General features: G+C 43.7%; 1 protein-coding gene across 1 annotated transcript; it reads left to right on the forward strand.

Annotated features, from left to right (window-relative positions):
- The first annotated feature begins 29,833 nt into the window (after positions 1 to 29,833).
- Positions 29,834 to 33,226, forward strand: LOC121005484 (homeobox protein zampogna-like). Its single transcript, XM_040438253.1, has 2 exons — positions 29,834 to 30,122; positions 32,799 to 33,226. Exons 1-2 carry the CDS (start codon positions 29,834 to 29,836, stop codon positions 33,224 to 33,226), a joined length of 717 nt encoding a protein of 238 aa, XP_040294187.1.
- Positions 33,227 to 72,089: the final 38,863 nt, after the last annotated feature.

Here is a 72,089-nt window from a genome sequence, read left to right on the forward strand (position 1 = left end):
AAATGTTTTTAATTCCAAAATTACCGGTAGTAAAATGCAATCATAAAAAATTGCCCTGAAGGCGTCCATAGCCTTTAAAGGGGTAGTCCTACAATCACAATGTCAGCCATCCACAGCATAGGTGATAAATATCTGATGGTTGGGGATCTTAGCTGATGAGAGTGGAGGTCCTCGAGTTCCCCGAGTAGATGGAGTGACCGCACGCTGCTGCTCCATTCATCTCTACCGCACTGTATTCGGCTTTTCTGCAAAACTCTCAGATGGATGGAGAAGCATGGGTGACTGTTGCTCCATTTACTCGGGGGATCCCCAATCTTGGACGGGTGCGACCCCCATGATCAGATACTTACCATCTATCCTGTGCATAGGTGACAAGTTACTATGGTGGGACAACCTCTTCAAAGGGGTATTCCAGCTGTTACTATTTCTCATGGCTCCATGATGTAGGTAAATGTGAGACCAGGGGGGGTCTGACATCTGGTATGCCCACCAGTCGCTAGACCAGTGACCGCTACCAGTCACCTCTCTCTACCTACCAGTCCCGCAGAGCTATGGTGTGCACGCTCAGTCTGTGCTTTATACAACTCACTATGGTTATCCTGGTGGGGAAGGACAAGATTCAGGTGACCCCCTTAGTAGTGATCAGTGGGGACGTCAGTGGTTGGACCCACACACTGATCCAGTATATATCACCTTTAGGTGATGAATGTTGATTGGTGGAGTACCCCTTTAAAGGAAGCCATATTGCTATTCACATTAAAGGGGTTTCCCAGGGAGCAATTTTTACAAATTGCCCCTGATGTCTGAGGGGGGCGGTAGGTGCCTAGGGAGGACTAGTGGCATCAAGTGAAATACACGGATGGGCACCATGAAATCCCTGTATCATGTAGCCCTGATGTGTGTAAACCAAGAGAACAACCCTCAACATCCACAATAAGATTGTACACTTTCCACATCCATCTTGAGGCTGAGGGGCCACCTACACCACAGCCCCCACATGGAGCCTATGTTCATTAGACTCCCATGCCCCCCTTCTAGTGCATGCTCAGTTCTCCATTTCCACACTCGTTCCCCTTCCTCTGTTTATTCCTAAAAGTGTCATTTTTTTGGTGCGATTTGACTGAAGACAAAGTACGACCCCCATTGTTCAACATCCTGTCATTTCTCACTGGTAACTTCATTGTCCCTCAAAGCTGAGGCTGTCAGATCCTGACGTAAATCATATATAGCGGTATACAGGGATGGAGGTGACATAGGGGGTAGCGCCAGAAATATTTATTGCTCAGAAATCTGGGTAAGGCTCTGTTCACACAATGTTAGAGCCTTTGAGCATATCCTTTGGATTAACAGAGTCCAAAAGAGAGTCCTGGGCCAGTATATGGCGGTATAATTATTATTTTATTTTTTTTATGTATAGAAAAGCTTAATCAGCTACATGTTCTATGCAATTAACCCCATACTGCCTGGTACACCTTTTAGCGTGTTAGTTTATGGGTGATGATTGTCTCTGCATGCCCATACAGTGGCATACGAAAAGCACTTTTCCCAATGTATATACAGTACAGACCAAAAGTTTGGACACACCTTCTCATTCAAAGAGTTTTCTTTATTTTCATGACTATGAAAATTGTAGATTCACACTGAAGGCATCAAAACTATGAATTAACACATGTGGAATTATATACATAACAAACAAGTGTGAAACAACTGAAAATATGTCATATTCTAGGTTCTTCAAAGTAGCCACCTTTTGCTTTGATTACTGCTTTGCACACTCTTGGCATTCTCTTGATGAGCTTCAAGAGGTAGTCCCCTGAAATGGTTTTCACTTCACAGGTGTGCCCTGTCAGGTTTAATAAGTGGGATTTCTTGCCTTATAAATGGGGTTGGGACCATCAGTTGCGTTGAGGAGAAGTCAGGTGGATACACAGCTGATAGTCCTACTGAATAGACTGTTAGAATTTGTATCATGGCAAGAAAAAAGCAGCTAAGTAAAGAAAAACGAGTGGCCATCATTACTTTAAGAAATTAAGGTCAGTCAGTCAGCCGAAAAATTGGGAAAACTTTGAAAGTAAGGGCTATTTGACCATGAAGGAGAGTGATGGGGTGCTGCGCCAGATGACCTGGCCTCCACAGTCACCGGACCTGAACCCAATCGAGATGGTTTGGGGTGAGCTGGACCGCAGAGTGAAGGCAAAAGGGCCAACAAGTGCTAAGCATCTCTGGGAACTCCTTCAAGACTGTTGGAAGACCATTTCAGGGGACTACCTCTTGAAGCTCATCAAGAGAATGCCAAGAGTGTGCAAAGCAGTAATCAAAGCAAAAGGTGGCTACTTTGAAGAACCTAGAATATGACATATTTTCAGTTGTTTCACACTTGTTTGTTATGTATATAATTCCAGATCTATACACAAGGTATAGGAAGTCATTTGGGCATATTTATTGAAGGGAATTTGCTACCAAGCCAGACCCCTTAACTTAGAGCAGGGAGGCTCAACCTGCGCGCCCTCCAGCTGTTGCAAAACTATAACTCCCAGCATGTCTAATAGCTGTAGGCTGTGCAGCATGCAGGGAATTGTAGTTTGCAACAGCTGGAGGGCCGCAGGTTGGGCAATCCCTGACTTGAAGTATTGTTTGGGCCCCCCAGGTATTTGCATCCATTGTATCCCACAGCTGTACCCTGTATAATAAAGTTAAGAGCTTTGCACTTTGTTTGTTATGTATATAATTCCACATGTGTTAATTCATAGTTTTGATGCCTTTATAGGTCATGAAAATAAAGAAAACTCTTTGAATGAGAAGGTGTGTCCAAACTTTTGGTCTGTACTGTATGTCAATGAAAGGTTCTAATGTGATGTGAACAGGGTCTAAGTTAAAGTATACCCCCTGTGAGATATGCCTATAACAGAGGCAGGACACTAGGGGGCACATGGTAAGAGAGGACCCTGCATAAAAACGTCAAGCGCCTTTTCTTCTTACAGCCACCACTAGGGGGAGCTCATTGGATACAGATCTATACACAAGGTATAGGAAGTCATTTGGGCATATTTATTGAAGGAATTTGCTTACAAGCCAGACCCCTTAACTTAGAGCAGGGATGTTCAACTGCGGCCTCCAGCTGTTGCAAAACTATAACTCCCAGCATGTCCTAATAGCTGTAGGCTGTGCAGGCATGCTGGGAATTGTAGTTTTGCAACAGCTGGAGGGCCGCAGGTTGGGCATCCCTGACTTGAAGTATTGTTTTGGGCCCCCAGGTATTTGCATCCATTGTATCCCACAGCTGTACCCTGTAAATAAAGTTAGAGCTTTGCACATAAGGACACATGGTTTAGGGCATTAGTAAATGTCTATCACTTTCTCCAGATGTCTGACATTCACCGTCTCAGAAGGTATCAGACAGTTATGTGTACATTCTCAAGACTCTTGTTAAGGGCCACGCAAATTAATCTTTAAGAAATTCACAGTAAGATTAACACTTATTCATAGGCCTTGTACTGCTCTATGCAGGGCAGACACCAGCTGGGCTCATATTGCTGGCCTAGGAAGGACAAGGCTATGGCGCCACCTGGCTGTCAGATGTTGTCACAGCAGCCTAAAAATGAATGCTTGATAAAGAATTACATAATTCATACTCATATCCATATGTTCAGGTGCTTTAAAGTACAGGTTCATCTTTAATGAGCTTACCATGTATATTAGGGGACTGCATTAGGTCACTTCATGTATATCCACTTTATAAAAATTGTAATAGTAATTTAGAACACATAGGATAGATAAGTAATAATCATATCACAAAGGATTCATTGTCTGATGAAGGACCGCTATTTTCTAAGGTCTGAAACGCGTAGACAAAGTTTTTGTATATGATGTCTGGATATTTTTATACAAGGAAATAAATCTTTTTCTTTTATGGGAAGCTTGATTCTAGCTTTTTCTTTTTGAACACAAAGGATTCAGATAACTATAAAAATGAGAGCACAAATCAGCATCATCCAGGTTGTCATATTATACTGTAATATACTGTAGGAAGACAATTCACATCATATAGTATATCCTAGCTACAAGTACAAATACATTTGGGGTCATTTACTAACAGTCCTTACGCCTATTTCAGGCATAAAAAGCTATAAAAGTTTGCAAGACCCCATCTTGTGACTTGTTAATGCCCATTTTTTTTTTTTTGCACGCAACGTTTTCATACCCCAACCTTGACACTGTGGAGGGGCGAAGGAGCCAGCAAATTCACAAACATTTATGCCAGGATGTGATGTGAATGACTCTTGAAATCTAGGGGCTGGAGTAGATTTTGCTCCAGGTACACGGACAAGGCGGAGGAGGGCGCCTAATTCATGACAAGGCCTGCAACCTCGTTATAAATTCTGTGCATCCTTTGGCAGTACGGGGGATATCAAAGACTGGCGTAAAATACCAATCTTTGATAATGACCCCCACTGGCCCTGATTCATCAAGACTGGTGGCTGCTGCTCCGGTCTTGATGGGGCGTCTTCTGCCAGAGGAGTCATGTCATTTATGAAGAGGTCTGAGAAGTAAATCTATGGCAGCTTGAAGCTTCTGTAGATTTCACTTATTATTTACGCCAGTTTCTGCCCTTCTTGTAAAATTGGCAAGGGCCCGCATAAATACTAATTGTGACTAGAAAAGAAGGCAATTGCATTGAAAAGTCTCAATCCGGTGGATTTCAGATTTTTTTTTATGTCAAAAAACAGGCATAGAGAAATAATGAATATCCCCCATTATTTGTATTTTATAACTACAGGAACTCATATGTAGCCAATAATTCTGAAATATATGTACAAATATGATAGAAGTAGATAAATTATCAATCGATAGATATGAAATAGATGATATATAGATAGATATGAGATAGTATAGATAGATATGATTATATAGATGATAGATAGAAAGGAAGATAGATTGAGATAGATAGATATAATTTAAGATAGATAAATAGATAGATTGATTGATAGATATGAGAATAGATAGATAGATAGATAGATAATAAATCCAAAGAACGAGGCAGCACTCCAACTTCAAGTGAAAAGGTGATGACCCAATTTATTTCCCAGCCGGGAATAATTGGGTCATCACCTTTTCACTTGAAGTTGGAGTGCTGCCTCGTTCTTTGGATTTATTATACAGTGGAAGAGACGCCTGAGGATTTGCACCCTGTTCACACCATCAAACTGTGCAGCTGTTTCATCTGTGTTTGTAGATAGATAGATATATATATAGATAGAAATAACATAAATTGAGATAGATAGATAGATAGATAGATAGATAGATAGATAGATAGATATGAAATAGAGATAGATGATAGATAGATAGATAGATAATAGATAGATATGGGATAGATAGATAGATAGATAGATATATTGATTGAAATGTCAGTGTATATATCTGTTTGTGACAAATTATTAATTATAAAGGGGTCATCAGATATAAGAAATGACCATCCATAGATATTCATCTACAGTCCTTCCAGCACAGAACACAAACACATGGGGGGGCGGTGGAGCTTGTCTTCCCTTCACCAGTCCCCTGCCCTCACCCTCTATATATAATCACCCTGGCACCCACCCCATAGATATGACATAGATATAATATACTTGCTGCCTGCTCTTATTTCTACAGTCCCCTTATGGGGGCCACACAGGTTGGATTTTATCTAATTGATTTGCCTCTCTCCATCCCTGCTCTGTAGAATGAAGATACATTCAGCCAGATGGGCATAGTAACAGCCTAAATATTGCCCAACAACAACCCTTCAGCCCACAATTCATACATATCTAAAGCCTCCTGGAGTCAACATGCAGAAGATGTGACATTGACTGCAGCTTATAAAGCATTATAAACCTCTGCATCCCGAACAACACACAAGAAAACAGAAGAGGAAAGTACTACCACCCCCAGCCGTGGTGCCCGCTCCTTCCTCCTTGGTGCAGTGCCCAGTCCTCCTCCCTGATCTGCAGCCGGAGCCTCCACCGTCCATTCATGTATCTCCACTGACTGCCCTCATTCCTGAGCACCCAGAGAGATCCCTATGGAACTGCCCGGCGCTGTGATGTCAGTAGAGGGCGCTATGACACAGGTCATGTTTACAAATAACCACCACATATTTGTAATCAATCCTGGCCTCTATTATACAGACTTACATTCCGGGAGACAATTTACTTCCACTTATTGCATTTCCTCTATCCACCAAGCAGCTCTGATCCTCCTTGTGAATATCCAGCTTGTGTAGGGAGTCTTAAAGGGATTATCCAAACTATAAACCAGCTTCCCCCTCTCCTACTGGTTACTTATCCCATACCATGTAGATTGTAAGCCCTCCCGGGCAGGATCCTCTGTCCTCCTGTACCAGTCTGTAACTAGTCTTATTCATGCTTAGTGCAATTGTCTGTATTATGTATGTGCACCCCTTATCATATGTACAGCGCTATGGAATGAATGGCACTTTAATAATAAATAATAATAAAACATGTCCCCCAATGCCTGGGCCCCACATATTGATTATACTTACCCCGCTCCCCAGCATCCCCATCGCTCTTGATCCCCGCACGGCCGCCGCTGCATCTCCCCGTCGCTCGGATCAAAACATTCAGCGTCTGCATGGGGGGGGGGGGGACCAGCCTATAGCAGGCCGCGACAGGAAGGAGCCTCCCTAGCATCACCTGAGCGGGGTAAGTATAATCTATATGAGGGGCTCGGGCAGTGGGGGGCATATTTTATAGTTTGGATAACCTCTTTAAGGACAATTCTTCCCGTATGTGCACACGACAGTATGTGTTTTGCGGTCCGCAAATTGCGGATCCGCAAAGAAAAATGGATGACGTCCGTATGCCATCCATTTTTTTTTGCGGATCCATTGTAACAATGCCTAAAACAGACAAGAATAGGACATGTTATATATTTTTTGTGTGGCTATGGAACGGACATAAGGAGGCATATAGCACACGTTGAAATGAATGGGTCCGCATCCTATCCGCAAAAAAAACGGAGCGGACACAGAAACTAAATACGTTTGTGTGCATGAGGCCAAATAGATCATTTTCAGAAGGATAAACTGTCTCTCTCATGCCACCTACAGGGACATTTCCCTTAAAGGGGTTGTCCATTAAATGTTTTGGTAAATGCCAGTGTAAAGGCATTTGATAGAGAAGCCAACCCCTTTAATGGATAGACCACTGATATGTGATTGGCGAGGGTCCGACACCCCGCACCCCTAGCCGATCAGCTCTTTCAGAGTAGCTCAGGTGCGGAGACTACACAGCTCCGTCGTGGATAGAGCTGGTTTACTGCGGTATTCACTTCAGTGGGAGCAGTGCTGCAAAATCTGGCACCATCCACTACACAATGGAGGGAGCGGTGGAGTTCTGGCGGCGCCAGTTTCCACCTCCGGAACTTCCCTTAAATAGCTGATTGGCAGGGGTGCGGGGTGTTGGACATATTGTTGGTCTATCTTGAGGATAGGCAAAAACTAGAAATGCCAGCATGCCTCACTTGGAAGTGATGTAATGGCGACACAGCGACACATTTTCTACTGTGCATGGGCTAGACCGGGGATTTAGGACATGCTCAGTAGAAATCAAGGGACGGGAGCACAATGTACTGACACAGTCTGTAGTGGGCATGCAGCACACATGGATTCAGGGCGCATGTATTTAGTAAGTTTTACAACATTAGATCATATGATTGATTTGATATACAAGCCAGGTCCATAAATATTGGGACATGGACACAATTCTAACATGTTTGGCTCTATACACCACCACAATGGATTTGAAATGAAGCAAACAAGATGTGCTTTACCTGCAGACTGTCAGCTTTAATTTGAGGGTATTTACATCCAAATCAGGTGAACGGTGCAGGAATTACAACAGTTTGCATATGTGCCTCCCACTTGTTAAGGAACCAAAAGTAATGGGACAGAATAATAATCATAAATCAAACTTTCATTTTTTAATACTTGGTTGCAAATCCTTTGCAGTCAATTACAGCCTGAAGTCTGGAACGCATAGACATCACCAGACGCTGGGTTTCATCCCTGGTGATGCTCTGCCAGGCCTCTACTGCAACTGTCTTCAGTTCCTGCTTGTTCTTGGGGCATTTTCCCTTCAGTTTTGTCTTCAGCAGGTGAAATGCATGCTCAATCGGATTCAGGTCCGGTGATTGACTTGGCCATTGCAGAACATTCCACTTCTTTCCCTTAAAAAACTCTTTGGTTGCTTTTGCAGTATGCTTTCGGTCATTGTCCATCTGCACTGTGAAGCGCCGTCCAATGAGTTCTGAGGCATTTGGCTGAATATGAGCAGATAATATTGCCAGAAACACTTCAGAAATCATCCTGCTGCTTTTGTCAGCAGTCACATCATCAATGAATACAAGAGAAGCAGTTCCATTGGCAGCCATACATGCCCACGCCATGACACTACCACCACCATGCTTCACTGATGAAGTGGTATGCTTAGGATCATGAGCAGTTCCTTTCCTCTCCATACTCTTCTCTTCCCATCACTCTGGTACAAGTTGATCTTGGTCTCATCTGTCCATAGGATGTTGTTCCAGAGCTGTGAAGGCTTTTTTAGATGTTGTTTGGCAAACTCTAATCTGGCCTTCCTGTTTTTGAGGCTCACCAATGGTTTACATCTTGTGGTGAACCCTCTGTATTCACTCTGGTGAAGTCTTCTCTTGATTGTTGACTTTGACACACATACACCTACCTCCTGGAGAGTGTTCTTGATCTGGCCAACTGTTGTGAAGGGTGTTTTCTTCACCAGGGAAAGAATTATTCGGTCATCCACCACAGTTGTTTTCCGTGGTCTTCCGGGTCTTTTGGTGTTGCTGAGCTCACCGATGCGTTCCTACTTTTTAAGAATGTTCCAAACAGTTGTTTTGGCCACGCCTAATGTTTTTGCTATCTCTCTGATGGGTTTGTTTTGTTTTTTTCAGCCTAATGGTGGCTTGCTTCACTGATAGTGACAGCTCTTTGGATCTCATCTTGAGAGTTGACAGCAACAGATTCCAAATGCAAATAGCACACTTGAAATTAACTCTGGACCTTTTATCTGCTCATTATAATTGGGATAATGAGGGAATAACACACACCTGGCCATGGAACAGCTGAGAAGCCAATTGTCCCATTACTTTTGGTCCCTTAACAAGTGGGAGGCACATATGCAAACTGTTGTAATTCCTGCACCGTTCACCTGATTTGGATGTAAATACCCTCAAATTAAAGCTGACAGTCTGCAGTTAAAGCACATCTTGTTCGTTTCATTTCAAATCCATTGTGGTGGTGTATAGAGCCAAAAATGTTACAATTGTGTCGATGTCCCAATATTTATCGACCTGACTGTATTTATAAAACAAGCATGAAACCTCTTTGAGACTCCTTGAAACAGCAGTCTACAGATGGGTCTCTGGTTGGGCTGAAATCCCTAGTCATGTTAAACATTGACTTACAGCGCAGCTACCTATAGGTGGCACTAGAGAGACAGTTTTCTTCCTTCTGGAGGAGAGCTGATTTGCATATGAGAGCAGCATGGGGGGCCCTTATATACCTCCCATCCCTTTCCTTGAAGGATTCCATTGTTTGTTACTGTTGATATTTCTGAGAAGGAAATTAGAAGTTTCTCCATGGGCCCTAGGCTCAAGAGGAGAAGGCGATTCATTCATTACAGCAAAAATAAATACCTTGACAACTGAACAATTGTCCCTCCAGAACATATAATGGGGAACATGAGGGAGAAAACATTTTAAAGCTCCCACCTTGAGCAAACTTTGGCAAAGCCAGTCTCATCCAGCATACCATCCCAAATGGCTCATATCTGCCAGTCAAAGACAGACATAAGCCAATACCACCTGCCATGTACCACGAGCCAATCAACAAAATGAGCCAAGAGATGAAAGAGGCAAATGTCATCCATGACAGCCACAGTCCGTGGGCTGCACCCTTAGGTTTTGTAAAAAAGGACAGATCTATCTGATTGTGCGTGGACTACAGAAAAATCAATAGCATAATGCATAAAGACACATACCCATTACAACGCATAGAAGAGTCTCTAACCGCACTTGGATCTGCTGTTTCCTTTTCCACCTTGGACTTAACCAGTAGATATTGGCAATTACCCATGGCACCTGAAGACAGAGAAAAGAATGCTTGACCACTTATATTTGCCTGTTTGAGTTCAACTACATGCCCTACTCAAGCCAGAATCCAAGTATCTGGGACACTTCAGTGCAGAAGGCGTGAGACCAGACCAGAGAAGGTAGCCATGATCCAGAACTGGGAGAAGAAAAAGCTCACAGAACCACCTCTTCTTGAATACCCTGACCAGCCATTTGATCTGCACATCCATAAAAGCAAGAAAGGCCTGGGAGTTGTCCTGTCCCAAGTTCAACCTGGGAAAGAAAGAGTCATGGCAGCCAATCCATTAGAGAAACCGAAGTTTAAGGACTACCTAGTGGCAACACTCTTTGCCGTCTACACAGACAGTAATCCACTAGCCCATCTAAACAGTGCCTGGGGCCCAAGAGCAAAGGTGGGCCTCTAGGCTCTAAAACTTTGTGGTCAAGAACTGCACTGGCAAGTCCAACAAAAATGCTGATGCTCCTATCCAGACTACTTGCAAAGGAAAATTATACTGTGTCAGATGACAACTGGGAAGAAGTTAAGATGTCATCCTTCCATACCAGATCTGCCAAGCTGAACACCAGTAGAGTCAAGAAACAAGCTCAGAAAGCTGCCAGTTTGCAACAGCAGTCGATTCTAAACAACTACTAGAAAAAATGACTTTGGATCCAACTACAGAGCAAGAACCATGTCATTAACCATGCAAGATTACTTTACAAGCAGAAGAATTCCATAGAGAATCCGGAGAGGCAGCAGACCCAGAATTGACCCGCCTATGATAAAAAAGAAAGGAAACAACTCTTCATCCAAAATGGTCTACTGCTTTGGAGAAATCTTGGCCCTGTCACAAATGAACGTCTACACCAAGAAGTAGTACCTCACAGAGATGTTAACATTTTCCTAGAGATGTACCACGATAGATCAGGATACTTCGATACCGAGAGAACTGAAGACATCAGACACCAATTCCACTGGATTGGAATGAGGCAAGACACAGAAACCTGGTGCCATGAATGCCCGACATGTGCTGTGAGTAGAGGAGAGAAGCACAACCAGAAGGCATCTGTACAGCCAATCGTGAGTAAAAGATCACTGGAGATTGTAGAAATAGACCATGTCAAGTTGGAAACCAGTTGGCCCGGATACACATATGTCATGACCATCATCAACCACTTCACAAAATTTGTGTTTGCTGTCCCAGTCCGAGACCTAACCGTAAAAACCTCTGTAGCTGTTTTGTGGAAAAGCTTCCTGTTACCCAATGGAAATACAGACAAAATCATAATCGACCATGGTTCTGCATTTGAGTCTCAAGAACTTTCTTCCTTGTACAACTGCCACAATATGAGGACTATGTCTACCATCCTCAAGGCAATGGCCTATGGCAATGAACTAAACCCTGATAAACATGCTGAAAGCTGTACTGCCTGAAAAAACAAGTAATTGGCCAATGCTCCTACCAGAACTGGTATACCTCTACAACACCACCACCCACTGTTTCACCAGGTATACCCCTTACTGTCTGCAGTGAACCCATCACCTCAGACTGAATTGGTCAAAGGATACCAATGACGACTAGACAATGCTAAATGGATTCTTGATGCTAGAATGGAAAGATCTCATCAGAAATAGAGACAGGACTATGACCAAAATGCCAAAGCTGAACGACTTAAGATTGAAGACCAAGTCTGGCTTAAAAATAACCATCATTCCAGTAACTAGATTGCAAGTGGGAGACATAACTCTATGTCTTAACTGCAATTCCACATCCTGTTACAGACATCTATGAAATAACCCAAGAAGGCTGAGGTACTCAGATTGTTCAAATTGTAACAGGCTAAAGCTGTGCCTATCTTGGAAGTGAAATAGTCACTAGAACTTCCCAGGTGACTGGTCCTTGATTCAGTGCCGGAACAAGCATCAGTACTCGATCCACTACAGTGGTTCCATCCTGAGATCCCTGATCTGTCTCATGGTTCCAAGTGACAGCCCTCCAAGTTCTAAACAACCTGCAGAAGTCTATAGTCCAGATTAGCTGAGAGAACCAGTAACCAGTCCTCCCAATACCGAACCACCATTGAGAAGATCCAAGAAGGTAAGCTACCTGAACAGTGCCTGGACTAGAGCTCTTTGTGAAATGTTCTGCAACATTCAAGTAAAATACCCAAAGAAAAGACTCTGATGCACTAGACCTCTTTGTGAAATGTTACGTAATATTTAAGTAAAGTACTCAAAGAAAAAACTCTAATATATCAGAGCTCTTTGAGAATTATTTGGAAACGTTTTAGTATAGTGCCTATTGTGAAAGACTCAAACGCACCTGAGCCACTTTGCAATGTTCCTTTTAAAGGTTCCAACATTATAGTCAGGGAATGGACTTTAATAAATCTAAGTCCCCTGAATAGCTATTGTATTGTTGCATTAGACAAGAACTATATATACTGTTATAGCCATGCACTGTCTTTGTGGACTTTATCCCTAACTAGCAGAAGGACCCGGCTTCGCTCGGGTATATTTCATCTATTTCATTTAATGTTTGTGTGTGTTGTTAAAAGATATCAACAGTATCCCCCATAACAGTTACCTCTCCAGCACCCCGCCCCTTTAACAGTGAACTCCACAGTCCCCCACTCCGTAACACTGACCCCCCCCCCACAGTGCCCCGTCACTTTAAAATGGGACCTCCACAGCAGCCCATCCCCTTAACTTTGACTTTCACAGCAGCCCGCCCCTTTAACAGTGAGTTTCACAGCACCCCACTCCCTTGACAATGACCTCCTCAGGGGCCCGCCCCCTTAACAGTGACCTCCACAGTCACTGTTGCCTTAACAGTGACCTCCACAGCAGTTGCCCCTTTAATAGTGGCCCCTGCCCCTTTAACAGTGACCTCCACTGCGGCCTGCCCCCTTAACAGTAACATCCACAGTGAACGCCTCTTTAACAGTGACCTCCACAGTGCCCGCCCCTTTAACAGTGACCTCCACAGCGCCCTGCCTGTTTAATGGTAGGGCTACATGACGACATTTGTCGCGCGACATTTTGTCTCAACAATTTTTATAATGATAGGCTATGGTGTTGCACTGCGACATGTGACATGCTGACATGCTGCGACTGCGACACGACAGATGGATTTTTCTGCGACCGTCGCGTCGCAGTCGCAGCATGTCGCATGTTGCAGTGCAACACCATAGACTATTATCCCTAACACATGTAGCAGTGTAGTTGTGCCCTATGTGTCGTGCGACTTATTGTCGATCGACACATGTCGTCGTGTAGCCCTAGCCTAAAGCTGACCTACAGCATTGAAAAAAAATGGCTGGGTTGTTATGGAAACCTGTAGTAAAACTGTGTGTATGTGGAGACTAAGGGCCTTTATATTGGCTGATAAGGGACATGTGACCGTGTGTATGGAGGTTGGGATATGAATAGAAAGACTTGCAGGAACGGTACGTCCTAGAGAGCTGTGACCCCCACAAGATTTCTTTCCAGGTAGCAAGGGATGTGTATACCAAGTTTAATTCAAATAGATGGTTGCGATTTTGAGTGATCGCGAAATATACATACATACATACATACATATATACGTCCTTCTATTTATAGAAGAAGAAGAAGATTATCATCACCAATTTTCAGCCATTCTGCAGCTGCTATATGCCCAGTTTCCAACTGCCACAAAGAGAAAAAATGCCTAGGCTGTATATTATTGTGCATGTGCCTTAAAGGGGTTGTCTCAACATAGACAATGGGGGCATATCGCCAGCGGTGGGACCCGCACCTATATCGAAAATGGAGCCCCCGCTCCCATTCATTTCTATGGGGCTGATGGAAATAGTCGAGCCAGTGCTCGGCTATTTTGGCCTATTTTCACAGCTGTGGGACCCACACCTATAAGACAATGGGGGCATACCCTAGCGATATGCCCCCCATTGTCCTTGATGAGACAACCCCTTTAACCTTTCTCTTGCAGCAAAAAGTCAAGAGAAAGGAGCCAGCCAAGTCTGGTGTCTTTGGGTATATGCATGCTGTTCTGCAGAGGAACTACATGCCAAATAAGCCGGGGATGGCTTGTGTCACAATAGAGGGGCATGCTGTACCCCAGATCAGGGTCACTGCAAAGGATTGACTAATGTAATGTTGTATTGCCAAGTTAAATGTTATGTCTGCATACCTAATGGCATTGTATGGGTTAAGGATTAACACCTTGGCTCATCCTAGATCACCAGGGAAAGGACCTGGGTGCACCTCCAGGTTAGTCAGTGAGGAGTCTAGTTCTGCCTGAGGAACAGTGAAGGGCTATATGTGCAAGCTCCTCAGAACTAGGCCTGAGCTCAGTAACCTTAATCTCTGAGATTTCTATGGCCAAAGAAATTAGAAGGTCCAGAATCTCCAAGGCTGCAAGGAGCAAGGTATTGTGCATGTTTATGGCAGAGAGACCTTACTACTGTGAGAGGGAACATTGCTAACGTGCCCTTGCACGCTTAGAGATGGTCTGGCCAGCTGTATCTTAAATCTGTACCTCTCAGTCCCGGATTTTGCAGAAGTGCTTAACAAGAACCTCACTGTCTGCCCAGGCAGGACCCCCAATATCAAGCTGTGCCACAAGGGAAGAAAGGGTGTGCCCTCCAGTCACTGCATGCCCAAAGGGAGAGCCAGAGGAGGAAGAGACTACCACTGTGAACTGTGAGTACCACTACCACCCTCAGGGACACGGCAACCACTGCCATCCTCCTCGACTCCCCTCCAGGTCGCTGCAAGTGTCGTACTCCATCAGTCCCATAGACCTTGAATGGAGACACAGTATTCAACACAATTAGAATTTTCCACTGTAATCCCATTATTGATGACATCAGTGTCATTAGCCATGCTAGTGTTGCCCAAATATTAGGAAATCTGAGCCGATTACAATCTTTTAGATCAATGGGTCATCACCGTTTGACCAACATAGGGCTATAATTACCAGTAATGGACAGTCACCATGATGACCTGTATCAACACAATCATGGAAACCTATATATGAAAACTACATAAATGCTGTTAAAATATAAAGTATTCATCATTCTGACAACGGTAATTAATTTTGGAGCAGATGCACCATCGACGTACGCCGCGAGATTAGAGGAACTGCAACTTGGGCTCGCTACCAAAATCCCCATCGAGTGTGAAATGTAATCTTATGGCCTCAAATGGCGGAGCTGAGGCATGCGGTCCTGAGATGCTGGGCAAAAAGTGCCATTTGCTGGTATGGCCGATGCTAATTAGTAATGTCAGAATAAGTGTGGCAAGAAGAATTAGGGCTTTACATTGATTTGCGGCATGTGCTTCTATTGCTATTAAGGGATAGCTTACACCAAAAACCTAATTTACAGAGTAAACAAAGTCGACTGCATTTCCAAGCCATCGCCATCCCCAGGTTGGTTAATGATTTAGCAGAATGAACCTTAGGATGATGTCATTGGGGGTTTTATAATTGGCCGCCACCAGTAAGTTTTCAACAGCTAGCATTCAAGGAAAGGAAGAGAGAAGGCAGTCACTGCAGCATCTGCATCATCCCCACCACCAATACTGGTGTCTTCTAGAATTGTAGGGTGTCCTTTAGGCCACTCAGATACAAGGACCTGCTACTTCTCCACCATCAGCGGGTACACTGTTTCCCCCAAAGTAACCAAATGCCACAGATTTCAGGCTAAGGGCACCTACCTTCCAAAGGAATCCAACACACAACAGCATGGTGGCCCAACGGTAGGCACTGTTGTCTTGCAGCATTGGGTCCTAGGTTTGACGGAGGACAATATCTGCAAGGAGTTTGCATGTTTTCCTCATGTTTCCATGAGTTTCCTCTGGTTTCTTTTGATACTCCAAAAACATACTCTTAGATTAACTGGCTTTGATAAATTTGCCCCTTGTGTGAATGAATAGGGAAATTAGATTGTGAGCCCAATTAGGGAGCAGAAAAGGATATGTGAATGGTGACCATCTCTGTAAGTGCTATGGAATATGGTGGCGTCTATTCTTGTCCTCAAAACAGACAAGAATAGGACATGTTCTATCTTTTTTGGGCTGTGGACAGGACACAAGGATACAGACAGCAAACCTTATGGGGTCTCCAAGATGGATGCCTCTGGGGGTCTGGGTGTTGTGACCATAATAAGAATGTTGAAATGGAGCTGTAACGACTGTGTGACATCACCCATGTTGTCCTTTTCTGGTAAGTCTACAGTCGTGGCCAAAAGTTTTGAGAATGACACAAATATTAGTTTTCACAAAGTTTGCTGCTAAACTGCTTTTCGATCTTTGTTTCAGTTGTTTCTGTGATGTAGTGAAATATAATTACACGCACTTCATACGTTTCAAAGGCTTTTATCGACAATTACATGACATTTATGCAAAGAGTCAGTATTTGCAGTGTTGTCCCTTCTTTTTCAGGACCTCTGCAATTCGACTGGGCATGCTCTCAATCAACTTCTGGGCCAATTCCTGACCCATAGCAACCCATTCTTTCATAATCACTTCTTGGAGTTTGTCAGAATTAGTGGGTTTTTGTTTGTCCACCCGCCTCTTGAGGATTGACCACAAGTCCTCAATGGGATTAAGATCTGGCGAGTTTCCAGGCCATGGACCCAAAATGTCAACGTTTTGGTCCCCGAGCCACTTAGTTATCACTTTTGCCTTATGGCACGGTGCTCCATCGTGCTGGAAAATGCATTGTTCTTCACCAAACTGTTGTTGGATTGTTGGAAGAAGTTGCTGTTGGAGGGTGTTTTGGTACCATTCTTTATTCATGGCTGTGTTTTTGGGCCAAATTGTGAGTGAGCCCACTCCCTTGGATGAGAAGCAACCCCACACATGAATGGTCTCAGGATGCTTTACTGTTGGCATGACACAGGACTGATGGTAGCGCTCACCTTTTCTTCTCCAGACAAGCCTTTTTCCAGATGCCCCAAACAATCGGAAAGAGGCTTCATCGGAGAATATGACTTTGCCCCAGTCCTCAGCAGTCCATTCACCATACTTTCTGCAGAAGATCAATCTGTCCCTGATGGTTTTTTTTGGAGTGAAGTGGCTTCTTTGCTGGCCTTCTTGACACCAGGCCATCTTCCAAAAGTCTTCGCCTCACTGTGCGTGCAGATGCGCTCACACCTGCCTGCTGCCATTCCTGAGCAAGCTCTGCACTGGTGGCACTCCGATCCCGCAGCTGAATCCTCTTTAGGAGACGATCCTGGCGCTTGCTGGACTTTCTTGGACGCCCTGAAGCCTTCTTAACAAGAATTGAACCTCTTTCCTTGAAGTTCTTGATGATCCTATAAATTGTTGATTGAGGTGCAATCTTAGTAGCCACAATATCCTTGCCTGTGAAGCCATTTTTATGCAACGCAATGATGGCTGCACGCGTTTCTTTGCAGGTCACCATGGTTAACAATGGAAGAACAATGATTTCAAGCATCACCCTCCTTTTAACATGTCAAGTCTGCCATTTTAACCCAATCAGCCTGACATAATGAACTCCAGCCTTGTGCTCGTCAACATTCTCACCTGAGTTAACAAGACGATTACTGAAATGATCTCAGCAGGTCCTTTAATGACAGCAATGAAATGCAGTGGAAAGTTTTTTTTGGGATTAAGTTATTTTTCATGGCAAAGAAGGACTATGCAATTCATCTGATCACTCTTCATAACATTCTGGAGTATATGCAAATTGCTATTATAAAAACTTAAGCAGCAACTTTACCAATTTCCAATATTTATGTAATTCTCAAAACTTTTGGCCACGACTGTATATAGGGGTACGCTCTGCAGCTTCCATGAGGATTGTGGAGAAAGGCAGGGTTAGACTTGGCCCAAAAGAGCCTAGTATTTTACATGGTAAATGGGTGGTCCTATGATAGTACATTGGGAACCTGAAGTTTCAACTTATGCTTCTGAGTGGTGTGAACCACATCCCTCACCAAAGTACTAAGTACAAAGCATGGGTCACTGCTGGGCCACATGCCACCTGAGGACACACGTCTCCGCCAGTCATTGGCTGCAGCAGCGCACATGAGCCCTGTTCATATGCTGGCCAGAAGTTAACAAGTCGGCGACTGGAAGACCATTGAACGGAACCAGGGTCACCATAACAGAGCATCAGGGAGCAGGTGTGTGCAATTAGGTATCATGTGCTACAGGCCGGGTGGGACTGGTCCATCAGAGTCCCAGAGAATCCTCCGGTGGGCCCAAGTTCTGACAATAATGGACCCCTAGTAAAACAGGGACCTTAAAAGGGTTTTCCAGGATTTTTTATACTGATGACCTATTCTCAGAATAGTAAAGAAAAGTAATAAAGAGCAGCACCCACGGGCCTAATCGACCTTTCCGGAATGCAACAGCCAAACCACGACCGCAGAGCCTCAGCAGTCCATAGATTAGTAATCAAACAACAGATGATGGCAGCATCTCCAGATGTTCCTTTTTATTCTTCGTACTTACAGGAATGTGTACAAACCGAGCAAAAATGCAACGTTTCGGCTACAAAGTAGCCTTTAGCCGAAACGTTGCACTACTTTGTAGTCGAAACGTTGCATTTTTGCTCTGCTTGTACACATTCCTGTAAGTACGAAGAATAAAAAGGAACATCTGGAGATGCTGCCATCATCTGTTGTTTGATTGCTACTCTCAGGATAGGTCATCAATATCTGATCGGTGGGGGTCCAACAGCGTTCCCTCCTTCTCAAACAGCCGATCGGCAGGAGTCCCTGTTGTCGGAACCCCTATCCTGAGGATAGGTCATCAGTATTAAAAACTCGTAAAACCCCTTTAAGGTCCTATATACACAAAGGATGGGCCCTCAGAATCATTTCCTTTTAAAAAGGGCCACAATCCTGGAAAACCTCTTTACGGCCTATGCATTGTCCTCTAAAGGAGCAATAGCAATAAATAGAGACCCCCATCATTCCAGAATCTATTGTGGCAGTAGTGCACTATAGGACGGGTGTGGGTGCACGTTTCTCGGGATGTCAGCTCTTGTTTACACTGATTTACTGAAATAGTTACAATTGTGTTAGTTTCTGTATTGATAACGCATTTCCTGCCCCGATTCTGTTGTCTGGCTTCAGTGGCGTTCAGTAAAAGATAAAGCCCATCTCTTAATGCACAGGGCGAGCGCCCTAGTCAGAGCCATACATCACCGGGGAGGGAACCTATTATTCCACAGGACAAACAGAACCCGTCTCTGCCCACAGCTTTGTATAGAGAGGGCTCTGCATGTAAGATTCACGTTGTTTGTTTTTACTCCGAGTCTTAGAGAACAATCGTTCCTTAACACGCCTTGTGTCTGAGACATTTTCCACTTTCAATTGACTTGTGTTCAGAGCGGAAGCTGCGACATCTCACCCACAAACGAAACGTTGCGCTCAATGACAATTAGAAAGAGAGGCCCATGAGTTATGATGAGGTCCGGCCAGGTGTTACACTGTGACAGACATTCAGGTGTGCTCTGAAAGCACACAGCCGGGGAGGGGGGAGGGGGGATGTAGCCCTGTTCATCCTCAGCACCCTGGTTCCTGAGTGTAAGGTCAGACCAAGGGCACAGCTACAGAGTTGCCAAACTTGGAGTTGCACCAGGGCCCAGGTATCTAACAGGCACAAAGAACCCACACCTGATAATTCGACAGTTCCAGTCAGATCAAGCCACCCGATTTTATGTGGAGTCTTCCTATCTTCAGCCTTCCTCACCACCTGGTTGATCTGGGGAGGGGGTTCTGCATGGGTCCCTTCATGCATAAAAAGAAATAATAATAATTTTTCAAAAATCAACTCTTGTCTATTGACTTGAAGGTGTATTCCCAACTCAGACATTGATGGCATATCATTAAGCTAGGTGCGCGTCCCACCTCGAAGAGTCGCTCCTATCTCTAGAACGGGCCCCCACCCCAAGTGGAGGGAGAGCAGCCATGCATCCGTAGCCACTTCTCTGTGGGAGTGCTGCAAATAGCCAAGCGCCAATTCATCTATTTCCAGCAGTCCCATGAATGGAGAGGCGGCCAGTCTTGTGCAGTGCAGTCTCGATTCACCGCCAGAGGTGAGACCCGCACCTTTCTGACATGCATGGCATATGCTAGTTATATGCCATCAATGTCTGAGATAGGGATACCCCCGTAGTGGCCAGTATACCATCCTTGCTCCCAGTTCTTGTCCAGCTGGGCTTTTTTTCTACCTGATGTGGGGTCTGAAGGAGTCTGAATTGTGATCTTATATTAACATGACATATCATGTAACATAAGGGTGTTTTGCCTTTATTTAGGAATCTGAAATCAATATAAGGGTCTGATATTAATATTGGGGCTTAAATATATTTCGGAGGTCTTGTGTGAGGCCTGAAATTAATTTAAGGATCTGGTCTATGGTCTGATATTAATAAAGGTATCTGAATTAGAATCTGATATTAACATAATGGGGTCTGAATTTATTTATGGGATTGGCCGGGAGTCTGATATTAATTTATTTGTGTTATTAATATTGGGAGTTTAAATATATTCAGTGGGTCTGGGGGAGTTCTGAGTATATTTAGACATGCGGTCGAAATGGCCACTCTCATTTTTGCCACATGGGCGTTCCCATGTCGTCAGCTCTACAGGTCCGTCTGGTGCTTTTTACTCTATGTGGGCACAGGTAACATCATCTTTTACTCCTCAGGGGAGGGGCACCATACTGGATCTGTGCCTGCCTTCATCCTTTTATAATGGGAAATGTCCCTTCTACTTCCTACAAAACCAATATGTGACAGATGGACCTGGCATACATAGAGAAGTAAGGGCCCCATAGCAAGGATCAAACCAGGACAGATGGGTTTCTGCCTAAACTCTTTTCAATGACCCTTGGGCCATTTTTCCACCACTTCATTTGCTAAAAGTTGTTCCTTTAGACAGGCATGCTCAACATGCGGCCCTCCAGCTGTTGCAAAACTACAAATCCCAGCATGCCTGAACAGCCTAAAGCTATTAGCCTACAGAATGGCATTGTGGGAGTTGCAGTTTTACAACAGCTGGAGGGCCACAGGTTGAGCATGCCTGCTTTAGAGGGTAGAGTCCTGACCAAGTTTTCATCTCCAGTAGAAGAGGAGATAATCCCAACCAAGACTGGGGCCCCCTCTTGCCCTGGGCCCCATAGCAGTCGCATGGTCTGCCGCTATGGTAGTTACGCCCCTGGCAGGTGGAGAAGAGCAGTGCCTAAGTGGCGAAGCTCATCTCTGTATAATCATCAGGTTCTTAAAAACCTTTTACAGTGTTATATTGCTTAACACAGTCAAAGACCTGGTGTGACCTGCGTCACTTTTCCATCTGTTATCATTTTGATGTTCCAGTTTGCATGTATAACTATGCTACATAAAAAGTTGAGTAACTTTGTGAATACATTGTGTTTTATATCTTGTATTGATCCCAAGTTAGAGTCTGTATTATATCCCAAAGCTGCATTTACAATACTGCAGGCTTCAGAGCTGAAATCTTACAGTATTCCTTGCTGGCTCAATGTCTATGCAAACTACTGAAAGATGATCTGTACATCAAGATCTGATGTAGGATAATTTTCCCACTACACTGCAAGGACTTAGGCAAGCTGTGAGGAGTGCATCTATCAACGGGCTTGTTGACTGTTTCCAATAAGCAGGATCTGCAAAGTGCACGTAATGCCATATATGTACAAAGTCACTCTAATTTCTAATGTTTTGTAATGGCTTTAGAATGGAGTTCGGGGCATGCTTACTATTTGAATCTACATAAAAGGCACTTTGTAAAAAAATTGCATTGGAAACAGTCAACATGCTTGTTGTCAGACACGCCCTTGACAGCTTAGTGTCACACAATTACTTCCCGGCGCTCCTGCGACATCAGTCCCTACCAGACGCCACCTCTCTGGTCTTATTGCAGTATGCATGCACAAAAGGCATGCCCTAAAATGTGACTTTTTGCGCCAAAATTTCTGTAGTAAAAATTTGAAACGAAGTAAGGCCGCTAAAAGTTGACTTTTTTTGACAGGCATTCTGTATGTGCGCCAGATTTATCCCACAAACTGAGCCACTGTGCTAATTCTGGGGCACCATGTACACTGGACAATGGCGGTTAGAGGTGGACATTCGCATTATACAACCCCTCGATTTAGCTCAGCGTGAACAGGTTATTTGGACAAGAGCACTCAATGCAAATGCTCTACAGGGTTAGAGTCTCTACAGATACATTCATCGGGGAGGGGACCACCCAGGTTTCCTTCTATGTTCCAGTGAATGCAGGAATAACAGACTGAGCCTTACCCACTGAGCACAGAGCCGGTTACACCAGGTCTCCCTCCAGCACATTTCTGAGCTGCCACTTCCATCCACTTAGGGAGTGACAGATGAATACAAATCTTGTCTCAGCAGCGTCCACCTGGCACTATTGAGGTTGCAGACGGGCTTAATGATTCTGACACGGATCCACTTAGTGGTGAAATATAGCGGCCATGTTAAATATACCATTCGGGGGGACAGTCCTGCTGTACGTCTGTGATCTGCTGTATACATGAACTGGAGGGGGTCTGTAAATTATATGAATTAAGGTACAAACACCTAGTACATACTAATCCATAAGAGCAAAACCATAAATCAGGATATTTCTCTCCCCAGTATAATCTGCGCGGGCATGCTCACTTCTTTCCAATACTCCCATAGACTATAATGGTAATATAATGGGGTGTCCGCCTCTCCAGCGCTATTCCTCCCCTTCCATATGCTGCTACCTATCCTATCAAATGATACATTTTTTTTTTCCAGTTTTTGTTTTTGCTGTTGTTGTAGAGCAGGCATCCTCAAACTGCGGCCCTCCAGCTGTTGTAAAACTAGAGTTTTATGTTTTGCAAGTTTATTTTTCTTGTTTATTATGAGTTCACACTTTATTTGTAAATATTAACTTTATGAAAAAAAAATTAGTCCTTTTTAGAGAGGTATTCCCATCTGGGACGTTTATGACATATTATTATTTATTATTAAAGAGGACCTTTCACCCATTATGACATTGTGAACTAAGTATACATACATGGAGAGCGGCGCCCGGGGATCTCACTGTACTTACTATTATCCCTGGGCGCCGCTCCGTTCTCCTGCTATGCCCTCCGGTATCTCCGCTCACTAAGTTATAGTAGGCGGAGATTCCAGTCACTAAGTTATGGTAGGCGGAGTCAGCCCTTGTTCTGCTGTAGCGCTGGCCAATCGCAGCGCAGAGCTCACAGCCTGGGGGGTTCTTTTCTCCCAGGCTGTGAGCTCTGCAATGCGATTGGCCAGCGCTACAGCAGAACAAGGGCAGACTCCGCCTACCATAACTTAGGGAACGAAGATACCGGAGGACATAGCGGGAGAACGGAGCGGCGCCCGGGGATAATAGTAAGTGCAGGGAGATCCCCGGGCCCTGCTCTCCATGTCTGTATACTTAGTTCACATGGTCATAATCAGTGACAGGTCCTCTTTAAAGCGCCATTCATTACACGGTGCTGTACTTATGATAAAGGGTGTACACATAATATAAAACAATTGCAACAAGCATGAACAAGATAAGTTACAAACTGGCACAGAAGACGAGAGGACCCTGCCTGCGAGGGTTTGGGGTAGCATACAAAAGGTGAGAGTAAAGCTGGTCATACGGCGGTATAGAGGCAGCAGGGTTACTGTAGGTTGTAGTCTTGTCTGAAGAGGTGGATCTTCAGGTTTCTTTTGAAGGTTTCCACTGTAGGTGAGAGTCTGATATGTTGGGGTAGAGAGTTTCAGGTTACTGGAGATGCACTGGAGGAATCTTGGAGGAGATTGTGGGAAGAGGTGATAAGAGGAAAGTAGAGAAGGAGGTCTTGTGAGGTTACGTGTGGGAAGGCAGCGGGAGATCAGGTCACAGATGTATGGAGGGGACAGGCTGTGGACGGTCTTGTATGTCATAGTGTTTTGTACTGGATTCTTTGGGCAACGGGACTGGAAGAGAGAAGAGACAGGGGAGTAACGGGGGGAGAGGTGGATGTCTGGCAGCAGGATTGAGGATAGATTGGAGGAGTGTGAGGGCGCTAGATGGGAGGATGTTACAGTAGTCTAGGCGGGAGGTGATGAGGGCACGTGCAAGCAGTTTTGCAGACTTCTGATTGAGGAATGTGCAGATCCAAGAGATATTTTTGGGTTGGAGGTGGCAGGAGGTAGAAAGGCTATGTGAGATGGGGAAAGAAAATAAATTCTCTTTTTTCCATGTTATGTTTTAGAAAGCGAGAGGAGAAGGAAGGAAGATATAGAAGATAGACATTGTGGGATTCTGGATTTTGAGGAGGTGATATCTAGACCAGAGATTAAATCTGTTTGTACATTTGTGTCCTTTGCATAGAAATGATACTGAAAGCCATGGGACTCTATGAGCTGTCCCAGGCCGAAGGTGTAGATTGAGTAGAGCAGGGTTCCTAGGACAGAGTCTTAAGGAACACCAACAGCGAGGGGACAAGACGAAGAGGTGGTGTGTGAGTGGACGACACTAAATGTCAGATAGGATATGCCATAAATATCTGGTAGGTTCGGGTTCCACCTCTGGAGAATGGGGCACCCCAAGTAAAAGGAGAGCACAACGCAGCGTCCTATCCATTCACTTCTATGGGGTTTCTGAAAACAGACGAACAATATCGCTCAACTATTTTTTGAAGCCAATAGCAGCTGCGCAAGCACATCCACCCCTCCATTCACCGCTAAGGGACTTCTGAAAATATTGAGCAAGCACTCAATGACTGGAGGGTGGGTGAGCTCTGGATATAGAAACAGATTCAAGAGGTGGATCTCACGCACCTAATGGACATTTATGGCATGTCCTATGAACAAAACCATAAATGTCTCAGATGGGAATACCCCTTTAAGATTTAATTACTGTTTCTAAATGTAAATGATGCCGGAGTACCTCTACACCCCTATTTCTGCCATTTTGCAAACACTTGATTGAAAAATGCAGACTACACTTTTAGATTTTACATTTACTAGCCATATATTTGCCAAAATTATGCTGCTTGGGCATGCATTTACTGTACCTATTAAAGTCTCTGGACACATAGGCATACTCAGGCCTCATGCACACGACTGTTTTTGTGGTCCGCATCCGAGCCGTATTTTTTTGCGGCTCGGGTGCAAACCTATTCACTTCAATGGGGCCGCAAAAGATGCGGACAGCATTCCGTGTGCTGTCCGCATCCGTTGCACCGATCCGTGGCCCCGCAAAAAAAATATAGCATGTCTTATTCTTATCCGTTTTGCGGACAAGAATAGGCATTTCTACAATGGGCCGCCCGTTCCGTTCCATTCCGCAAATTGTGGAAGGCACACGAGCAGCTTCCCTTTTTTGCGGATCCGCGGTTTGCGGACCGCAAAAAACAGCACGGTCGTGTGCATAAGGGCCTAATTGGGAGATTTTCCCCAGTGTATACACCATAGTATACAAATACAGCCTTAGGGCTTGTTCACACGACCGTGTGAAGCCCCTGCCCGTGCTGTGGACCGCAAATTGCGGTCCGCAATGCACGGGCACCGTCCATGGGGCAGCCGCATGGGGATCGCAGACCCATTCACTTGAGCGGGTCAGCGATCCGTCCGTTCCGCAAAAAGATAGAGCAAGTTCTATCTTTTTGCGGTGCGGAGGCATGGAACGAAACCCCAGAAAGCACCCCGTAGTGTCCCGTAGTGTTCCGTTCCGTGCTTCCGTTCCGCATCTCTGGATTTGCTGACCCATTGACGTGAATGGGTCCGCATCCGTGATGCAGAATACACACGGAACGGTGCCCGTGTATTGGGGATCTGCGAATGCAGTCCGCAATACGGCAACGGGCAGCACACGTTCGTGTGAAAGAGCCCTTAAGCTGGCCATACATATTAGACTTTTGTCGGCCGAACCCGCCAAGAACAGCGGGTTCGGTCGATATCTCATTTTTGAGGGGAGCTCCTGACAATGAATATGTTCAGCGGATCTTTTTGTTCTCCTGGAAGTAGGTTTTCTCTGCTCTCCACATAGAATACACATACGTGTTCGGCCAAGCTGAACATACATGTGTATGGGGGATGTCAGGAGGGAGTTGGGAGAGATAGCTGTTCGTCCAACAAATATTGAATGTGTTTGGCCGATCTCATACAGGATAGCCCAGGGGCTTTATGATGTGTTCTTTACATGTGAATAGGGTTGCTTCTGCAGCATATGCTGGATGTTTGCAAGACCCATTCAGATTACAGATATGAGAGTCCTCCATCACAGAGAGAAAGAGCGATGCTTTCTGCTCCGATTTATAGATGGCGACTTGACTGGAGTAAAAGCAGACAACCCCTTTCGTGATATAGTCATTAAAGGGATACTCCCACCTAATAAAGCAATGACATAATGCCATCCATTTCTGATCGGTGGAGACGACCATTGGGAATGCTTTAGTACTGTGGCTCCTTGAGGGTAGGTTCACACTGAGGTTTTTTTGGAGCACGTTTTGAGGCACATTTTCCTGCAGGTTTTTCATCCAAAGCCATAAGGTGATCGAGCAGGGAGAAGTATAAGTCGTTCCTTTATATTTCCGATTCCTTTCGAATCCACTTATGGCTTTGGATGTTAAACCTGCAGGAAAATCTGTCTTACAAAAAACTCCTACAAAAAACTCATTGTGAACCTGCCCTTACTGGTTTCGAGTGGATGGGACTACATACTGCAGTTCCCTATGGCAGCGGGTGGCAGGAAGAACAGGGAAAATCACAACTTTCAAAAGTTGCTAACGTGGCATTTCTAAAATTGAATCTAACGTAACAAGTCTCGACGTGTACACTCGTCCAAATAATCAGTTAGATGAACAATCGCCCTAATCATTGGGAATCAGATCTTTGGGCACGCAGGAACCTTCCAGACAAACATTCTGCTCGTGAAAAATATAAAAATCCAATAAATTACAAAGACGTATGAATTGAGACAAAAACTCGGCTGCTTTCTTCCTTTCAAGGCCATGTTTGGAATGGCAGCTCAAAAATTTCAATTGGGTTGAGAATAAAATCTGATACACGGCCCAAAGACAAGAGCCTTGCTGTTTCTGGTCATGTTTTTCATTCAGGGAATGTGTCTTCAGAAAATGACCTATTGTTTAAATCCCATTTTAAAAGAATCTATGGTGATTATTTTAAATTTTTTAATAACTGTATTGAAAAATAAGTAAATAAAATCCTGCAGTTTTTGCACCAGCCGCTAAGCTTAAAGGATTTCTGTCACCAGAATTAACCCTTAGCGATGTGCTAATGTCAGCTAAACCCAACTAGCCTATTCCTACTTTTATCTATGCCCTCGTTACGCCAGAAATCTAACTTTTATAATATGCTAATTATCCTCTAGGATCGGGGGGGGGGGGTTCTCCCACCTTTGTCGCCTCCCTCCAAGTCCTGATTGACAGCGCCAGGCAGCGCTCGCATCCGTCTGCCAGCCCTGTGCTTTGGTGTAATCTCGCGCAGTTCAGCATTCGGCGCAGGCGAGGTTAAATCTGGTGACAGAAACCCTTTAATAATAGGACGGAGACACTTTTTGATCAATTGTCCGCAGTCATCTATTACCATTATAGGTAGGATTACTATGACAGATATCACCTATATATAGATAACACTCTATAGGATCCACCATTAACAGTAGGTGATATGACAGCTTATCTACTCCCTCTTGACCTCTGCAGAGGTCACAGAGCATGCCTAGAAAACCCTTTTATAGACGTCAATGAGGTCTTCTCCTGTCCATTGTGTCAGTGGCTGCTGTAAAGCATCTTTCTGAATGCTGATAAGAACAACTCAGGCAAGATGGCCGTCCCCATAATCATGTCCAGGAAATAAAATGTAAAAATCTGCAATCAGGAAAAAAAAAAAGGATATGTGTCTCTATCTGGTTTTAACTGGCAAAAAAGTTTTTGGTGACATTTACCTTTAGGGTACTTTCACACTTGCGTTTTTCTTTTCCGGCACTGAGTTCCGTCCTAGGGGCTCTATACCGGAAAATAACTGATCAGTTTTATCCCCATTTATTCTGAATGGAGAGCATTCCGTTCAGGAGGCATCAGGATGTCTTCAGTTCAGTCACTGTACGGTTTTTGGGCGGAGAAAATACCGCAGCATGCTTCGGTACACTTGCCGAAATGCCGGATCTGCCATTATTTTACATTGAAATGCATTAATGCCTTGATCCGGCTCTAAGTGTTTCCAGAAAAACGGATCCGGTTTTGTGGTCTGCGCATGAGAAGACCTTTAAAAATGTGAAAAAGATAAATACCGGATGACAACCGGAGCGACGGATCCGGTATTGCAATACATTTGTGAGACGGATCCACATCCGGATCCGTCTACTAATGGTGTTCGTTTGCATGCAGATTGCCGGATCCGGCAGGCAGTTCTGGCGACGGAACTTCCTGCTGGAATCCAACGACCCGAGTGTGAAAGTGCCCTAAGCTGGCTGAACGTTGGACTGATGTCTGCCACCGAGGAGACGTTGGACAGGGTTGATCCTTTTGCAGTTCTCAGACATAAGCGGCGCCTGATAAGCGTCTCACGAATCATCCTATGTCTATAGTCCACTTTTGGAAATGTCTTACCGTAAATTATTCATAGACCAGGAGCGGAGGACGCATTACACATATATGTTTTATTAACTGTATGTTATATTCATTTTATATTATATCCACTAATTATCATTATGTAAATCACCTATAGTTGCTGCCATGGTAACAAAAATTTTAGGCTAGGGCTACACGGCGAAACATGTGTTGCGTGACAATAAGTCGCACGACATAAAAGGGTACAACTACATTTTTTGGAACGATAGTCAATGGTGTCGCACTGCGACATGCGACTCGCTGCGACTGGATGGATTTTTTGCTACTGACACTTCGCAGATGCAGCATGTCGCAGTGCGACACCATTGACTTTCGTCATAAAAAATGTCGTACGACTTTTCTGCAACAAGAAGTCACGCGACAAATGTCTCCGTGTAGCTTTAGCCTTTTAGGGCTCATGCACACAGACATATTTTATTTCCGTGTCTTTTGCGGGTTTTTTTTTGCGGCCCGTATGAAGAACCATTCACTTCAATGGGGCCCCAAAAAAACGGAAATGACTCTGTGTGCATTCTGTTTCTGTATGTCCGTTCCACCAAAAAATAGAAAATGTCCTGTTATTGTTTGCATTACGGACAAGGATAGGACTGCTCCATTAGGGGCCAGCCGTTCAGTTCCGCAAAATACGGAATGCACACGGATTTGCTGCAGATCCGTGTTTTGCGTGCACACATACAGTCGTGTGCATGAGCCCTAAGTCGTCACTATAGGGGCAAAAGAATAGGGATGATTGGGATTGTATGGTGAAATCACTGTGTGCAGACACTGTGTAAAATCTCAGTTTGGGATGAGGGGGCTGATGATGATGAGGAGGAGGAGGCCCCTAAGCCCTGCCTGCCTACTGACTGCCTCCTTGCTGGGACTGGACCACTGTCAGAGGCTTCCTGATATGAGAGTCCCAGCCCAGCAGTACATGACACAGCTGCCTGCAGGGGGTTTATCTGTCCTCCCAGCACAGGGGAGGGGATCTGTGTCTGCCCAGGTCCTGCACCAGTCACCTCCTGCTCCAGGCACATTGTGGATCCTATAAGCATCGGCTGCTGGATGTATGAATGCCCGACCATGTCGCACAGAAGTGTCCACCCCACATCGTTCACCATCAGGGATATATTAAACATGGGCTGCACTAACTGTAGCAAAGACAAGAGCTCAGACTCCGAGGATCCAGTGCTGGATGAGCTCTCGGGAAAGGCTGGGATCGATACAGAACACTGCTGTACGACCGAAACATCGGCCGACTTATCGGGGGCGGAGACTCCAAGCGATAAGATGCGAACACACAGCCCAGACCAGGAGGGAGAGAGCCGGGAGGACGCCAGGTGGTACAGCGACCAAGAGCCGCAGTCAGACGGTGCGTATTTCCAAGTGTCCTCCGTGTACAGAAACGTAAAACTACCGCAGCCGATAATATGTCATATTGTTACAATGTATCCGATAATTGCAGGATTACACAATAGCCGGGAGTGATCTATAGGACAGACATAGTACATATCATGGGCAGAATGTTCTGTTTGACCCGGGGTCACTTACCTGCTCTGCTCGCCCTGTGCTGCTGGTCAGAGGGAATCCAGGAGTCAGTGACCGATCCTCCACCGATAATATTAATCGGATACAGCCGGGTTCTAGGACAGCATGGTGCACTGGTGGTTCAAACCGAATCCAGCAATACAAATCAAGAGCGAACGAATTTATCTATAAGATGGTAGAGAAATGATAGATGAAGAGATATTAGATCAAAAGAGAGCAAACGAATTTATGTGAAAAATAAATAGTTACATCATTTACATAGATATTTCTAATTGTATATTGTTTTATTTTTTTGTTGCATTTATTGTACTGTTTATTAAAATTCAAAAACGTAAAACGTTTGAATGAGATAGATGGATTGGGTAGAGACATATTAGATCAATAGAGAGCAAACGAATTTATATGTAGATACATGAAAGATAAATCAAGTACAGATATTAAATAGATCAATATTTGTAAATAAATATATACTAATAGAGATGCTAGATAGATAGATGAATAGATAGATAGATAGATAGATAGATAGATATTAATGGATTGTTAGACATGAGAGACACATAAATATGATAGATATGAAATGAGAGATAAATATCCAAATAGGGGAGACTCTATCTATCTGTTATCTACTGTACATATCGCGACTTATTATCCACCGAACATGATTGTAATTTATTATTGAAATAAAAAAATGTCGCTTTGTAAGTGAAGAGCTTCATGGGATTCCTAAATCTGTTCACTTTTTTTGTTGTATACGGCTTTAAATAATATCTATCCATCATCTATCTATCTATCATCTATCTATCTATCTATCTATCTATCTATCTATCTATCTATCTCATATCTATATATATTATCTATCTATCTATCTATCTATCTATCTATCTATCCTATATATATCTATCATTTATCTATCCATCCATCTTCTATCTATCTATCTATCTATCTATCATTTATCTATCTATCTATCTATCTATCTATCTCATATCTATCTATCTATCTATCTATCTATCTATCTCATATCTATCTATCTATCATATCTATCTATCTATCTATCTATCTATCTATCTATCTATCTATCTCATATCTATATATATTATCTATCTATCTATCTATCTATCTATCTATCTATCTATCTATCTATCTATTATCTATCTATATCTCTATCTCATATCTATCTATCTATCCATCATCTATCTATCTATCTATCATCTATCTATCTATCTATCTATCTATCTATCTCATATCTATATATATTATCTATCTATCTATCTATCTATCCTATATATATCTATCATTTATCTATCCATCCATCTTCTATCTATCTATCTATCTATCTATCTATCTATCTATCTATCATTTATCTATCTATCTATCTATCTATCTATCTCATATCTATCTATCTATCTATCTATCTATCTATCTATCTATCTATCTATCTATCTCATATCTATCTATCATATCTATCTATCTATCTATCTATCTATCTATCTATCTATCTATCTATCTCATATCTATATATATTATCTATCTATCTATCTATCTATCTATCTATCTATCTATCCTATATATATCTATCATTTATCTATCCATCCATCTTCTATCTATCTATCTATCTATCTATCTATCATTTATCTATCTATCTATCTATCTATCTATCTATCTCATATCTATCTATCTATCTATCTATCTATCTCATATCTATCTATCTATCATATCTATCTATCTATCTATCTATCTATCTATCTATCTATCTATCTCATATCTATATATATTATCTATCTATCTATCTATCTATCTATCTATCTATCTATCTATCTATCTATCTATTATCTATCTATATCTCTATCTCATATCTATCTATCTATCCATCATCTATCTATCTATCATCTATCTATCTATCTATCTATCTATCTCATATCTATATATATTATCTATCTATCTATCTATCTATCCTATATATATCTATCATTTATCTATCCATCCATCTTCTATCTATCTATCTATCTATCTATCTATCTATCATTTATCTATCTATCTATCTATCTATCTCATATCTATCTATCTATCTATCTATCTATCTATCTATCTATCTCATATCTATCTATCTATCATATCTATCTATCTATCTATCTATCTATCTATCTATCTATCTATCTCATATCTATATATATTATCTATCTATCTATCTATCTATCTATCTATCTATCTATCTATCTATCTATCTATCTATTATCTATCTATATCTCTATCTCATATCTATCTATCTATCTATCTATCTATCTATCTATCTATCTATCTATCTATCTATCTATCTATCTATCATATATATCTATATATCTATCTCTTTATCTATTTATTTATCCATCTATCTGATATCTATCCATCTATCTGCTCTCCATCCATCTATGTATATATCTAGTCTATCCATCCATCTCTCTCTCTCTGGATAATTGTCTACATGAGGTCCATGTTACAATCTCTGCTCTTCCCTGCTCTCCAGGAGACTGCCCCGAGCTGTGTGCGGGTGACAAGCTGGAGGACGAGCAGAGGTCCGGGAAGAAGAGGACCCGGGCAGCCTTCTCCCATGCCCAGGTCTATGAGCTGGAGAGGAGGTTCAGTCTGCAGAGATACTTGTCTGGACCTGAGAGGGCTGACCTGGCTGCAGTCCTGAAGCTCACAGAGACCCAGATCAAAATCTGGTTCCAGAACAGGAGATACAAGACGAAGAGGAAGCTGATGGCCAAGCAGCAGGCAGTGAAGAGCCATGAGAGCCAGGCCAAGCAGGTGGCAGTCCGGGTGCTGGTGAAGGACGACCAGAGACAGTACTGCCCAGAGGATGCCATCTGCCCATCTCTGCTGTCCATATACCAGGCCTACCAGTATTACCCCTTCATATACCGCCTGCCAGCCTGGTCACCCCACACCTAACACTCAGGGACTTGGGGGAAGAGACATTAAAACCCAACCTGTGTGAAATGGAGGAGATGCAGTCACTTATTGAAATCTACGTTAACCCTTTCACAACCTGAGAGAACTGAGACCTGAAGCATTCCGTGTATATTTCCTGCTGCTGTGGAACTACAAGTCCAAAGAGGGTTCCACAGTCCTTCCTAGGTCAGAATGATGGGGCAGAGCAGGGTTACAAGAAATATCTGCCTCTGTATGTTGTCATTGGGGCATTATATGGAGTCAGTCTCTACTACTGCAGCCTATGGCTTTTCAGATGCCTCTGGACTACAACTCTCAGTACTGTCAACTCTAGAGGGAGTTGTAGTATATCAGCAACAAGTGAAGGACCACAGGGTGCACATTAGTTCTGCCCATTCCTCTCTGTGATATCCGACAAGATCTTCATGGTATATACAGGGTGCCCATGTTATATCCAGAGCAGTCTATATCCAGGGTGCCCATGTTATATCCAGAGCTGTCTATATACAGGGTGCCCATGTTATATCCAGAGCTGTCTATATCCAGGGTGTCCATGTTATATCCAGAGCAGTCTATATACAGGGTGCCCATGTTATATCCAGAGCAGTCTATATACAGGGTGCCCATGTTATATCCAGAGCTGTCTATATCCAGGGTGCCCATGTTATATCCAGAGCAGTCTATATACAGGGTGCCCATGTTATATCCAGAGCAGTCTATATACAGGGTGCCCATGTTATATCCAGAGCAGTCTGTATACAGGGTGCCCATGTTATATCCAGAGCAGTCTATATACAGGGTGCTCATGTTATATCCAGAGCTGTCTATATACAGGGTGCTCATGTTATATCCAGAGCAGTCTATATACAGGGTGCTCATGTTATATCCAGAGCAGTCTATATACAGGGTGTCCATGTTATATCCAGAGCTGTCTATATACAGGGTGCCCATGTTATATCCAGAGCAGTCTATATACAGGGTGCCCATGTTATATCCAGAGCTGTCTATATCCAGGGTGCTCATGTTATATCCAGAGCAGTCTATATACAGGGTGCCCATGTTATATCCAGAGCAGTCTATATACAGGGTGCCCATGTTATATCCAGAGCAGTCTATATAAAGGTTGCCCATGTTATATCCAGAGCTGTCTATATACAGGGTACCCATGTTATATCCAGAGCTGTCTATATACAGGGTGCCCATGTTATATCCAGAGCTGTCTATATACAGGGTGCTCATGTTATATCCAGAGCAGTCTATATACAGGGTGTCCATGTTATATCCAGAGCAGTCTATATACAGGGTGTCCATGTTATATCCAGAGCAGTCTATATACAGGGTGCTCATGTTATATCCAGAGCTGTCTATATCCAGGGTGCCCATGTTATATCCAGAGCTGTCTATATACAGGGTGCCCATGTTATATCCAGACCTGTCTATATACAGGGTGCTCATGTTATATCCAGAGCTGTCTATATACAGGGTGCTCAAGTTATATCCAGAGCAGTCTATATACAGGGTGCTCATGTTATATCCAGAGCAGTCTATATACAGGGTGCCCATGTTATATCCAGAGCTGTCTATATACAGGGTGCCCATGTTATATCCAGAGCAGTCTATATACAGGGTGCCCATGTTATATCCAGAGCAGTCTATATACAGGGTGCCCATGTTATATCCAGAGCTGTCTATATACAGGGTGCCCATGTTATATACCGACTCAGAGCTGCTCATGTTATATATAGGGGTGCATATGTTATATGTTCATATCATACAAACTGGCGCTTATGGTATATAGATGGGTGTTCATGGTATACATAGAGGTGCTCACGTTATATAGATGGGTGCCCATATTAAATACGGAGGTGTTCATGTTATATACTGAGGTGCTCGTGTTATATACAGAGGTGCTCCTGTTATATAGATGGGTGCTCCTGTTATATAGATGGGTGCTCGTGTTATATAGGTGGGTGCTCATGTTATATACAGAGGTGCTCCTGTTATATACAGAGGTGCTCCTGTTATATAGATGGGTGCTCCTGTTATATAGATGGGTGCTCCTGTTATATAGAAGTGTCCTTATCGTGTATGGAGAGATCGATGTTATACAATGACTGTTCTTATTGAATACAGGGTCCAGGGCTGTCCAAATGATATCACAGGGTGTCCATATAGTATACAGGCTCTATGTTATTCTGGGTCTCCATGCTTTACATCCAGTTCTGTCGATTGCATCCAGTGTGTACATATCTGTGTAAATTTTCTAAATTAGAAAATCTCTAATAATATAAATATTAATAATGTTCTGATAACTAACATTTGGTAGCATTTGGCTGAAGTTGGGATTTTGACCGCCTTTGTAGGGAATGGGATAGCTCTGACTGTGAACTGTGATCTGTCGGTGGCTTCCATCGCGAGATCGCTCTGCACTTATTGTTTACTGTACATATCGCGACTTATTATCCACTGAACATGATTGTAATTTATTATTGAAATAAAAAAATGTCGCTTTGTAAGTGAAGAGCTTCATGGGATTCCTAAATCTGTTCACTTTTTTGTTGTATACGGCTTTAAATAATATCTATCTATCTATCTATCTATCTATTATCTATATATCTAATATCTATCTATCTATCTATCTATCTATCTATCTATCTATCTATCTATCTATCTATCTAATATCTATCTATCTTATATCTATCTAATATATATCTATCTATCTATCTATCTATCTATCTATCTATCTATCTATCTATCTATCTATCTATCTATCTCACACACATAATGCAATTTAAATACATTTTAATGAATTATGCCTATGACTGTTACCAATTTTTATTACGGGTTTTTTATTGCAGTTTTAAAGTTCAGCAGAGACATGATCCTGATACAATAAAAAAATGTACAAGTACATAATTATTCAACCTAGTTAAGAGACTAGCTGTACGAATATTTGTATTTACAATTGTTTCCCCGGCAGTTAATAGAACAATATAATCAATTATAAAGTTAATATATTTTGAAAAAATAAACATAAATAAAAAATAAATCAAATAATAACAACAATAAATGATTAAAATGAATACATAATAATATAGTAGTAAACAATAATAATAAATAAAAAATTCATAAACAATAAACACATAAATAAATTAAAACATAAAATAAGCTTAAAACGATATTCATAAATACATTTGGATTATTCTTCTCTATGCATGGTATACATACAAATAAAAAAAAATACATATAATAATTACATTTTTTATTTATATAATTTCGTTTAGCTATAAATGTTACTGTCCTGTACTACATTTTTGTCACAATTATCTATTTGAGATCTATCCATAAGAGCTGTCTATTTCAGGGTGGTTATTTTCAGTGTCTCCCCCATGTATGGCTGTTGATACCATTTGTTCTTCTGTGTCCCCAAGTATTTAGCGAGAAGCAGCAGTTGTGACACTTCTATGTGGACGGCCAAGAACATTATTCAGGTGATTTATATCACCTCCTCAAAAAGGCTCCTGCTGCAGATCTCATCAGGATATTCTGGTACTTGTAGTACTACTTCTTATATTCCTGTACACTGTATATAGCTGTACTAACACATCGGATCATTATCTTCCTCATGTTGTGCTCTAGTCACGGGCTCTAGGGATGCTCTTGGATAAATCACTGCCCATGTGAACAATTTCTTGGTATTTATGTTGGATTATATTTATATTACACATCAATGGACACTTTTCATTGACACTTACCTCTCCCTGCACTAGCAGTCTGTCACAGATCTCCTGCAAAAAGTTCCCTCTGTATCAACCAGGGATGTAGCGCTCACCTATTTAAAAATAGTTTTTTTTTAGAAGCTGCAGTGCATATTATAAAGTACAGTGCTCCTGCTGCTGCAGAGCATCATCATACACATCTCAGCTGCTGCAGAGCATCATCATACACATCTCAGCTGCTGCAGAGCATCATTATACACATCTCAGCTGCTGCAGAGCATCATCATACACATCTCAGCTGCTGCAGAGCATCATCATACACATCTCAGCTGCTGCAGAGCATCATTATACACATCTCAGCTGCTGCAGAGCATCATCATACACATCTCAGCTGCTGCAGAGCATCATCATACACATCTCAGCTGCTGCAGAGCATCATCATACACATCTCAGCTGCTGCAGAGCATCATCATACACATCTCAGCTGCTGCAGAGCATCATCATACACATATCAGCTGCTGCAGAGCATCATCATACACATCTCAGCTGCTGCAGAGCATCATCATACACATCTCAGCTGCTGCAGAGCATCATCATACACACCTCCACTGCTGCAGAGCATCATCATACACAACTCCACTGCTGCAGAGATCCATCATACACACCTCCACTGCTGTAGACATCATCATACACACCTCCACTGCTGCAGAGCTCCATCATACACACCTCCACTGCTGCAGAGCATCATCATACACACCTCAGCTTCTGCAGAGCATCATCATACACACCTCAGCTGCTGCAGAGCATCATCATACACACCTCAGCTGCTGCAGAGCATCATCATACACACCTCCACTGCTGTAGACATAATCATACACGCCTCCACTGCTACAGAGCACCATCATACACAACTCCACTGCTGTAGACAGTATCATACACAACTCAGCTGCTGCAATGCATCATCATACACACCTCCACTGCTGTAGACACTATCATACACACCTCAGCTGCTGCAGAACATCATAATACACACCTCAACTGCTGCAGAGCACCATCATACACGCCTCAGCTGCTGTAGAACCTCATCATACACACCTCAAATGGTGCAGTACATCATCATACACACCTCAGCTGCTGCAAAACATCATAATACACACCTCAACTGCTGCAGAGCATCATCATACACACCTCAAATGCTGCGGGACATCATTATACACACCTCAGCTGCTGCAGAACATCATTATACACACCTCAGCTGCTGCAGAACATCATAATACACACCTCAACTGCTGCAGAGCATCATCATACACACCTCAGCTGCTGCAGAACATCATTATACACACCTCAGCTGCTGCAGAACATCATAATACACACCTCAACTGCTGCAGAGCAGCTGCAGTACACATCTTAATTGATCATGGTGGAAAGGAAACTTTCCCACTATTTAAAAAATATTCTGCAGCAGCTTGGGTGTTTATTATAAGTAGACTTGAGCAACTCGAGCTTCAGATAAGGGTCCATTCACACGTCCGTAGTGTATTGTGGATCCGCAAAATACGGATCCGCATACACCCGGCCGGCACCCCCATAGAACTGCCTATTCTTGTCCGCAATTGCTATCCGCATCCATTCCTGCCCCATACAGAATGAATAGGTCCGCACCCGTTCCACAATTTGCGGAATGGATGTGGACCCATTCTACAGACGTGTGAATGGAGCCTAATAGATCCAAAGTCGATTCATTAAAAAAACTTTGGTGTTAATTGTGTTTTCGTACAGCATTAAATGTATTGGCTCCGTGAAGCCAAACTTCGTATCTCCTGAAGTCGCGCAAGACTTCAGTGAATTACTACGGTATTCCTATCTGCGTCTTTAAAAACATATTTTTAAAGACGCAGATAGGAATACCGTAGTAATTCCCCAAAGTCTCGTGTGACTTTAGGCGATAGGAAGTTTGGCTTCACGGAGCCAATACATTTAATGCTGTACGGAAACACAATTAAAAATTACGTTTCGCTCAAGCCTAATTATAGGAAATAATAGAGGAGATTTGTCATCTCTCAGTGCCATTTGTATGGCGTAAAAACTTGCATACACTGAGTTTGTGACTTTTTAAACTCCACTGTGACAAAATTTTGTTGCAAATGATGTTTGTAAGCTGCCTTGCCACTTTCCAAAAAGGTGGCCCCTGCACATTTATCTTCACTTACACCAGTTTTCTGGCGTAAATGAAGACAGAAATCTACAGCAGCTCCGAGCTGCACGGACCGCCAAACGAGGCTTGCCATAGATTTCAGTTTATATGCATGGACTGCCAGAAGATGCGCCTAATGTATACCCTGTTTCCCCGAAAATAAGACAGTGTCTTATATTAATTTTTGCTCCAAAAGCTGCTCTAGGTCTTATTTTCAGGGGATGTCTTATTTTTCCATGAAGAAAAATACGGTACACATTTATTGTTGAACAAAAAAAAAGGAAATCAGGGTGGGGAGGGGGATCACTTAAAATGGCACAGGGTGATCAGAGAAGGGAATCAAAATGACACAGGGGTATCAGGGTGGGGAGGGGGATCACTTAAAATGACACAGGGGGATTAGAAGGGGGAATCAAAATGGTACAGGAGAATCAGAGGGGGGGGGATTACTATAGCATTTTAGTACCCCCTTCTGATCCTCCTGTGTCATTTTGATTCCCCCCTCTGATCACCCTGTGTCATTTTAATTACCGTTTTTAGTCCCCCCCCCATCTTCACCAGACATCCCCCACCTTCCATCAGATATTCCCCCCCCTTCCTGTCACCCCGTCCCCTGTGTGTCCGTGCCAGCCAAGTTGTGAGACTCCATCAGGGCAGAGCGAGCAGCGGGCGGAAGAAGGCGGCAGCTTGTCCTGGCGGCGGCTGCGGCCAATCAGTGAGCTCCTTACATTCTGGGGTGGCTTGCTTTATAATCGGGGAGGCATTATGTTCGGCCGATGCTTTATAATCGGGGAGGCCTTATTTTCGGGGGATGCTTTATTATCGGGGAGGCCTTATTTTCGGGGGGATGCCTTTATATTACAGCAATAGGCAAAACTAGAGGTAGGTCTTATTTTCGGGGGATGTCTTATTTTCGGGGAAACACAGTAGTAGTATGACTACTATAAATTATAAAATAATAAAGAAAACAAAAGAAGCCAAAAAGCAGTTATGTGATCAGATTCTGTACTTTTATATGGTCACAGAATATGAGATTTGATTGCATCATGTGGCTGTTCAACCATTCCCTTTAATATACCACAGTAGGGGGATAATGGGCACCTCATGTGAGTCTGTTGTACCCGTCCAGCGGTTTATTTAAAGGGAATCTATCACCTAATTTTCTCAAATCAAACTGCTTGAATGGCATTGTAGCGCTTGCCCTCATAAAGCTCTAAAGAGACATTTATTTCACTATTAAGCAGCATGGTCTTCAGTAGAAAATAATGTACACAGGCCATTCTGCATGTCAATTGGGAAAAATACTAACCAAGCATTAGGCTTCTTTGACATTAGCGTTAGGATTGTCCGTCAGGCTGTTCCGCTGCGTTTTGTGTCCAGCCGCCTCTCGGCATGTTTGCCATGCTGTGGCCAGACCTCCAGCCCATCCCCGTTATAGTGAATGGGGCCGGAGCCGACCTCCGGCGGAACACGTGTGCTAGCATTAGTACGGATCCAGCTGGAACAGCCTGCTTGACAATCCTAACGCTAATGTGAAGGAAGCCTCATACAGTCACATTTTAATGTCCCTAAAATAAACACAACACCCCCATAGCAATACTGAACCAAACTTACACCAGAACCTTACAGCGATTGTAGATCGGTTAAGTGGAACCCTGAGTGTTGCAACCACGCATTTACTATATTTTCGGAGTGAATTTTTCATGCAAAATTAATGCTAAAAAAAAATCTGCAGCATGTGAACCAGCCTAACAGGATTGTAGGAGCACAAAGTCCTACCCAGGACAATTCATACTCTAATATGTTCTCACCTGAGTCAACAAAGAACCCATCACTGGCCCCTTCTCCTCTCCAGTCTCACTCCCCTCCCATTCATAAAACTAGTCAGTAATTGACATACATAATAGTGACATCTTGTGTATTCCTTACAATGCAGATGACTGGCTGTGACTGCACCCCCAACACTGCCCTTTAATGGAGACTTAGATATCGATGACTTATCCTTAGGACAGGTCATCAAAATCAGATAGGAGAGAGTCCAACATCTGGCACCCCCGCCAGTGCCAGTAACTACTCAGTGGAGAAGGCTAGATCCACTTCGTAATTTCCGGCACTGGCGTATTGTAGCCTTCACTTGAATAGGAGCTGAGCTGCAGTACCCCAGCATGGCCACTATGCAGTGGATGGAGCCTTCTGCTTCCAGCTCCACCCACTGAGCAGTTTCTGGCAGCTGATCGGTGGGGGTCTGAGATGTTGGACCTCACTGATCTGATATTGATAACCTATCTTGAGGATAGGCCATCAATATCTAAGTCCTGGAAAACCCCTTTAATTAATAAATACATGTGTTAAATGGGGTGTCTGACCTGGATAGTCCATTTTTGTTACAAGAATCCCCCATCATTAGTTGACCACGGGATGTGCTGCGGCTTGGACCACCAACGATCATCTGTGAACTGTGGAGGAACCTTGCAGCAAGTATTCAGGCACATCGAGCTTATGCCCCCATGGCACATCGAGCTTATGCCCCCGTTTGTTTGTTTTTTCTAAGGCCAGGGCTTATATATGCCCCAAGTTTTCCAAGGACAGTGTAGGTAAATATGGAAAGGGGCCGGAATCCCTGCCTGAGGCAAAAATTAAAACAACGCTCCCCCCCACATGCCAAATTTTCAACCTAACCCCTTCCCTCCAGCACTACCGTTAAAGGTATACTGTGAAATAGTTGAATACAGAGAGATTCCACAATGGAAGCGCTCATTTTCCCCTCATTTGCCACTGCCCCCCCCCATGTCTCTAGGTCTCGCCGTCTGAGGCAATCGCCTCACCTGGCCTCATTGGCGGTGTGCCTCTGCTACTGTGAGTACATTAGAAAGATGCTGTGTGTATGTCTATCAACCTATAAGACCAAAAAATATAACCCCCTAAAAAAAAAACTTGAAAATCAAAGTCTATAGGCATATATGTCAGGAGCATGGGCGTAACTATAGCCATAGCAGCCATAGCACCTGCTATGGGTCCCAGAGGTTGGGGGGAGGGGGGGGGGCCCAATCAGATGCAAGAACATTGTACCTTTTTTGTGGGGAATAACAATATAGTGGCTTTGTGCTATAATATGGGTTTTCTGATATGTGCTACTATACATACCTTTATTTTTTGTAACGTATGGTTCTGTTTTAATGTTCTAACACTAACGCTGGGTTCACACCAGAGCGTTCTGAAAGGAGCGCTCTGTTTGCGCGATCGTACGCGCTGTAAAACGCCCAGGTGAGAACCATTCCCATAGGGAAGCATTGGTTTCTCCTTGTTGAGCGTTTTACAGCGCGTAGGAACGCGCTGTAAAACGCTCAGGTCTGAACTGAGGGTAAGGGTGAGGGTCCCATCTTATTTTGCTATGGGGCCTGATGAACTGTAGTTGCGCCCCTGGTCAGGAGATTTTCCAAGCGTATAGTTGACTACAACGCACCATACACATGATGTGAGTAGAATCTAAAGTACTCATATGTACTGGAGGGGGAAGTGCTAGTAATGGTAAAATGAACAGATTCCTTGAAACCGAGCTTCTTCTCAGACTGAAGGCATCACAGGTTGAGAGCTTTGGCTGTGAATAAAGAATTCAAGAAATAGGATCCACTTGATGGACATCATAGTTAATCTAAGTAAACATATCATGGCAAGTGTCCAAAACCTGAATTAAGGGGATGATGTGTGCTGATTGCTGACATTACTCAGACTCTGCCTGCAGAAAGGTCTACTGTGCTACCCTGAAATGTTTACCAAATACATGGACACTGCCGAGGGGAAGATTAATCACAGGATCCTCCAGAGTCCCCCAGTGCTTAATAATGTCTGGAATCACGCCTCCTGGAGGTGCCAACATACTGAGGGGATGGGGCTCTTATAGCAATGTAGCTAATCTTCTCTTATGCCTCAGAAGAAAGAAGCAAACATAGAACATAAAACAATATAATAGAAACACACTTAAAGGACATGTCCACCATCTCATAGTTTACACATAGTGATAATGTACATAGTTGAGTAACTTTATACCCACCTGAAATTTCTTACCCTGTCATGATTCTGAGTTATATCTGTATTACACTCCAGAGCTGCACTCACTATTCTGCTGCTCACTATATCTGCTGGGGCCAATGACCCCCGCCCATGCCACCCCCTCTTTTCAGAAAGTGGCAAGGATCGCGCAGAAAACACCACGCCGTTGTGCGGCCGTTCCGTGCAGCGGGGACCGCAATTGCGGTCCCCAATGCATGGGCAACATCCGTGCAGCGGGCCGAACCCATTCAACTTGAATGGGTCCGTGGTCTGTCAGCACCGCAAAAAAATATGACATGTCATGTTTATTTGCGGTGCGGAACAACGGAAAGAAACACCACGGAAGCACTCCGTAGTGCTCCCGGTGTTCCGTGACTCCGTTCCGCATCTCCGGAATTGCGGACCCATTCAGCGTGGTGCACATGGCCGGCGGCCGTGGATTTCCAACCAGCCGTTTGCGGGCCGCCCAACGGCCGTGTGCATGAGGCCTTGGGAAGATAAATCTCCCCTGTAGGGTTTTACTTTCGTTTAGTTTTTGCAGATGTTTGTGGCATTTTTTTAATGAAGGTTTTTATTCAAAAACAGCACCTCCAAATGTCAGCTATAAGTATATAGGAATTTATAAAATGCAGTGCAAACATGTTTTTTGTATGTTTTTATTCACTTGCATTGCAGGGTTTTTTGAAAATCGCAGCATGTCGTTTTGGGGTAATTTTTCTGATGTTTTGTTGCCCCAGACATCCTTAGGTGTTTTTAACCCTGCTTGAAAAAATGCCTGTGTCAATGGTGGTGTAAAAAGAGGGGTCTGTTTAAAAATACAAAAAACAAAAAAAATCTGCTACACTGGGAGAGATTAATGAAACTAAAATAAAAACTGTCTCTGTTGCCTATGGCAACCAATCACAGTGCAGCTTTCATTTCAGACTATGCTTTTGAAAAGTGAAAGCTGTGCTCTAATTGGTTGCTAAGGGCAGCATACGGTATATTTGGTTTTTTTATTGTTAAAAAAAACTGCCACATAAAAGCAATAAAATGCCTCAAAACCGACATTAAAAACCACATGTAACATTTAAAAAAACACTAGTGCCTGAGGAAGAGGCCTAAGTAGCCTTGAAAGCTCTTTTCAGTTGGCTATTAGAAGGTATTACCCACTGAGGAATCTCAAAAATGTTATGTGATGTATTTTCAGATGTTTTTGAACTAAAAAAAAAAAGGCAAAAAAATTTGGAGGCCTTATGTAGCGATACTAGACCTTCCGCTATATCACTGAATAACTAGGCAGAATTACCAATCAGATGTGTGGAAAAGCTGGGTGACAACCTGCGGCCTCTCAATAACGGTTGTCACCCTGCTTTCCAAGAAGTAGAAAAGGATTTTTTTACACAACTGGACAGAACAGGGAGACTCAATAGGGCCCATTTATAAAAAACTGTCTGAAAGAAGAACTGTCTTTGTTGCCCATGGCAACCAATCACAGCGCAGCTTTCATTTCACATTCTGCTCTTGAAAAATGAAAGCTGCGCTGTAATTGGTTGCTATGGACAACAAGACAGTTCTACTTTCAGTTTCATGAATCTCCCCTAACGATCCAGATATATAGGTTTCCTTTACAATTATTATGTAATATGATTTGCCATTACACACCAGTATGGCGTCTGACGTGAACTGTGCACCATTATGGTTATTGCCCGAGGCCGGAGAACACAGAATCTTACCACGTTAAGCACCACTAGTCAGCTAATCTTGAGATTATCCGGATTTGAGACGGCCATTGTTCCGTTTAGTGCATTTTCACCACAAAAGCCTGAACATAAGATGTCCAATAATCGCCCATTGATTCTAGCAGATCCCCATTGTTGTGGCAGCACCGCGCTTTATCCCTCACCTGCTCATACAAATAATATCATGGCTTTACTTTCCCTGCGTATTCACACAGAGCAGCGAGAACACTCGCTCTCCATTTACGTGGGATGTGCTGGGAGAGGAGAAATTCCCATTCATACAAGCACTCGGCATGGAGCTGCGTTATAATAGAGGCAGCCTCCGTGTATACGGTTACTGCACCGCTTCCTGTACAATAGGACGAGTCCCTGCCACCATTATGGTCGCTTCCTCAGTAACTTGTACTAGATATTCATAGAGGAGACGATCAGCAGGACAATGAACACTAAAGACATTTGTTTGCTTTTTGCTTATATTTGCATGCGCTTAAAGGAATACATTACAGCTGGGAGCGCGTGCAACTGGACACCAGTAAAAGGGAGGAAAAGCCTGGAAAAATACCAAAAAAACCTGGGAGGGCGAATTCACACAGCGCGCAATGGTCATGACGAGAGCCATAACCACACCTCTACTGCACCTCTACTGCACCATTACAATTATTAATAATGGAGCTCTGAGTCATGGACCTATCAGGTTCCGATCCTGGGACTTGGCGCTCTATTTAAACCCCTTCCTGGCCATAAATCAGTGCCAGTGATAGTCTCTGACTCACGAGCTCTGTACCTGGTTCCTGTGCTTATTGGACTGCTCGTTCCTCTGACCCCGGCTTGTCATCTGACCAGTCTCTGTCTCTCATTTGCTATAGTATTTTCCATCTGGTTCTGACCCCGGGTTGTCTTCTGGCCACTCTCTGTCTCTTGTTTGGTATTGCATAGCTTATCTGGTACTCACCCATTTATGTGCGACTCTGGTATTGTGTTTGTCTGTCTTTCTTGTTTGTCCTTCTCTGCACTTAAATAGCGTAGGGACTGCCAACCAGGTGCGGTCTAGCTCTAGCTAGTGCTTGTACTGAAATTAGATAAGGAAAGCGGGCTGGGTTCTAGTCTTAGGGCTCACTGTCCTACAGTCGTAACAATACCTTACCATTACCTCACCATTAACATACCATTACTGCACCATTACCTTACCATTACCTTACCATTACCTCACCATTAACATACCATTACTGCACCATTACCTTACCATTACTGCACCATTACCACACTATTACTGCACCATTACCACACTATTACTGCACAATTACCATACTATTACTGCACCATTACCTCACCATTACCATACCATTGCTGCACCATTACCACACTATTACTGCACCGTTACCTCACCATTACCATACCATTACTGCACCATTACCTTATCATTACTTCACAATTACTGCACCATTACCACATCATAACTGCACCATTACCTCACCATTACCATACCATTACTGCACCATTACCTTACCATTACTGCACCATTACAACACCAATACCTTACCATTACCTCACCATTACCTTACCATTACTGCACCATTACCTTACCATTACCACACTATTATTGCACCATTACCACATCATAACTGCACCATTACCTTACCATTACCATACCATTACTGCACCATTACCTTACCATTACTGCACCATTACAACACCAATACCTTACTATTACCTCACCATTACCTTACAATTACTGCACCATTACCTTACCATTACCACACTATTACTGCACCATTACCATACTATTACTACATCCATTACCTCACTATTACCATACCATTGCTGCACTATAACCACACTATTACTGCACCGTTACCTCACCATTACCATACCATTACTGCACCATTACCTTATCATTACTTCACAATTACTGCACCATTACCACACCATTACTGCACCATTACCACACTATTACTGCACCATTAATATACTATTACTGCACCATTACCATACCATTACCTTACCATTACTGCACCATTACCTTACCATTACTGCACCATTACCACACTATTACTGCACCATCACCATACCATTGCTGCACTATTACCACATTATTACTGCACCGTTACCTCACCATTACCATACCATTACTGCACCATTACCTTATCATTACTACACAATTACTGCACCATTAGCATACCATTACTGCACCATTACCATACCATTACTCAACCATTACCACACTATTACTGCACCATTAGCTCACCATTACCATACCATTGCTGCACCATTACCACACTATTACTGCACCGTTACCTCACCATTAACATACCATTACGCCACCATTACCTCACCATTACCACATCATTAACACACATTAACAAACGATTAACAGACCATTAATAAACCATTAATACACTATTACCGCCCCATTACTATACCATTAATAGACTATTACCACACCATTACTGCACCGTAACTGCACCACTAACTCACCTCTGCAGCACTGTTAGGCCTCATGCACAAGACAATTGTTCTTTGCAATCGCAAATTGTGCGTCCGCCAAAAAAAACTGATGCGGCATCCGTTTTTTAGAGGATCAGTTTTTTTCCACAGATCCCTTGTAATAAATGCCTATCCTCTTCCGCAAATGTGAAAAAAGTAGGACATGCACAATTTTTTTGCTGAAGGGAAACACGGACAACGGACGCGGATCACAAACGGATGAACTATCAGCATTTTTTTGCTGACCCGATGAAATGAATGGGTCCCCATCCTATCCGCAAAAAAAACGGAACGGAGGCCGAGAAAAACAACTGTCGTGTGCATGAGGCCTTACTGTGCCATTTCTAAACTATTACCACACAATTACTGCACCATTAACTCACATTAATAAAATATTAACACATCATTACTGCCCAATTACTGAACCATTACCACACTACTACAGCACCATAACAGCAGCATTACTGCACCACTACTACATCATTACTGCACAACAAATGCACTATTACTGCACCATTACTACATCATTACTGCACCATTACTGTATCATAACCACTCCATTACTGCACTATTAATGCATTACTACTCCCCTACTGCACCATTATGGTACCATTACTGCATCATAATCACTCCATTACGGCACCAATGCTATACACTACTGCACCATTATTAAATCATGACTGCACTATTACAGCACCATTGATGCACCATTGTTTAACCACTACTGCGCCATTACCTCACTATTACTGTACTGTTACTGCACCACCATTGCCACACTATTACTATAACAGTACGGCCCCATTACCTCACTATTACTGCAGTATTATTACACCACCACTAGACCATTACCATACTATTACTGCAGCTCCCAATTACTGCACTATTACTGCAACACTACTAGACTATTAGTGCACCACTATTGCAAACTTAAAGCACTATTACTGCACCATCATTGCCCTATTAGTGCACCACATATAAGCTACACATTTCTAAAGATTTGGAAAATCAGAGCAAAAACCGAGACTGAGCAACTACATGTGTATAAATCCTAAGACCATTATTGCAAAGGCAGGTATGCTGTAAGTATGATGTTTTTTTCTGCATTAGTCTCCATAGGACTTGGAATCAGTTAAGGAATTGTCTGATTCGTATAACCTATTTGGACATATGGACATCATAGAAGGTGCGTCCCCCGTTTCAGCCCCCCTTTAAGTGGTTGAACAGACAGGCTCTATGTAAGCGCAGCTCCAACTCTGCCAGACCCAGAGTCTCCATGCCTCATCCAGACAACCATTCATATGAATTGCTGCCATGTTTCACTTCCTCTGCAGTAGTCACTAATCGCATGGAGGGGTGAGTCAAGCTGGAAACCACAACTATCAGCTGATCCTTACATTGACTTCATTTTAAAAGGGGGTTATGTTTGTGAAGAAGCCCCTTAAGTATGGCGCTATAATATCTGAAGCCTTTCCAATGCAATGTTGGCATGCAGGGGCACTGAATCTTAAGGGTGCCTTTGGTTTGCCTGGGGTAACATGGGCCACCCTAGCAAAACTGTTTAGAATAGAGAAACATCAGACTATGCACAAGAGGGAGGATAGTACACGGGCATCACGTGTACAAGAAATTCTTCATTTATCTACATTACATACTGTATATCATGTTAACAATTCGCTAGCCATAAACAGATATTCTCCTAATCCAAAAGTCATGTCTGATGATGAACTTTCTGTCTGATGTACAGTACTGTGCAAAAGTTTTAGGCAGGTGTGGAAAAATGCTGCAAAGTAAGAACACTTTCAAAAAGTGTTAATAGTTTAAATGTCAATGTATTCTGGAGCAGGACAACAACCCCAAACATACAGTCAATGTCATCAAGAAGTGTCTTCAGTTTAAGAAGAACAAGGAGCCCGGGAAGTGATGACATGGCCCCCACAGAGCCCTGATCTCCAGATTGTCTGGGATTACATGAAAAGACAGAAGGATTTGAGCAAGCCTACATCCACAGAAGATCTGTGGTTAGTTATCTAAGATGTCTGGAGCAACCGCCCGGCCAAGTTCCTCCAAAAAACCGAGTGCAAGTGTACCAAGAAGAACTGATGTTGTTCTGAAGGTAAAGGGCGGTCACCCCAATTATTGATTGGATTTAGATTTCTCTTTTGTTCATTCACTTTTCATTTTGTTAATCATTTTTTCTCACACCTGTCTAAAACGTTTGCACAGAACTGTATATAATGGCATAGGGCTGTTATCTTGCTACATGACCCACATTCCTGAAATTTTCCTTTAGAATTTGCTGCTATAATTCAGAATTGATTGTTCCATCAATGATGACAAGCCTTCCTGACCCAGATGCAGCAAAACAAGCCCAAAACATGATACTACCACCACCGTGTGTCACGGATGGGATGATGCTTTATGCTGGAATGCAGGGTTTTACTTTCTCCATACATAAGGCTTCTCATTTAAACCAAAAATTCTATTTTTGTCTCATTGATCCACAAAACATTGTTCCAATACCTTTCTGACTTGCCCAGGGGATCTTTACCAAACTGCAAACTGGCAACAATATTCTTTTTGGAGAGCAGTGGTTTTCTCCTTGCCATCCTGCCATGCACACCATTGTTGCTCAGTGTCCTTCTAAAGGTGGACTCATGAACATTAACATTAGCTAATGTGAGAAACACCCTTAGTTGCTTAGAGGTTACCTTAGTTTACTTTGTGAATTCGCGGACTGTTAGACGCCTTACACTTGGAGAGTAATAATGGTCTTGAATTTCCTTCATTTGTACATAGTCTGTCTCAGTTGTGGATTGAGGGAGTCCAAACTGTTTAGAGATAATTTTGTAACCTTTTCCAGCTTGATGAGCATCAACAACTCTTCTTCTGAGGTCCTCAGAAATCTCCTCTGTTGGTGCCATGATGCACTTCAACAAACATGTAGTGAACATCATACTTTTATACATGTAGTGAACATCAAACTTTTATAGATCAATTTTCTTTAAAGAGGACCTGTCATCACTCCTGAGATGGCTGCTTTAATAGCTACATGCATTCTCCATGTAATAATTCTGGATCATCTAGTCTTATGGCTCTATGTTGTGACATTATTTCTACCAGAAATATTTTTTCTACCAGAAGTTATTTCTACCAGAAGTTATAAATGAATTGCTAGCAGTCTGCAGTAAGGGTACAGATGGGTGTTAACCAATTTTCAGACTGTGCAGGGACCCCCCCCCTCCCCTAACTGATTAATACCCCTCTGTACTCTTACTGCAGACTGCTAGCAATTTATTTATAACGTCTGGTAGAAATAACAGAATGTCACAACATAGAGTCCTTCGCTACCCCAACATATCAGACTCTCACCTACAGTGGAATTTTTCAAAAGAAACCTGAAAACCCACCTCTTTAGACAAGCCTACAACCAGTGACCCTGCTGCCTCTATACCGCCATGACCAACTTCACCCGCACCTACTGTGTCCTTCTCCCATACCACGTACAGGGAGTGCAGAATTATTAGGCAAGTTGTATTTTTGAGGATTAATTTTATTATTGAACAACAACCATGTTCTCAATGAACCCAAAAAACTCATTAATATCAAAGCTGAATATTTTTGGAAGTAGTTTTTAGTTTGTTTTTAGTTTAGCTATTTTAGGGGGATATCTGTGTGTGCAGGTGACTATTACTGTGCATAATTATTAGGCAACTTAACAAAAAACAAATATATACCCATTTCAATTATTTATTTTTACCAGTGAAACCAATATAACATCTCAACATTCACAAATATACATTTCTGACATTCAAAAACAAAACAAAAACAAATCAGTGACCAATATAGCCACCTTTCTTTGCAAGGACACTCAAAAGCCTGCCATCCATGGATTCTGTCAGTGTTTTGATCTGTTCACCATCAACATTGCGTGCAGCAGCAACCACAGCCTCCCAGACACTGTTCAGAGAGGTGTACTGTTTTCCCTCCTTGTAAATCTCACATTTGATGATGGACCACAGGTTCTCAATGGGGTTCAGATCAGGTGAACAAGGAGGCCATGTCATTAGATTTTCTTCTTTTATACCCTTTCTTGCCAGCCACGCTGTGGAGTACTTGGACGTGTGTGATGGAGCATTGTCCTGCATGAAAATCATGTTTTTCTTGAAGGATGCAGACTTCTTCCTGTACCACTGCTTGAAGAAGGTGTCTTCCAGAAACTGGCAGTAGGACTGGGAGTTGAGCTTGACTCCATCCTCAACCCGAAAAGGCCCCACAAGCTCATCTTTGATGATACCAGCCCAAACCAGTACTCCACCTCCACCTTGCTGGCGTCTGAGTCGGACTGGAGCTCTCTGCCCTTTACCAATCCAGCCACGGGCCCATCCATCTGGCCCATCAAGACTCACTCTCATTTCATCAGTCCATAAAACCTTAGAAAAATCAGTCTTGAGATATTTCTTGGCCCAGTCTTGACGTTTCAGCTTGTGTGTCTTGTTCAGTGGTGGTCGTCTTTCAGCCTTTCTTACCTTGGCCATGTCTCTGAGTATTGCACACCTTGTGCTTTTGGGCACTCCAGTGATGTTGCTGCTCTGAAATATGGCCAAACTGGTGGCAAGTGGCATCTTGGCAGCTGCACGCTTGACTTTTCTCAGTTCATGGGCAGTTATTTTGCGCCTTGGTTTTTCCACACGCTTCTTGCGACCCTGTTGACTATTTTGAATGAAACGCTTGATTGTTCGATGATCACGCTTCAGAAGCTTTGCAATTTTAAGAGTGCTGCATCCCTCTGCAAGATATCTCACTATTTTTGACTTTTCTGAGCCTGTCAAGTCCTTCTTTTGACCCATTTTGCCAAAGGAAAGGAAGTTGCCTAATAATTATGCACACCTAATATAGGGTGTTGATGTCATTAGACCACACCCCTTCTCATTACAGAGATGCACATCACCTAATATGCTTAATTGGTAGTAGGCTTTCGAGCCTATACAGCTTGGAGTAAGACAACATGCATAAAGAGAATGATGTGGTCAAAATACTAATTTGCCTAATAATTCTGCACGTAGTGTAGATTGTAAGCCCTCACGGGCAGGGCCTTCTCTCCTGTACCAGTCTGTAACTCGTTTTGTTTATGATTAGTGCAATTGTCTGTATTATGTATGTGCACCTCTTCTGATATGTACAGCGCTATGGAATGAATGGCGCTTTAATAATAATAATAATAATAATAATAATAGAGTCATAGGACTAGATGACCCAGAGGGGTATTAATCAGTTTGGGGAGGGGGGTCCCTGCATAGTCTGACAATGGCAGCACTGATTGGATAGAGCAAGAGTGTGCAGGGACACCCCCCAACTGGTTAACACCCCTCTGTACCCTTACTGCAGACTGCTAGCAATTCATTCATAACTTCTAATTGAAATAATACAGTTTTGGCACAATATAGAGCCATAAGGCTAGATGATCCGGAATTGTTATTACATGGGAAATGCATGAAGCTATTAAAACGGGCATGTCGGGAGAGGGGACAGGTCTTCTTTAAAAAAAAACAGGTCGCCCATTCACACCTGATTGTCATCCAACTGATTGAAAACACCCAACTAATTTCTCTTTCAAATTATTTGCTAATCCTAAAGATTTAAGGGATATTAGTTCATTTTCCTCAATAAATAAATGACCAAGTCTAATATTTATAACTCATTTGTTTGATATGGTCATCTTTATCTACTTTCACGACTTGTGTGAAAATCTGATGTAGTTTTATGGAAAATTTATGCAGAAAATTCTGAAGGGTTCACTAACTTTCAAGCATCACTGTAACTCTGGATCAGTTCAGGAGAAGTAATAGAATGTATGTATAGTACAGTAACTCCACATACAGAATAGTGAGTGCAGCTCTGGAGTATAATACAGGATGTAACTCAGAATCAGTACAGGATATGTAATGTATGTACACAGTAACTCCACATACAGAATAGTGAGTGCAGCTCTGGAGTATAATACAGGATGTAACTCAGAATCAGTACAGGATATGTAATGTATGTACACAGTGATTCCTCTAGCAGAATAGTGAGTGCAGCTCTGGAGTATAATACAGGATGTAACTCAGAATCAGTACAGGATATGTAATGTATGTACACAGTGATTCCTCTAGCAGAATAGTGAGTGCAGCTCTGGAGTATAATACAGGATGTAACTCAGAATCAGTACAGGATATGTAATGTATGTACACAGTAATTCCTCTAGCAGAATAGTGAGTGCAGCTCTGGAGTATAATACAGGATGTAACTCAGAATCAGTACAGGATATGTAATGTATGTACACAGTGATTCCTCTAGCAGAATAGTGAGTGCAGCTCTGGAGTATAATACTGGATGTAACTCAGAATCAGTACAGGATATGTAATGTATGTACACAGTAATTCCTCTAGCAAAATAGTGAGTGCAGCTCTGGAGTATAATACAGGATGTAACTCAGAATCAGTACAGGATATGTAATGTATGTACACAGTGATTCCTCTAGCAGAATAGTGAGTGCAGCTCTGGAGTATAATACAGGATGTAACTCAGAATCAGTACAGGATATGTAATGTATGTACACAGTAATTCCTCTAGCAGAATAGTGAGTGCAGCTCTGGAGTATAATACAGGATGTAACTCAGAATCAGTACAGGATATGTAATGTATGTACACAGTGATTCCTCTAGCAGAATAGTGAGTGCAGCTCTGGAGTATAATACAGGATGTAACTCAGAATCAGTACAGGATATGTAATGTATGTACACAGTGATTCCTCCAGCAGAATAGTGAATGCAGCTCTGGAGCATATTACATGTTGTAACTCAGCATCAGTACAGGATAAGTAATGTAATGTATGTACACAGTGAGCAAGCATGTTATCTGCAGCTGAACAACTGACCGATGTCCTCCTTTTTTCCCATGCTTACGTTGCAGCCACCTGGCACTTGCATTGCTACAGAGGAGCAAGCTTGTCATATTGTGGCCATTTGATAACAGAAAGTACACGGGTATCTGACCTAATCTTAATGTAAAGATAAACTACAACAAACTGCATTCTTGTCCTCTATTCATAATAGAAGCGTCTGCAAAAAATAATGAAGAGCTAATCTTTCATACGAAGGTCGCAGTTTTGTCAAGTTATAATGTCGATACTTTTTAGAGATGCTTAAATTGACACAAATATGTAACGTGTAAAACTGACCGGTGAAACCGGTGAATTTTATGAAATTTGTCAGGGCACTAAATTGTGTTTATTATGTTTTTTTTCCAAACTATGAAATAAAAATGAATAGAAACTCAAGTGAATGGGAAATAAGTTGCAATACCCAGCATGGCCGCTAAACAGTGGATGGCGCTGTTTGCTTCCAGCAATGTTCTCTGTATTATTTCCAATACTGGCAATTGCTCAAAAGAGCTGATGGGTGGGGCTGCGCCCTAGCAATCTGATACTGATAATATCTACAATGCAGACAACCCCTTAAAAATAGGGTATGGAAGCAAAAACATTTACGGCACAGTGATGGCACCATTATTAGCGTGTGTCAGCGGTAACATACTGCTGACGCCCTGTTGCAACACTCTTGATTGGAGATTACTCCAGTTGCAAGTGTTTAACCTCTTAGAGGCTTCAGTCAATAAAGTGGCAGCCGCGGCATCTAAGTGGTTTAGAAAGGGAGAGGGCTCCACTCTGTACCTCATTGGGCCTACCACAATATGATCTCAGGGCTCCGATGGGGGCCATGGTGAACAGCAGCCTAAAAACAGACTCTGGGGCTGCCATGTACGGAAGCTGATTAGACCCTGCCAGGGTAATACTGACAAGCAGAGCCAATGCCACATGGGTCAGTGCCGGAGTGAGCTGCCTGCTACAGATGCATTGCTAGGACAAAACATCTGAACATAGATAACTGCATTGCCATCCTCAGAATAGTCCAGCGTGGCACAGGAGCCAATGCTTCCCTGCCCTGCTGTAAATCACTCTCATAGGCCACTAGGCTTGAAACCTATGAGGCAGTTGCCACCAGACCGCAGGCTGGACTTGTGCACAACAAAACCCCCTTTCAAAAAGAAATACTGGGGGTCATTCACTAACTGATATACGCCAGTTTTCTGTGTCGGAATCTGCGACCTTTCCCTGCTGACACCAGGTCTTAAAAAAGGGGGTGTGGCCAAGGAAAGCGGTGGGCAATCGGGCCCGTCTCATTTATCATTTTCTACGCCTGTGTTAGGCATAGAAAATGTTCCAAATCTACTCCAGCCAGCGCCTCTTCATAACTTCAGCGGATCAACCGCCAGCGCAGGGGTTATTAAGGCTGGTATCTAAAACTCTAGTCTTAATAAATGACCCCCAATGTTTTTGCATTGCTGCATCCCAAGACCCATAATTTTTTTATTTTTCTTTCTACGGAGCTTTGTAAGTGCTGGATTTTTGTGAGACAAGTTGTACACTGAGCAAAAATATAAACGCAACACTTTCGGTTTTGCTCCCATTTTGCATGAGCTGAACTCAAAGATCTGAAACATTTTCTACATACACAAAAGACCCATTACTCTCAAATATTGTTCACAAATCTGTCTAAATCTGTGTTAGTGAGCACTTCTCCTTTGCCGAGATAATCCATCCCACCTCACAGGTGTGGCATATCAAGGTGCTGATTAGACAGCATGAATATTGCACAGGTGTGCCTTAGACTGCCCACAATAAAAGGCCACTCTGAAATGTGCAGTTTGATCACACAGCACAATGCCACAGATGTCGCAACGTTTGAGTGAGCGTGCAATTGGCATGCTGACTGCAGGAATGTCTACCAGAGCTGTTGCCCGTGCAATGAATGTTCATTTCTCTACCATAAGCCGTCTCCAAAGGCGTTTCAGAGAATTTGGCAGTACATCCAACCGGCCTCACAACCGCAGACCACGACCTCCACATCCAGCCCAGGACCTCCACATCCAGCATGTTCACCTCCATGATCGTCTGAGACCAGCCACCCGGACAGCTGCAGTAACAATCGGTTTGCATAACCAAAGAATTTCTGCACAAACTGTCAGAAACTGTCTCAGGGAAGCTCATCTGCTCGTCGTCCTCATCGGGGTCTGGACCTGATTGCAGTTCGTTGTCGTAACCGACTTGAGTGGGCAAATGCTCACATTCGATGGCGTCTGGCACATTGGAGAGGCGTTCTGTTCACGGAAGAGTCCTGGTTTTCACTGATCAGGGCAGATGGCAGACAGCGTGTGTGGCGTTGTGTGGGTGAGCGGTTTGCTGACGTCAACATTGTGGATCGAGTGGCCCATGGTGGCGGTGGGGTTATGGTATAGGCCAGGGATGGGCAAACTGCGGCTCTCCAGCTGTTGTAAAACTACAAATCCCATCATGTCCTGCTGTAGGCTGATAGCTGTAGGCAGACTGGGCATACTGGGATTTGTAGTTTTACAACAGCTGGAGAGCCGCAGTTTGCCGATCCCTGGTATAGGCAGGCGTATGTTATTGACAACGAACACAGGTGCATTTTATTGATGGCATTTTGAATGCACAGAGATACCGTGACGAGATCCTGAGGCCCATTGTTGTGCTATTCATCCACGACCATCACCTCATGTTGCAGCATGATCATGCACGGCCCCATATTGCAAGGATCTGAACACAATTCTTGGAAGCTGAAAACATCCCAGTTATTGCATGGCCAGCATACTCACCGGACACGTCACCCATTGAGCATGTTTGGGACGCTCTGGATCGGCGTATACGACATCGTGTTCCAGTTCCTGCCAATATTCTGCAACTTCGCACAGAAGAGGAGTGGACCAACATTCCACAGGCCACAATCAACAACCTGATCAACTCTATGCGACGGGGATGTGTTGCACTGCGTGAGGCAAATGGTGGCCACACCAGATACTGACTGGTTTTCTGACCCCACCCCCAGTAAGGCAAAACTGCGCACATTTCAGAGTGGCCTTTTATTGTGGGAAGTCTAAGGCACACCTGTGCAATATTCATGCTGTCTAATCAGCACCTTGATATGCCACACCTGTGAGGTGGGATGGATTATCTCGGCAAAGGAGAAGTGCTCACTAACACAGATTTAGACAGATTTGTGAACAATATTTGAGAGTAATGGGTCTTTTGTGTCTGTAGAAAATGTTTCAGATCTTTGAGTTCAGCTCGTGCAAAATGGGAGCAAAACCGAAAGTGTTGTGTTTATATTTTTGCTCAGTGTAGTTTTCATTGGTATCATTATAGGGTACATAGTACTTGTTTTATGCTGTTCACCAATTTGGGATGAATTTTGTAATAATTGTATAGTTCAGGTCATTACAGATACAGCGATACCAGATATGTGTATTTTTTATTTTATTTTTTTCGTTGAGAACCATTTTTTTTATTTATTTTATAAATCAAAACAAAATATAGTCCAAAATTTACTGCTAACACAAAGTACAATATGTCACAAAAAACAACCTCAGAATTAGATAGATTTGTAAAAGTGTTTTGAAGTTATTATGGCATAAGTGACAGACATGTCAGATTTTAAAAATGGAGATGCTTCCCGAAGGCCAAAATAGGCAGCGCCTTTATAAGGTTAGAGGCTGTGGACATCTGTGCTTTGATTACTTTTGTTGTTCATTTGTTTATTCAAATATAAAATTAGGTTAATTTTTTTAGTTTTCATTAAAAAATTCTTACCATTTTGTGTGTAAGGGTACTTTCACACTAGCGTTTTTGTTTTCCGGTATTGAGTACCGTCCTAGGAGCTCAATACCAGAAAAAAACAGATCAGTTTTATCCTAATGCATTCTGAATGGAGAGCATTTCGTTCAGGATGCATCAGTTCAGTCCCTTTTACGTTTTTTGGAATGAGAAAATACCGCAGCATGCTGCAGTTTTATCTCCGGCCAAAAGTACTGAACACTTGCCGGAATGCCGGAACCGGCATTAATTTACATTGAAGTGTATTAGTGCCGGATCCAGCATTAAGTGTTCCGGCAAAACCGATCCGGCTTGCGCAGACCTTTAAAAATGCAAAAAAATTTTAATACTGGATCAGTTTTTCCGGATAACACCGGAGAGACGGATTCGGTATTGCAATGCATTTGTCAGACGGATCCGTATCCGGATCCGTCTGACAAATGCCATCAGTTTGCGTCCGTATTGCCGGATCCAGCAGGCAGTTCCGGCGACTGAACTGCCTGCCGGAATCCTCTGCCGCAAGTGTGAAAGTACCCTAAGTCCTTCACCTACCTGATCGGCTCCTGTCTCTGACTATTCTCTCTGATCTCCACCTCCCTTCTCTCAATGTTAGGGCTCATGCACACGAATGTGCCATTTTTTGCAGTCCGCAAAAAACGGATGCCGCCCGTGTGTCTTTCGCAATTTGCGGAACGGAACAGGAGGCCCATAATAGAAATGCCTATTCTTGTCAGCAAAACGGACAAGAATAGGACATGTCTCATAATTTTTGCAGGGTCACGGAACGGAGCAACGGATGCGGACAGCACACAGATTGCTGTCCGCATCTTTTGCGGACCCATTGAAATGAATGGTTCCGTATATGGATCGTATACGGAATCAAAATACGGTCTGTATACGGAACGCAAAAAACGTTTGTGTGCATGAGCCCTTAGAGAAAGCAGTAGAATGTTGTAGAAGAAGATCTGTTTAGGCAGAAGATAAAGCATTCAAATAGCTCACAGCTCACACGGGCTGTAGATAGGTAGAAAAGCGCACACTGGGCAGTTTGCAGGAGGAAGGCAGCAGCATCCTGGACACACAGATCTGGCATGTATTACTGGGATGGACATGCCCACATGAGAAAAGTCAGAAACTTGAAGCAGGTTACAACGGAATATCAGGGATCTTAAAATAAATGAAGTAATGAAGATTGCAGCCTGACTTACTTTAACTGGTTTCATTCAAGGTAACCACCAACATCTTTTACATGTCAAGGGGGCCATAGCTGAGGGCAAGACTGCTGCTGTATCTGGGCATCCCCTAGACCTACCGGTGCATCTCAATAAATTAGAATATCATTGAAAAGTTAATGTATTTCAATAATTCAATGCAAAAAGTTAAACATATTCTATAGATTAATTACACACAGAGTGATCTATTTCATGCGTTTATTTCTTTTAATGAAAACCCAAAAGTTAGTATCTAACAAAATTGGAATTTTATATAAAACGAATTAAAAATTATTTTTAACGCAGAAATGTTGGCCTACTGAAAGGTATGTACAGTGTATGGACTCCATACTTGGTTGGGGCTTCTTTTGCATGAATTACTGCATCAATGCGGCGAGGCATGGAGGCGATCAGCCTGTGGCACTGATGAGGTTTTATGGAAGCCCAGGTTGCTTGGATATCTGCCGTCATCTCATCTGTAATTGTTAGGTCTGGTGTCTCTCATCTTCCTGTATGGGGTTTAGGTCAGGCGAGTTTGCTGGCCAATCAAGCACAGTGATACTGTAGTTATTAAACCAGGTATTGGTACTTTTGGCAGTGTGGGCAGGTGCCAAGTCCTGCTGGAAAATGAAATCAGCATCTCCATAAAGCTGGTCAGCAGAAGGAAGCATGAAGTGCTCTAAAATTTCCTCGTAGACGGCGGCGCTGACTTTGGACTTGATATAACACAGTGGGCCAAGACCAGCAGATGACATGGCTCCTCAAACCATCAGTTACTGTGGAAACTTCACACTGGACCTCAAGGGCGTTGGATTGTGTGCCTCTCCACTCTTCCTCCAGACTCTGGCACCTTGATTTCCAAATAAATTCCAAAATTTACTTTAATCTGAAAACAGGACTTTGGACCACTGAGCAACGGTCCAGTCCTTTTCCCTTACGTCCTAACCAGCAGCACAAGTGGGGGGAGTTCTCCCCTGTGAAACTGGTAGGACAGGTGGAATTTTTATTGATTAAAATTGCTACCAAGACAATTGAACAATTAACCCACCCCCTATAAAGGGACGCCCGCCCTTAAACCAGTGCTTTTTTATCTGTCCTGTGGACTGAGGACAGAGTCAGGCGCTTCCTGTTACCTTTTTGATTCATTTGCTGCCAAGTTCTTGGTCCTTGTAGCCGTGTTTTCCTAGGTTCTGCCGGATAGCTGGCATCTGCCGCAGTTAAATAGTAGGGGGGCCTGTTGGCTCCTCTATATCCCGGCGATATCCCCCTGGGCTCGGCCTGTATTCGGCCGTTGGTCCCGGCTGCCGCGCTCGGCGTTTCGCGCGCATGCGCGACATACCCGGAAGTGTGTCAGATGACGACTTCCGGGTCAGCGGCGCGCGTATATTCGGCGGCTGTTTAAGCCGCGCTTCGGCCCTGCTGTGCCTAAATTTGTATTTTTGCCCCAGATTTACATATATAATCGATAGGGGGGGGGCCCTTTTAGTTTATCTTTATAAGTAAATAATGTAGTGACAGTGGGTCACTTCCGGCAGGGGGGGCGGAGCTATGATAGGGGGAGGGTCTGCCAGCTATATAAGCACAGCTGACCCCAGACTCTCCCTCTCTGCCTGCAGTGAGTCCATTCTAAACTACTTTCCAAGTTGTTTTTTCAGATGGCGTCTCCCAATGGTGACCAGCATGGGAAATCCTCCCATAAACAGAAGCACCTAACTTGTGCCAACTGCGAGATGTCGATGCCGGACTCCTATGAATTCAATAGGTGTCCTTTATGCCGTCCTCCTCTGACGCAACCCACGATGGGTGACATGTTCGGCTGGATGAAGGAATTCATGGGTAATTCCATTATGGAGATCAAGAGCGCCCTTTCTTCTAAGAGGCCCAGAGCTTCATCGCCAGGTCCTGTACCTATGGCTGAAGACATAATTTCGGTTGAAAACCGTTCCTCCTCCTCTTCTGATGAAGATGATGCCACTTATCTTTTTCCGGCGGAGAAGACGCAAAGACTTCTACGCTCCATCCGATGAAGGGATCATGATGTTGAGCAAGGGGAAGCTCCACCGTCCACCTCTAGGGGGCCAAATGCCTTTAAAGTGGATAAAGATTTAAAAGAGCTTATGTTAACTGAATGGAAGCATCCTGAAAAAGGTCCAGTTTTCACGAAGAGATTTAAACTGATGTTTCCTCTCCAGGAGTCGGAATCAGAACTGTGGATACCGCCTCCGAAGGTCGATATGACGATCTCCAAGTTGTCTAAGAGGACCTTAGTTCCTTCTGATGACGGAAGCAACCTTCAGGATCCATTAGATCGGAGGGCCGAGTGCACTCTGAGACGCAGCTATTCCGCAGCTGCAGCCTCTGCTTCAGTTGCTTCCTCAGAAGTCGCAGAGTTTGTTTGCTCCCGCGTTCTCAGAATTCAGTCGGACCTGGAATCTGAAGTCTCCAGAACTGACGTGCTAGACCAGTTCAAGACCTTACTCCTTGGAACTGACTTTTTGTGTGACGCTTCCACACAGCACCTGAAATTAGCCGCCAAAGGCATGGCTCTCTCTTCCGCCAGTTGACGGCCCCTATGGTTGCGTCCCTGGGTTGCCGATAACGCCTCCAAATTCAATCTGTGTGGCTTACCATATGAACCAGGAAGACTCTTTGGTTCAGAATTAGATAAGATAATGGAGAGCCTGGCGGATAAAAAGGGGAAGTCCCTCCCCCAACAATCCTTTCGGGGCCAGAGTAGGCCCAGAAGTTCTAGAACCCAGGGCCCCTCAAGGTCTCAGAGACGTCAGGAGTCGTCCAGACGCGGACCGGGTCGCGGTCGTGGAAAGGACCGTAAAGCGGATCTATGACTCTCCAGCTTACCTTCCCCCTTCCCCTCCAGGTCGTCTGTGCGATGCTAAGAATTTCAGTTCCCCTCCGGTTGGAGGTCATCTAAGTTTATTTCAGCAGGCCTGGCTTCAAAATATTCTGGACCAGTGGGTCCTAGAAATAATTATGTGGGGGTACAAAATAGATTTTCTGTCCCCTCCCCACAGAAATTTGTTTTAACCAGAACCCTAAACCAGACCAAACAGTCTATCTTAGAAGATTCTGTCCTCCTTTATGTTCAAAAAAGGGCCCTAGAGGAAGTTTCTCCTCGCGAACAAGGGCTGGGAGTATACTACCCCGTTTTTCTAGTCCCGAAGCCGTCGGGCGATTGGCGCATGATCATAGACCTGCCTTACCTAAATCGGTTCATAAGACCATTCTATCACTTATGAGTATCCTAAACCCCGGCGATCTAATAATCTCCTTAGATCTGAAGGATGCTTACCTTCATATCCCCATTCACCCAGCTCACAGGAGATTTTTAAGAATTGCAGTCTCCATAAGAGCGGTGGTAAAGCATTACCAGTTTGCTGTGCTGCCTTTTGGCATTTCTTCCGCTCCCCACACTTTCACAAAAGTTGTGGCTCCGGTTGTCGCCCAACTCAGGCTTCTAGGGCTAGAAATCGTGCTATACCTAGACGAATGGCTTCTAAAAGCCGCCACTCTAGACGTTCTTTTATCTCATCTTCAGCTGGCTCTTCAGTCTCTCCAGCGCTTGGGCTGGCTCATAAATTGGGAAAAATCGGAGATCGTTCCATCTACTTCCAGGATGTTCCTGGGTTTTCTTGTAGACTCCGAACGAATGACCCTTTCCCTCTCTCCAGAGAGGAAGGATCGAGTGATAAGAGCCACGCAGTTCCTCATGGCACCTCAGTGGGTGTCCATCAGAACACTCATAAAGATGTTAGGTCACATGTCAGTATCTGCGGAAGCAGTTCCTTGGACCCTATGGCACCTATGTCCACTTCAGGAAAAAGTGTTAGCAATTTGGAATCGCAACCCCAAGGGTTTGGACAAGACGCACTCCCTGTCTACCGAAGTCCGTTCCTCCCTCAGGTGGTGGAGGAACCTATCAGATGGGAGGTCCTTGATTCAACCTCGTTTGATCACGTTGACCACAGACGCCTCACTTCTAGGTTAGGGAGCCCATCTGGAGGAGAATCCAGTACAAGGTACCTGTAGTCCGCAGGAGAAGCTTCTCTCATCCAATCTGAGAGAATTGAGAGCAGTTCGTCTTGCTCTCTACCACTTTGCTCCTCTTATCCGCGGGAAGGTGGTAAGTCGCTTACATCAACAGACAGGGAGGCACAAGATCTCAACCTCTCCTCCAGGAAGTTGGTCTAATTCTTGCTTGGGCAGAAACCAATCTATCCCACCTTTCGGCTGTTCACATCAGAGGGAATCTCAACGTAGTTGCAGATCGGCTGAGTCGGGGTCTGCCAGTTCCAGGCGAATGGTCATTGAACAGAGACGTTTTCACCCAGATCACTCTCCGGTGGGGTACTCCAGAGATTGACTTTATGGCGACCCGCTTGAACGCCAAGGTGGACAGATTCTGCTCCCTCTACAAGGAGGACAATCCTCTGGCGATAGACGCTCTGTCCATAACATGGAGGTTCAGGCTGGCTTACATATTCCCTCCAATTTCCATGATACCAAGGGTATTGACGAAAATCAAGCAAGACCAGAACCCGGTCATTGCGATAATACCATTCTGGCCGAAGAGGTCTTGGTTCACCCAGCTCATGAAGATGAGTCAGGGCAAATATTGGAGACTTCCCCTAACGCAGGACTTTGTGTATCAGGACACAGGCCCCTGCCCAGATCTGAGGAAACTCAATATGACAGCCTGGAGATTGACAGGTCCCTACTAGAAGCTAGAGGGCTTTCTGCGGAGGTCTTGAGAACCATTTCACACTCCAGGGCAGAGTCTACAAACAAAGCTTACTCAAGGATATACAAGATCTTCCTTCAGTGGTGTGCTGATAAAGAGGTTGTACCCTCAGATCCTCCTCTTTCAGCGATTCTACAGTTTCTGCAGGACGGCCTGGACAAGGGTCTAAGCCCGTCAATGCTCAGAGTTCATACCAGCAAGAAAAAAAACAAAGTGTAGCAGCACAACGGAAAACAGGGGTAAATAGCGTTCCTTATTGTGGTGGTGCCTGCCGTGTCGGTAGTCAGTCTCAAACTCCCCCAACTTTAGATGCACTTGTAAAAAACCGCAGCACTGTGTGATCTTTATCAAGCCTTGATAAAGACCACACAGGTCGAAACATTGCATAGTGTTGGTGAATAAACCTTTGAGAGAAACAAGACTGGAGAGTGCTGCGGTTTTTTACAAGTGCATCCAGAGTTCATATCAGTGCGCTTTCTGACTGTTTAGGCAGACCTTTAGCTCAAGACCCCCTACTCAGGAGGTTCCTCAAAGGAGCCGAAAGACTAAAACCTAGAATCCTGAGACCTATCCCTGAATGGGATTTATCTGTGGTTCTGAAGGGGCTATCCTCTCCCCCCTTTGAACCCTTGGAAAATGTGGACCTTATATTTTTATCTTTGAAAGTCACATTTCTACTGGCCATAACTTCGGCCAAGAGGACTGGAGAACTGCAGGCCTTAGCGGCCGCTGAGCCTTATACCCTCTTCCTCCAGGACAGAGTTCTGTTGAGGTTCCTACCGACCTTTGTCCCCAAGGTACCATCATTTAGAAATAGTAATCAGACCATCACCTTACCGGTTTTATGTCCCTCTCCCTCATCTCCAGAGGAAGAAGCCCTCCATTCCTTGGACATTTCAAGAAATCTCAGAATCTACCTGAACAGAACTGCGGACTTCAGAACATCCGAACACCTCCTGCTGTCCTTGTCGGGGAAAAACAAAGGTCTAAAGGCCTCTAAACCCTCTTTGAGTAGATGGGTAAAAGAGGCAACCCATGAAGCTTTTCTAGCTCAGGGGTTGGCTCCTCCATCCTTTGTCTATGCCCACTCTACAAGGGCAGTATCTACTTCGTACGCAGAGAAAAGTTTGGTCCCGCTAGAACAAATCTGTGCTGCAGGCTCTTGGAGCTCCCACAGAACCTTTATGAAGCATTACCGCCTAGATTCTAGGCGCTCTGAGGGAGTGGCATTTGGACGTACCATTCTCAGTGCCGCACTCTCACAAAAAAAAAAAAGGGGAACCCTCCCAATTTGTCTGTCGCTCCTTGCTAGGTCCCCACTTGTGCTGCTGGTTAGGACGTAAGGGAAGCATTAATTTTAACGTAAATTTGTTTTCCCTTAGTCCTAACAGCAGCACACAAATTTCCCACCCTATTTTTGTTTGTGTACTTGCTGATAAAGCACTGGTTTAAGGGCGGGCGTCCCTTTATAGGGGGTGGGTTAATTGTTTAATTGTCTTGGTAGCAATTTTAATCAATAAAAATTCCACCTGTCCTACCAGTTTCACAGGGGAGACCTCCCCCCACTTGTGCTGCTGTTAGGACCAAGGAAAAACAAATTTACGTTAAAATTAACGCTTCCTCCTTAGCCCAGGTAAGATGCTTTTGACACTCTGGGTCATGAGTGGCTTGACACAAGGAATGCGACAGTTGTAGCCCATGTCCTGGATACGTCTGTGTGTGGTGGCTCCTGAAGCACTGACTCCAGCCACAGTCCACTCCTTGTGAATCTCCCCCAAATTCTTGAATGGCCTTTTCTTGACAATCCTTTCAAGGCTGTGGTTATCCCTGTTGCTTGTGCACCTTTTCCTACCACTCTTTTTCCTTCTACTCATCTTTCTATTAACCCCTTGAATACTGAGGTTGAGGTTGATATTGAGTTTTTTTTTTTTTGCATTTTCATTTTTCTTCCCTGCTTTCCATGAGCCTTAACTTTTATATTCTTAAGTTCACATTGCTGTATGAGGGCTCCATAGGAACTGCAGCTCTGATATGCTGGTTTTTTTCAGAGAGTGCATCAGAGAGAAGGAACGAATCCCCCGATTGCGGCATCAGGGAGCCGATTCTAACCTGGAAGTGCCAGGTTTTTTATTTATTTTTGCTCATCTAACGGGTTAAATGTATTCAATCAGCATTATTTCCTGTCGTAGACATTACCCCCTGGCTATGGCGCCCGCTGCTCTCGCAAGCCATATTTAAAACCCCTACTCCTACCGTACATGTACAGTGTTGGTACTCAAGGGCTTGAAAACAGCACTGAACAGCTAGCTTCCTTAGCAATGATCTTTTGTGGCTTACCCTCCCTGTGGAGTGTGTCAATGACTGTCTTCTGGACAACTGTCAAGTCTGCCACATGATTGTGTAGCCTACTGAACCGGACACTTTAAGACACTTTAAGTTCCCAGTCCGCCCCTGCCCATGACTCTACTATATTGACCCTTTTCGCAATCTTCTAATTTCCTGAGATGATGACTTTGGGGTTTTCATTAGCTGTTAAACGCTTGAAATAGATCACCCTGTGTGTAATGTATCTATAGAATTTTTGAGTTTCACTTTTTGAATTGAATTACTAAAATAAATTCACTTTTTGATGATATTCTAATTTATTGAGATGCACCTGTACATAACTATACACGCACTATATGTAGTCAGGCACTTCTGCAGAAAGTGATAATCTGCATTGACACTTTAGCCGCACCACATGATCTACATCAGTCCTGGGGGAAATGAGAAGAAAGACCTTGTCGGATGTGTTACATGTTTTGAGTAACTACAAAGAAGTGATAATAATTGGTAAAATCATTAGGCTATAGACACAACTTATCCACAAGCCAGACACAGCTGCGGACAGCAGCACCCATGGGAGGCCAGTCACAGCATCTTACTGCTTTATAAATATAGGAACATATAATTAGTGACAACAGGAGATAAACCGTCTGCCCACTTCCCACCACTGGAACTTCAAGCGTCTCCACATTTCAACATTTCATCACCAGGACCATGTGCGGTTCCATAGATTACACCATGATGTATGTGGGATTATAGTAGACTAGACTATGACACAGTCAAATATAACACACATGGCAGGTCAAACTTCACTGACAAACATATTGGGGTAAGTGAATAGGACTAAGCTGCAGTACCAGACACAGCCTCATGGATGAGAGTGGCGCTGTTTTAGGTATTTTAAGTTACTGCTTTTGGACTGTTCATAGGGATACCACAGGATAGACCTCTGCTAAGACCTGGAAATGTAATCATCCATAATAAAAAAAGTTGTGCAACTTGCTAACATACTTTGTATTTCAATTCCGTGACATTTCCAGGTCTCTCTCTGCTTGCTGTAAGTAAATGGAAACATCCTTATATTCAGAGCCTAAAATCTCATACATGACTAATACTGAGCTTGAGCATAGCTATAGAAATGCAAAGGCAGCAGTCACACTCAGACCCTGGTCCCTAGGGGGCCCAAAGGCCCCTCTGCCACATAGGAAGACACCAGTAGTATAATAGGTACATGGAAGGAGGAGGGTTGTTACAGATTTTACATTGGGATCCAGGAATTCAAGTAAGGGCTCATGTACATAGCAAATAGAGGACATGGGCACTGTCCGTTTGCATTCCGTGGTGCGGATGTGGGCGGCGGGCCCATTGACTTGATCGGTCCGTGATCTGCAAAATACGACAAAAGATCGAACATGTCTTATCTTTTGCGGTACGGAGGCATGGACACGAAAGCCCACGGAAGTTCTTCCGAGTGTTTCAATGTGCCTCTGCTCCACAAAAGATAAGACATATCCTTTATTTTGCCGTATCTTCAAGTCAATGCGTCTACCTCCGCACCATGGAGTGCACCCAACCGGTCCGCAATACGGGCACGGAGCCCTTACGTTGGTCTGCATGAGCCCTTTATGCATCACCATAAATTAGATGTCTGCGCGCCAGAATAAAAGCTACGGTAGCTCGGAGCTGCTGTAGATTTCTGCCTTCATTTGCAACTGAAAACAGGTGTAAATGAAGATAAATGTGGCGGGCTCACTCCCCGCTCCCACCACAAACCATTTTCAAAAAGTGGGGAGGGAAACGAGCCTCCTTTGCATTGTGGGTAGGGAGGCTCGTTCCCTGCTGTTGGCTGCCCCCCTCCATGGCCGGATGTTTTGATCTGTGCAACGGGGAGATGCATCGATGGCCTTATGGGCATCAGGAGTGACGCGGGTGTCGGGGAGCGGGGCCAGTATGAGGGGCCCGGGCATTTTGAGGGGCATTACAGGTCTTAGATAACCCCTTTAAGTGCACCCAGGGCGTGCCCAGGCCACTCTGGGCACCCTTGCTCCTCTTTCTTCTACTGCGATCTCCTCCCTCACCTTTTTGATTGACAGGGACAGGTTCCTACACAGTCCTCCCGCCTGGTCCTGTCAATCAATGAGAGGGAGGGGCTGTCAGAGAAAGGAGGAGGAGCAAGGGTGCACAGAATGACTTAGGCCCACCCTCGGTGCACTTAACTGCTCACTTGCATATGGGTTAATACTACGTTATTTCCAGAATGAGGCAGTGGATCGCTAAGTGAAAGGTATCCTTATGTTCAGCTGAGCTAGCTCTCTCTACAAGGCACTGTGCCTGGTTTATCAGTGAATTTCCTGGCAATTTTAAACCCACAAAATCTGTGTAATCGCACCAATAGCCCATACAGTGTGCCACCTCTCAGGCCATAGACCAGTGCACAGACAAGGGTCTACACGTCTCTAAGTAGACACGTCAAGCATCAGGATCCCATCGCCATGATCCAGTAATGGATATAAAAGGTGGAAACGGCAGGACAATTAATGCTGGTGTTTATAAGAGCCACAGCTGGAAGTGACCTCTGCTCCATTTGCACATGGCCTCACATAAAGCCGGGAATCTCTTGCTAAACACAGACAGGAACAAAACTGGATTCAGCGCCAGTCAGCCACAAAAAGGTATCATGTGTTTGGAGTCTGGAAGGAGGGGAGGCTTCCATGAAATAGCAGAAGAAGTAAACATTGTATCCCTGATCTGAACGCTGAGTGTCCAGACCTCGATGCACAAAGGCCTGGCATGTTAATAAGGAGGAAGACAAAATAATCTGCCCCATCATCCAAACACCCAGCCTCTAGTAGCGGACCCCAGGCTGAAGCGACACTATCAGCAATATTCATCTTCTAAGCTGCTATTTCTGCAAGTGCTGCCATCAATTTTACTGGCTGCAGACAATCCCAACCTTTATTACATCCCAACCTATTTTAGTGCTCTCATTAAGAGAAACAAAATAAGAGTATTGCAGGTTTGATACCTTTTAATGGCTAACAAAAATAGAAGTAATGATATTACATAGCAAGCTTTCGGGAGATCACCAGTCCCTTCATCGGGCGTTAGGTGTGCAGCATAGGATTCTTTAAGTCCTTTGTTTCTCTTAATGAGAGCACTAAACTAGTTTTCTATTGGCTAACATGGTACCTGACTTTTTCCTTTTTCTTTCATCCCAACCTATATTACATAGACAGGCATATATATATATAATGCATTTAAATGCATTTTGGGTAAAGTAGCAGCCATTAATAAATGTCAAACTCCGAGACGCACTGGGAGTCAGAGCATGAAATGGTAATGCACTCACTGACAAAAAAAATCCAGCACCAAGAAGGAGGTGTTGGAATGGAATGAATCTCGCTATGTTGATTGTAATGATGATATATGTAAGTGAGTATAATATTAGAGAGAAAGGAGAAAAAAAGGGAAAAATTGTACAATTGAAAAGCCCTGTTGGGCGCCTCTAGCCTGGAAACAAGATGAGATACAGCCTCTAGTTTGGATACCAGATGAGATACAGCCTCTAGCCTGGATAGAAGATGAGATACGGCCTCTAGCCTGGAAACAAGATGAGATACAGCCTCTAGTCTGGATACCAGATGAGATACAGACTCTAGCCTGGATACAAGATGAGATACGGCCTCTAGCCTGGAAACAAGATGAGATACAGCCTCTAGTCTGGATACCAGATGAGATACAGCTTCTAGCCTGGAAACAAGATAAGATACGGCCTCTAGCTTGGATACAAGATGAGATACGGCCTCTAGCCTGGATACAAGATGAGATATGGCCTCTAGCCCGGATAAAAGATGACATATGGCCTCTAGCCTGGGCACAAGATAAGATAAGGCCTATAGCCGGAATACAAGATGAGATACGCTCTCTAGCCTGGACATAAGATAAGATAAGGCCTATAGCCTGGATACAAGATGAGATACGGCCTCTAGCATGGACACAAATGAGATATGGCCTCTAGCCTGGATACAAGATAAGATACAGCCTCTAGACAGGATACCAGATGAGATATGACCTCTAGCCTGAATACAAGAAGAAATACGGCCTCTAGCCTGGATAAAAGATAAGATACGGCCTCTAGCTTGGATACAAGATGAGATATGGCCTCTAGCCTGGACACAAGATAAGATACGGCCTCTAGTATACGGCCTCTAGTCTGGACACAAGATGAGATACAGCCTCTAGCCTGGATACAAGATGAGATACAGCCTCTAGCCTGGATACAAGATGAGATACGGCCTCTAGCCTGGATACAAGATGAGATATGGCCTCTAGCCTGGATACAAGAGAAGATACGGCTTCTATCCTGGATACAAGATGAGATACAGCCTCTAGCCTGAATACAAGATGAGATACGGCCTCTAGCCTGGAAACAAGATGAGATACAGCCTCTAGTCTGGATACCAGATGAGATACAGCCTCTAGCCTGGAAACAAGATGAGATACAGCCTCTAGTCTGGATACCAGATGAGATACAGCCTCTAGCCTGGAAACAAGATGAGATACGGCCTCTAGCCAAGATACAAGATAAGATACAGCCTCTAGCCTGGATACAAGATGAGATACGGCCTCTAGTCTTGATAAAAGATGAGATACGGCCTCCAGCCTGGATACAAGATGAGATATGGCCTCTAGCCTGGATACAAGATGAGATAGGGCCTCAAGCCTGGATACAAGATGAGATATGGCCTCTAGCCTGGATACAAGATAAGATACAGCCTCTAGACTGTATACCAGATGAGATATGACCTCTAACCTGAATACAAGAAGAAATATGGCCTCTAGCCTGAATACAAGATAAGATACGGCCTCTAGCTTGGATACAAGATGAGATATGACCGTTAGCCTTCATACAAGATGAGATACGGCCTCTAGCCTGGATACAAGATAAGATACGGCTTCTAGCCTGGATACAAGATGAGATACAGCCTCTAGCCTAGATACAAGATGAGATACAGCCTCTAGCCTGGATATAAGATGAGATACGGCCTCTAGCCTGGATACAAGATGAGATATGGCTTCTAGCCCGAATACAAGATGAGATACGGCCACTAGCCCGAATACAAGATGATATACGGCCTTTAGCTTGGATACAAGATGAGATATGGTTGGGCATGGAGGCATACAGGTTCTGTATGGTATCCTGTAGGACATTTGCTCACAGATGTTACAGCTCAGCCTGTAGATCCTACACACTCATAGGTGGCTGAAGCTGGCGTCCCAGCTGGCCCCATAAATGCTGGATTGTGGATAAATCTGGTGACCGGGCAGCCAATGGAGTGTTGTAATCTGGAGGAGACATTCCTGGGAAATCCTTGCTGTGTGCGAGCATTATCCTGCTGAAAAATGCCAGTTGGAAGCCCTGCAATGAGAGGAACACATGTGGCAATAGGATGTCCTGCACATATCGCTGAGCTGTTAGTGTCCCTGGTATCACTACTAGGGGCGACCTTCTGTTAAAGGGGTTGTCCGCTTTTTAATATTGATGACTTATCCTCAGGATGGGTCATCAATATCAGATTGGCATGGGGCAACCTACCCTTCCTTGTTTACCTGCTCACCGTTGACATCGCAGCCGTGAGGAGTGTAATTACATCTAAGACATCCCATTCATTTTAATGCAATGGCTCCTTTC

Source organism: Bufo bufo, chromosome 6 (genome assembly GCF_905171765.1).
Source record: "Bufo bufo chromosome 6, aBufBuf1.1, whole genome shotgun sequence".
Classification (NCBI taxonomy): domain Eukaryota; kingdom Metazoa; phylum Chordata; class Amphibia; order Anura; family Bufonidae; genus Bufo; species Bufo bufo.

Excerpts from the sequence above, each read along its gene's own strand:
- LOC121005484 (XM_040438253.1), top strand. The coding sequence starts at position 29,834 with ATGTCGCACAGAAGTGTCCACCCCACATCGTTCACCATCAGGGATATA. Across the intron at positions 30,123-32,798 it reads CCAAGAGCCGCAGTCAGACG|GAGACTGCCCCGAGCTGTGT; the intron begins GTGCGTATTTCC and ends CCTGCTCTCCAG.